The sequence below is a fragment of the Muntiacus reevesi genome, chromosome 7, assembly GCF_963930625.1.
Source record: "Muntiacus reevesi chromosome 7, mMunRee1.1, whole genome shotgun sequence".
NCBI classification, from domain to species: domain Eukaryota; kingdom Metazoa; phylum Chordata; class Mammalia; order Artiodactyla; family Cervidae; genus Muntiacus; species Muntiacus reevesi.
In genome coordinates this window covers 32,920,253-32,981,200 of record NC_089255.1, presented here as the reverse complement: position 1 = coordinate 32,981,200, position 60,948 = coordinate 32,920,253, and the positions used below count along the sequence as shown (strand labels likewise).

The 60,948-nt window shown below is 36.9% G+C and overlaps 1 protein-coding gene and 1 non-coding gene across 2 annotated transcripts; one reads left to right on the top strand and one right to left on the bottom strand.

Moving 5' to 3' along the window:
• Positions 1 to 229: 229 nt before the first annotated feature.
• On the bottom strand, positions 230 to 31,032 carry FAM98B (family with sequence similarity 98 member B). The gene is made up of 8 exons (XM_065940520.1): positions 30,900 to 31,032; positions 23,319 to 23,464; positions 22,059 to 22,193; positions 16,519 to 16,697; positions 13,522 to 13,602; positions 11,791 to 11,907; positions 3,159 to 3,326; positions 230 to 1,112 (listed from the first exon to the last, which is right to left on the bottom strand). The coding sequence occupies exons 1-8, from the start codon at positions 30,968 to 30,970 to the stop codon at positions 726 to 728; spliced, it is 1,284 nt and encodes a 427-aa protein (XP_065796592.1). The 5' UTR covers positions 30,971 to 31,032; the 3' UTR covers positions 230 to 725.
• A 7,670-nt stretch (positions 31,033 to 38,702) lies between these two features.
• LOC136172720 (U6 spliceosomal RNA) lies at positions 38,703 to 38,805 on the top strand. The gene has a single exon (XR_010664071.1). It is a non-coding gene; the product is annotated as a U6 spliceosomal RNA (small nuclear RNA).
• The last annotated feature ends 22,143 nt before the right edge of the window (positions 38,806 to 60,948 follow it).

Genomic DNA, 60,948 nt, shown 5'->3' with positions numbered 1-60,948 from the left:
GAAATCTTTCTCATAACACGATGTAAAACTGGTCCATGTCTTTGTTCCTTTATGGTAATTCTGACCTCAGTCTTCAATTCTGCTCTAACAAAATCATACAGATTTCACATCCAGTTGGAAAATAAATATGCGTAGCAAAAAGTAGACTTCGGCTTCAATTATCGGAATTTTAACAAAAACCCGGCCAGAGGAATTGTTCATATAAAAGAAAAACACAAGTCATGACAACTTCTTACTGAACAGTCTCTTTTCCTATTTTGTAAATTAGAATTAACAAATACAAAACAGCCACAGGACTACAGATGAGACAATAAGTTTATATTCCTTTCCACTACAAGTGGGGTCATTTATGTGTCTCAGACCTGAATAAAATACAGGTAACAATCTAAATTCAATCATGACAATAAAATACTTTCCATTTTCCAAGTTTGATGGCAATAATATATTTACACTTTTAAAAATATTTTTTCCTCATTTTTTTGTTTTTTAAAAAGATGTAACATGCTCAAGAGTACACAGAGTGTGGAAAAAAATCATCACTTTGTCTAAGAGATCAAACAGTATAAAACAATGTTCTTTTACATAGTCAAGCCAATTCAAGAATGATACCATCAGGGAATCTAACATGGTGTTTACTTCAAAGATGACACTCAAGTAGTTATTTAGAGTACTATGCCTAATGTATCTATCAAGAAGTAAGCACTGCTATCTAAATGTTGTGGCTTTTAGTATCTTCTGTATCCACCACCACCTCCTCCATACGGATCTCCGTAGCCTCTTCCGCCATAGCCTCCTCTGCCTCCATAGCCCCCTCTCCCACCGTGATCTCCCCTCCCACCATAGTCTCCCCTGCCCTGGAAACCTCCTCCTCTACCACCCCCTGCCCCAGCACCGCCCCAGCCGCCTCCCCCTGCCCCGCCACCGCCCCAGCCGCCTCCCCCTCCCCAGCCGCCGCCTCTCCCGCTCCCAGCACCTCCCCTGCCACCGCCTCCACCACCCCAGCCTCCCCTGCCGCCGCCTTCCTGTCTCTTCTGCCAGGGGGGCATCTCAGGCGGCGGTGGTTCAATTTCATTCGGCCGTCCTCCCCTGTCAGGCACCCTTCCCATCAGCACCTGCGTAAAGAAATACTTTCTTTCAGTTTCCAATATTGTAAAAGTTAAAATTTACTTAAAGGATGCAAGGAACATTGAAGTTATTGTTCTAATAAAGAAACAGAAGCCAAATATTTTAGGACATGAAAGTACCAGACACGGCAATATGAATTAATATTGAAAATATAAAAGTGATGTATGACAAATTCCTCACAATGTGCTGTTATTTTAAACAGTGTGGGAGAATATTTATGAAACTTAAGAACTTGCTTAAACCTTTTTGGTAAATTTTATAACAAATGTAGTAGCCATCACACTAAGAAAACTTTTTAGCAAAACATTTACAATATACATAAACTTCATACCCTAGACTACTTAACTCCATATTCATTTACACAACCCTGGACTTTCTATTGCCACTGGTTTGTTAATAGACTATCCCATAAAAGACTATTTCTAAGCACATTTTATTTCAACAAAGTATGAAGTACATATGATAACACATGGGTGTAATACAGGCAGATGTGAAGTTATCAACTGCAAAGAGCTACAAGGATTTTCAATGAACTATTCCTTTTTTTTATGAGAAACTTAAGCTAACTTTCAATGATACTAGTTACTATATTATAAAGAAAATAAAGACTTAATACACTTCCTTAACCATGCTTCATAATACTTCAAAGGGTAAACTAAGGAAGAGTTTGCTTCAAGTACCCCAACCTCTGTAGAAAGGAGCTATTTTATATGTCCATGAACAGAGACCAACAGGAAGCAAATAATTTCCTGCTAGTGTCTTTCAGTAAAGAAGATAAACCAAATCTGCCTCAGCCAAAATGACCTACGAATCAGTTGTGTTCTACTTTCCTTGATCCTCTAATCAAAATCATGTTTTACTACTTTATATCATAAATGAAGACAAAAAAAGCACAAATTCCACACTGTTGGACAAGGTTCAAAGTACACATATATTCTTCAAAGTATGCTATAAAGTCTGCAATAATGTCCTAATTAACCAAATCCAGAAAACAGCTTTTCTTGGTTGTTACCCTCATTGGTCTCTCCACCAAACATTCAATGTTGGTAGACATACAGGGACATTGTTCCAAGATCTGATAATAAGATTGCCCTCAAATAATCAGACTATCAATTACAAACTCAGAAAAGAGATGGGCAATATTACTTAAGAAAACTCTTGATCCAGAAAGACTAGCTTATAACCTTGATGCAAGATATAAAGTAACATATTTAAAAATGGAAAACTTTCAGAAGAGAGGAGGCTGATCTAAAATAGAAGCAGGAAGGCCCAAACACTGGTGCCTAAATGGTAATTAGCAAACTGATTTTATATACAACCATCCCCTGATACAGGACATCTTTCTCACTGCACTGAGAACTGATATTGTAAAATTACCCAAGTCCCATACTTCTGACTTTTGGCTCTTTTATAGTAAAGTTTGTCATAAAGTGCTCTAACTGAAGAGTATATGCGAGACAAGCTGATATAAACACTCTAAATTATTTTATTGTTGCTGCCACTGTTGTAAAGTAAAAAATTCAGACTCTCTGAGTTGATTTAAGACCACTGTCAGAGAAGTGGACCTATACTCTAAATCAGGAAATGGAACATCCAAGAGATTTTGCAATTTCTAAATTGCAGAAGTAATTTCTCTAAGTAAATGATAGAGCTCGGATGTGAACCCACATCTGTATGACTCCAAAGCATGTACGCTTTCCTCTATACCACGGATCTAAGGAGTATGTTGTGAGTATACAAAATGACTCCTACAGATTTTTTACTGACAAAAAATGGAAACATTATTGGAAAGAAGGCAAATAAATCTGGCTAATGATACTGATAAAAATAATTCTTAATTCTTCTAATTCAGATTAAAAACTGTGATTTATGAATATAGATTCAAATAAACATGCACACAGAAAATATTAGTAAGCCTAAACTGACTCTCTTTTCTAGGCGTTCACTGGGATGAAAAATGGATTGAAATCTGTAAAAACATCAATCAAAGACATTATAAATTCTTTCTCCACTGTATTAAAAGAAAAACCAACCTTATTAATGGCACACGCTGTATTCTCCCGGCTGGATCCACTACTTGTCCTGATGATCTTGGACAGATCTTCACGGGCAGCAAGTAAATGTGCCAAGGTTATTGTTGTCTTGGGTGACAAAGCATAACGCTTAGGTTGGTAAATTCTTGCTATGTCATCTGTTTTTAACTAAATGACAAAAGTCAGGGGAGAAAGGAACCAAAGAACATTTCAATGAAAGAGCAATGGCAATCATAATCTTCAGAAAGGAAAAAAAAGATAAAACACAAGCAAAGAAATAAACAGCAAAACATTCAAGTATCTGATAATCTGTAAGTAGAATGAAGGGGAAAAAAAGAAACCGACAAATGCTAAAAGACTATGTAACTACCCATAACAACTCATTTTAAAAGTACAAAAAAGATTCCACTCGAATTAACAAACAGCAAAATACCTAAAAATAGCTTTACTGAAAACACATAGAGAAACTTTAAGAAGAAAACGTTAGTAAATCTACAAAAACAAAAGAAGAGCTTGAATAAATGGAGAGAAATACCATGTTTCTGAATGGGGGGGAGGGGACGACATTGAGTATTGTCAGTTTTCCTTGAAATTAACTTATACGTTTATTGCAATCCTCTTGGGATATATTTTTAGTGGAGCAGGGAGGTAAGGGATATCTACAGTTAACTCAGAAATGAAATATGTATGAAATGACCAAAACAATTTTGAAAAGAGTTTTATCATCAATTAACAGGTAATATGAAATTATTCATCACTGCTCTAACAACTTACATTCACTGACTACTTATTAAAAGTGCCATGATATTCTTCACTTAATATCACTTCTTTAATCCTCAAAACAGCCTTTTAGAGTGTTTGTACAGGTACACTATCCTATCTCACTCTAATTAAATGGAACTTGCGGGGAGGGAATGAACTGATGAAACAAAAGAGGCAGTGAAGATCCCGGGCCTCATAAACGTATGAATACAATAAATGATAGAGAAAGCATCAAAGATCAGTGAGACAATAGAAATGGAGGAAATTTAAATGCCTATTATTAAATGAAAGAAGCTAATCCGAAAATAATGATCTGTATGATTCCAACTATATGAAATTCTGAAAAAAGCAAAACTATAGAGATAGTAAAAACTATCAGTGGGTTCCTAAAGGTTGTGGGGAGGGAGGGAAGAATAGGCAAAGAAGACAAGATTTTTAGGGCAGTGAAAATACTCTGTATGATACTATAATGGTGAATATATGTCTTTGTATATTTTTTCAAACCCATAGAATATACAGCATCAAGAGTGAAACCTAATGTAAGCTACAAACTTTGGATAATAATGACGTATCAATATAGGTTCATCAACTGCAACAATTTACTACACTGGTGGCGGATGTTGATAATGGGGCTATGTAAGTGTACAAGCAAGGGCTAAATGGAAATCTCAGAACTTTCTGTTCAATATTGCTATGAACCTAAAACTGCTCTAAAAAATATTAAAACATAAAAAAGGATCAGTGAGAAAGCAGATTTTTTAAAATAGTGCTGGAATGAATTGTTGTCTATTTGTAAAATAATAATAATGCATAACATATAACAAGGGATTCCAAATATAACAAGAGTTCATTGTTTAACTAGAGCAACTATATGCCAATAAAATGAATAATCTAGAGAAAAGGACAAATTCTTAGAAAGATACAACCTTACAAGACTGAACCAGAAAGAAACAGAATATATGAACAGATCATCAGAATTAGTAAATTGAAACAGTAATATAAAAACTTCTAACAAACAAAAGTCCAGGACCAGAGAGCTTCACAGGTGAATTCTATCAAGCATTTAGAGAAGAGTTAACACCCATCCTTCTCAAACTATTTCAAAAACTTAGGAGAGGAAGGAACACCCCCCCCCAAGTTCATTCTATGAGGCCACCTTGATACCAAAACCAGACAAAGATATCATAAAAAAAGAAAATTACAGGATAACATCACTGATGAACATGGATGCAAAAATCCTCAGAAAAATACTAGCAAACCAAATCCAACAACACATTAAAACAATCAGACACCATGATTGAGTGGGATTTATCCCAGAGATGCAAGGACTCTTCAACATAGGTAAAATCAATCAATTTGATATATCATGTTAACAAACTGAAGAATAAAACCATATGATCATCTTAACAGATGCAGAAAAAACTTTTGACAAAATCCAACACCAATTTCAGATAAAAGCTCTCCAAATGTGGAAACAGAGGGAACATACCTCAACTTAATAAAGGCCATACATGACAAACCCACAGCAAAATTATTCTCAATGGTGAAAAATTGTTAAGTATTTCCTCTAAGATCAGAAACAAGACAAGGATGTTCACTCTCATCACTTTTATTCAACATAGTTTTCGAAGTCCTAGCCATGGCAGTCAGAGAAGAAAGAGAAATAAAAAGAATCCAAATTGGAGAAGAAGTAGAACTGTCACTGTTTGAAGATGACATGATACTATACATAGAAAATCCTAAAACTGCAACCAGAAAACTACTAGAGCTCAAAGAATTTGGCAAAACTGCAGAATATAAAATTAATACACAGAAATCTCTTGCATTAAATTAATATAACACTACTACGGCTACCCACTCTAGTAGTATTCTGGTCTAGAGAATTCCATGGACTATATAGGCCATGGGGTAGCAAAAAGTCAGACACGAGTGAGCGACTTTCACTTTCTTTATGGAGAACAGTATCGAGATTCCTTAAAAAAACTAAAAGTAGAGCTACCACATGATGCCACAATCCCACTTCAGGGCATATATCTGGAAAACTAAATTCAAAAGGATACATGCACCCCAATGTTCACTGCAGCACTATTTGCAACAGCCAGGACATGGAAGCAACCTAAATGTCCATCAACGGAGGAATGGATGAAGAAGGTATGGTGTATATATACAATGGAATATTACCCAGCCACATAAAAGAACAAACTAATATCATTTGCAGCAACATGGATGGACCTCAAGCTTATCATATTAAGTGAAGTTAGGTCAAACAGAGAAAGACAAATATCATGATACTGCTTATATGTGAAATGTAAAAAAACATACAAATGAACCTATTTACAAAACAGAAATAGTCACAGATGTAGAAAACAAACTTATGGTTATTAAGGACGAAGGGAGGGAGGAATAAACTGGGAGACTGGCATTGACATATACCTACTACTGTATGTCAGCTAGACAGCAGACAACTAGTAGGAACCTCCTGTATAACGCAGGGAGCGCTCGTCAGTACTCTGTAACGACCCACATGGGAACAGACTCTAAAGAAGACTGGATACAGGCACATGCGTAACTGTCTTGCTTTGCTGTACAACAGAATCTAACACAACACTGTAAATCAACTGAACTCCAATTAAAAAAGTAAGACTTTTAAAAAGTTCATTTTTTTAAAGTTTTAAAACTGAAAAACATAACTATGTTATAAAGACTACAATTTCTGCATATCCCAAGACATAAAAGACAACTGGGGAAAATATTTTCAACAAATAAAGCAACTAGCTAACTTCCTTAATATATAAAAAGCTCAATCAGAAGGAAAACAGGAAGGCCTCAGGGGAAAAAAATATATAAGACACAAATAGAAATTTCAAAAAAATAGGAAATTCAAATGACTAATAAGCTTATGAAAAAAAGTTCAACTTTACTAATAAGACAAATACACAAATGAAAACAATGTAATCATTTTTAACCATCAAGTTAGCCATAAAATTGATAATATTCTAAATATTCAAGAGGCTAAAGTGAGAGCAAAATGTCATTTACCTTATTTGTACGAGTTTAAATTCATAAAAACTTTCTAAAAAACAATCTGGCCATGTGAATCAAGAGCATTAAGAGTCATAACCTTTGACAACAGTGAATTTCCATTCAGGAATCCACAGGTTTCACATCTGCAGACACAAAAGGCTGATTGTGCAGTTATGTGAGGAAACATGAATGAAACCTGACAGCATTATGCTAAGAAGTCAGACATAAAGTCACACATTGTATAATTCCTTATATATATGACATACACAGAACAGGCAGATCCAAAGAGAAACAAACTAGATTATAGTAAAGGAAGGTGAGGGTACTGTGAATGACTGCTGAAAGGAATATTTCTTTTGCGGTTGAGGGAAATGTTCTAGAATTAGATCATGGTTACATAATACAGAGAGTATACTAAACTCCACTAAATTATACACTTTAAGATTGTGAATTATATCTCAATAAGAAATTAAACATTAATATAAAAAAGGATATTAAAGTAGAACTTTTAGAGATATGGGACAATGATCACACTAGATTCACAAAAAAAAATACTATAAAGTTATACTTTTATTTCAATACTAGCAAAATAATAGAGAAACCAGACTAACCATACAAATAAATGTTTATAATCTTCTTGAAGGGCAACTCTATACAGGGTGTATGAAGAGCATTTTTAAAATGCATATTCTTTAAGAAATTCCATTTTTAGGAATATATCATGTACATGAACAAAAATGTAGTTGTCAAGGATTTCATTGCAGGCTCAATGAAGACAAAATTAAAGGAAACCTCAATATCAATAGAGTATATCCACATGATAAAATGTGGAAAGATTTTAAATGCTGTAGAACAACAGTTGATCAATCATTCAACAACATCAGACACATGAAACAGGGAGAATAATATAAAGATACAATAAATTTAATAAGAAAACTCAGGGTATAAATGCATATACTCATATACAATTGAAAAGGATGACATGAAAGGTCAAAATTTGATCATAATCTAAGAAAAAAACATTTAAAAAATCTTCCAGAATAAAGAAAAATGAACAAAAACACAATCTCCTTGTCCTAAAACATGATGAAAAAACACCAAGATAAAAATATCAAGGTATTTCCTAAAAGTATATTTTCTCAGAGTCTCTAAGTTCAAGGCTAGTCAAGAGTCTACATTACCATGAGTCTGTGCCACTCTGAATGTTCAAAGAGCATGCCAAAACTCATTTGTTTTGGTTTCTTCTATAACCTTAAGGACAACACTGAAAATATCCTCCAATTTAGTATGTTAAGATACTTTTAATGCACTACCTTTAACAATATTCTTTATATTCCTAAATTCCTTTTCTCATTAAAATTCTAGCAGATTAAACTGGATACCCAATATGTATAGAACCTCCACTAAGTTTCCAGGTCAGTAAAACTCATACTTTCCACACATCTAAATTCTATTTCCTTTCTTTAAGTTTGCAATTATGTCATCTACTTCTTTGGTAACTCAAACCTCTCAGAGCATCTAGGTTTCTTGCATACAATGGTTACCTCAAACACATGGACACACGTGTCTAAAATTTATCCTGGTATGAAGAGAAACAGGTTTTAACATTCTGAGAAGCCAATTAGATATTACAGTGAAATATTCTAAAAACGTTCTACATCTAATCATATAAGGTACTGGATGCTCATCCAGAACCAGGTACATCGTAGTGCTTGATACATGTGAGGTGCTAAATAAATATTTATTGAAAGAAAATACACATAAGACAGTCCTCAACTCTCCCTTACAGCTATTCTATTACTATGCTAAAAAAATTTTTTTTTTTCCTGTGAAATAACAATAGCTCACCAACAATCCTGTTCTAGTCATTCTTTAATTTTTTTTTTTTTGTATCTGTCTACAAGGTGTCTGGAAGGAAACTATGTATATACCTAAGGGAGTATTTCTACGTAAATGAGTCAGATTACACATATTATTTTTTTTTTTAAAAGTACACAAATACTACAATAAACAGAATGGAAAGAGGGATACAGGTAAGAAGAGAACCAGCGTCTCAGAAAATGAAATCAGGAGCCAAAAATAGGGGTTAGTTAACTCGTCTACTTGTGGAATAATCTATTCTTCCAACCATCGGGGCCATGCTGCCACTCCGCCTCCCCTGGCCAAATGAGAAAAATGTACAGGAAAAATGAGGCTTCCCTTCTTAAAAAAAAATGAGCAGCCACACTTCTACAAGTGAGCATTAGAAATTTCCACTGCACAGTAGCCAGCTCCAAAACCTGACATCAACAATCCTGATCAACAAATCAGTTCCCAAGCAGTTTTTCAGTGTCTTCTCTTAAATATGGACAACAAAAGACCATAATGCATTTGAAGAAAGCCTCCACAAGACAAAGACCAAGAAAAACAAATCAAAAATTGCCCTGGAAGAGATAGGAAATAATTGAAGGGGAAAAAACAAAACAAAAAACCTTTCATAAAAAAATTTTTTTATCCCCATTTAAGAAGATAGCACAGTCAATAAAACAAAAAAAAAAAAAAAAGAAAGAAAAAAACACAGGAAAGGAAAACTCAAATAGGAAAAAAAATTCCCAGAAAGGGAAAAATGATAGCAGAAACAAAAATTTAATGACAAGCACAAAATAAAATTGAGGAAAATTCCAAGAAAGTGAATCAAAAAGGAAAAGAGAAAATAAGAAAAGAAAAAGCAACTTAAGAGGATCTACTCAGGAAGTCTAATAGCTGAATAAGAGTTTCAAAAAGAGAAAATATAAAAGAAATATTAAAGTTGAGTCTATAGGTTCAAAGGCCCACCTAATGTTTAGCACAATGAATTAAAAAAGACCCTGACTGACATATGCTGTGAAATTTCAGAACTCTAAGGATAGAGAAGAGAGTCTAAAAGCTCTCAGAGAAAAATAAAAGCTCATCCAAAAGAATGGGGGATGGCATCGGGTTTCTCAACAGTGGCACTACATGCTAGAGAACATCGAAGCAATGCCTTCAATATTCTTAGAGAAAAATGTTTTCCACCTAGAATTTTATATTTACTCAAACTATCAATCAAATGTGGCAGCAGAATAAACATTTTCATAATGTAAGGATTCAGAAAAATCACCCCTATGTCTCCTTTGTTAGGAAGTTGTTTGTGCATTTACTGTAGCAGGTTGAGAGAAAAAAGCTATGAAAGAGAAGACCATGGGATCCAAGAAATGGTGGAGTAGCCAAGGATAGGTGTGCAAGTGGCCCAAACTGCAATAGGACAGTACAAGCCATGAGGGTGAAAGTATACAGAAAAAAAAGGACTCATCAGAATACCTGATTTTTAAAAAGAAAAAAAAAAGGAAGAAAAAAGCAGCAGCAGCATATGGTAAAGAAACACAATGTAGGGAAAAAATAAAATCCATTAAAAGGAAGATAAAACATCTGGTAAATAGAATGGTTCCCCAGAGATGTCTCCACCCTCCCTGGAACCTGTGACTATGCTGCCTTGCAGATACAAATGCAAGTTAAGTTAGGATCTTGAGATCAATTATCTGGGTGAGCCCAGTGTAATCACAAGGATCTTGATAAGAGCGACACAGGAGAAGGTGTATGACAATAGAAGCAGAAAGAGAAAGACTGGAAGATCCCACACTTAATTCTGAAGATGGAGAATCAGATCAAGAGATGAGGTACACAGGTAGTATCTGGAAAGTAGGAAATGCAAGGAAATAGATTCTCCCCTGCAGTGTCTAGGAGGAGTCGCAACCCTGCCAATACCTTCATTTTAGGACTTCTGATGTCAAGGTCTGTCGAGAGAATATATGTGTATTATTTAAACCACTAAATTTGTGGTAATTTGTTACAGCAGCCACAGGAAACCAATATAGGGCACATTGAGAGAAGGACCACCTAAGAGCACAGATGACAAGTGAGGCAGCCCTTGCTGACATCAGAACCCAGAGACGCAAGACAACCATCTTAGATGTTCCAATCCACCCCAGCCCAGGTACCCACTGAATGAAGCTGCATAAGTGACCTCAACTGATACAAGATGGGGCAGAAGAACCACCCACTTACCCAAGAATGTAATAATAGTATCTGAGAATAACAGGCACAGATTTACCTATCACTTGAAACAACTATAAAACTGGACAATCCACATGAACCTGTGATTTTCAGACACTGGATATCCAGAAGCATAGGACAATGATCCCTCTAACAGGAGAAGCAAATGTTTTCCTATATTTGCCCCAGCTTACTGTCTGCAGTGATTCCAGACTGTGATGCAGGGTAGGGTGGATGATCCCAGAAGCATCCTAGGTACAGATTAAAGGCATAAAATGGGAATAATGGATGACAGCTCTCCAGAAAACTATCTGAGGAGATTCACATTTGGGAATGCTCCCACCCTGCAACCCTTTTCAACTGGAACACAGTTCATAGCCTTAAGACACCTTTAAGATTTGTTCAGACATCAGTGCTGCCTAATTGACCAGTTGCTCACTATATCTATCTCACCACCACATATGATGCCTTCTTTTATGTATCAGTTCAGTTCAATTCAGTGGCTCAGTCATGTCCAACTCTTTGCAACCCCATGGACTACAGCACGCCAGACTTCCTTGTATCCTTGCATAAATCATAACAACTGAGTTTTAAATAAATGTGAAAGATATAGTCAGAAATTAACATATCTATGAACAGAAACCAGGATTATTTCAGACCAGTAGTTTTGGTCTAGGCAGGAGTTTCAGACAAAGCAATAAAGTGCAAATGCGGCATCATTACATAACAGACAAGAGAGCCTGAAGAGCTGTCACAGAGTACCACCTACAGGACGCAAACGGGAAAACAGCCTTACCTTTGCTCTGTCAGACCATCCAAAGGACTGCACTGTTACATCTAATCGTTTCATCAACATCCGCCGGCGGCACTCATATTCACATGAAAGAGCATCATTGATTCTTTCCAGTTTTTCCTAAAGAAATTGAAAACAATCATAACCTTTAGACTCATTATGCACAGAAAAGAATTTTGGAAAAAAAAAAAAAGAATTTTGAAAATTGTGGTCAATGTTTCCTACTATTCAAAAGATGGTACTTGATGGTCATTTTGATCCCGTAAGACCTAACAGTAAACTATTTAAATAAAAAAGATATTTGATAGAACACTTATGATAGTCAACAGATATCAAACATGCAAATTAACTCAACAGTTGTTAGTTTACCTGATCTTCAATCAAACATGTTAATTTAAGTGAAAGGCCTATTTGCAAAGTAGTCTGGACCAGTAAGGAAAGAAAATAACAACTTCCCATCTTATTGACACTGAGTTACTATACTTTTCAAATTACAACTATGTTAACATATTAGGCACTGTAAATACTTTTGGTCATTTTTTTAAATTAATCATCTGAATGAAGAAATGTTAGGACCTACTGCTCTAGAAGATCAATCCATTTTAATTCTCCAATATAAAAAATCTACAAGACGGCACTAAGATCATGGCATCCAGTCCCATCACTTCATGGCAAATAGATGAGCAAACAGTGGCTGACTTTATTTTTTTGGGCTCCAAAATCACTGCAGATGGTGACTGCAGCCATGAAATTAAAAGACACTTACTCCTTAGAAGGAAAGTCATGACCAACCTGGACAGCATATTAAAAAGCAGACATTACTTTGCCAACAAAGGTCCGTCTAGTCAAGGCTATGTTTTTTCCAGTAGTCATGTATGAATGTGAGAGTTGGACTATAAAGAAAGCTGAGAGCCAAATAATTTATGTTTTTGAACTGTGGTGTTGGAGAAGACTCTTGAGAGTCCCTTGGACTGCAAGAAGATCCAACCAGTTCATCTTAAAGGAGATCAGTCCTGGGTATTCATTGGAAGGACTGATGTTGAAGCTGAAATTCCAATACTTTAGCCACCTGATGAGAAGAGCTGACTCATTGGAAAAGACCCTGATGCTGGGAAAGATTGAGGGCAGGAGGAGAAGGGGATGACAGAGGATGAGATGGTTGGATGGCATCACCAACTCAATGGGCATGAGTTTGGGTAAGCTCCAGGAGCTGGTGATGGACAGGGAGGCCTGGCGTGTTGCAGTTCATAGGGTCGCAAAGAGTTGGGACACAACTGAGCGACTGAACTGAACTGACAAGACAGCAAGAGATACAGATGTAAAGAACAGACTTTTGGACTATATGGGAAAAGGCGAGGGCAGGATGATTTGAGAGAAAAGCATTGAAACATGTATATTACCATATGTAAAACAGATGACCAACGCCAGTTCGATGCATGAAGCAGGGCACTCAAAGCCGGTGTTCTCGGACAACCCAGAGGGATGGGGTGGGGAGGGAATTGGGGAGGGGGTTCAGGATGGGGGGACACATGTGCACCTGTGGCTGATTCATGTCGATGTATGGCAAAAGTCACCACAATATTGTTATTAGCATCCAATTAAAATAAATAAATGGATTTCTTTAAAGCAAATATATATATATATAATTTTTTAAAAAGCATGTAAAAATCTAATGTCCATTCATAAAATTAAGCTATATACATAAAACTAATGAAAAAGGAGGGGATGGTTTACCGCCTGTTCCAGATTTAAATCAATTTTCAGCAGTGGTTTTCCCACATGATTTTTCTGGACTTTTGAGAGAGTATCTTTCACCTAAAATTAAACATAGAAGATTGTGAAAATGTATATCCCCAATTTAAAACAATCTTATTCGTGCCTAAAATGTTGTGAATGCCAGAGAATTAATAAAATGTTAACAAGAAATCATTAAAACATACCTTCACATACTAAGAAAGAATATCACTACAATGCAGAGTCATCCTCAAGGAAGCAAGTCACATTAATCCAAGCTATAGCACACCTTTCCAGAGTAAAAAATAATGTACATGGACAACTGAAGTAACTACTAAAAGACTTGTGAGAATCTTAAGTTTTATGTGAAATAAATTCAGATTCTTAGGACAGCACACTCTTACATCCTCACACACACAAAAAAAAAACAAAAAACAAAACTAAAACCTTTGCTGAGTAGGTTGCATGTATGTTAGTCACTCAGTCATGTCTGACTTCTCTCCAACCCCAGGGACTGTAGCCCTCCAGGCTCCTCTGTCCATGGGATTCTCCGGGCAAGAATACTGGAGTGGGCTACCGTTCTCTTCTCCAGGGGATCTTCCCAACCCAGGGATCGAATCCTGGTCTCCTGCATTGCAGGTGGATTCTTTACTGTCTGAGCCACCAGGGAAGTCCTGAGTATGTTGTTTTTACTCAGTTAAGTACTTTGTACACATTTCATTGTTCAGCAAGACAATGAAGGAGAGTAAGCCCTCAATTAGTCACCATTATAGCACATTTCATCACTTTTGCAAAGCCACTGATTTGAACTGAAACATTTTTATTTTTGGTGAAAAAGATTTAGACATTTGTTTTTGCTTTAGCAATATCAAAAAAGTCATTCAAACAGGATGAAATATATACAGTTGCTTAGTTTATAATATAATAAGAGAAAATAGGAACAGGTCACATTTGAGGAGTATGAAGCTTAATGTTGGGGGATCTCTTTTCAAAAAGAATTAAAAATTATGAATACAAAATTAGCTTGGAAATTGGTGGTGGTAACGCAAAGTGGCTGTAAATGGTGGGTACATGGCTTCTTTTGAGAATGGTGGAAATATTCTAATTAGATTTCGCAGGTGATGTACTCTGTACACACACAAAATCCATTGAATTGTACACCTTAAATGGGCATATTTTATGGCACTTCAATTATATCTTTTGGATCAGTATGTGGATGCACTGGAAGATTAGGAAGAGTCTAGAAATCTGTCTCAATCTGAAACAGCCCCAGGTATTCAGCAACCCCAGATAATTCTTAATCCAGAGAAACAAATTCTGAAGAGCAATTTATGAACTACAGAACAATATTCTTGAGCTGGGATTCATAGGCTTATTTTTTGGTTTGCCAGTTCTAAAAGAAAACAAAACTTTTTAATACTGTGTTTTTATCTTAATGATACTAACTTTCTCTTACATTCATTAAGACAAATCTTGTTTTCAGCAAATAAATTATCAGTGCAAAAGAGTACTTTATTCAAGAATATAATCTAAAACAGCAAGTCTAAAAACAGAGTTTTAGTACCTATTCTTGAGGGTGAAAATTTTCTTTTCCTTGAAAAATGAATCCTGTATTATTCTCCTAGAGAACTCCTACAAAACCTAGAAATTAGGCTAGAATTTGGTCAGCAAGAGCAGTATTCAAATTTATTCCTTGACTGGGAATGAGGATAGTTTTATAATTGAAAAAAAAATTCAAAAGCTAGAGATACAGTTTTGTTGTTGTTAATTACTTGTTAATTAATTAGTTGTTCTTAATTACTCCATCAAGGTACTCATTCATTTATTAACTATACAACAAACATTTCCTAAACACTTATCCATCAGAAATTGCAGATTTCTTTGCTCACTGCCAAAGACAATCACATTGAAATTTTGTTAATAGCATCCATTAAAAAGAAATTTAGTTTGCTTTTAAAGGAAAACTCTACTTCTTTCATTACACTGTAATTCAACCTTGTTTAGAAACCAGATCCTTAAATTTGCAGGAAGATTTCTATAAGGGCAAACAGCAAACTTTCACAAAACCTAGCACTTTCTCATTAAGATCTGATTTCTGAATACTGCTGCTGCTGCTGCTAAGTCGCTTCAGTCGTGTCCAACTCTGTGCGACCCCATGGACTGCAGCCCACCAGGCTCCTCCATCCGTGGAATTTTCCAGGCAAGAGTACTGGAGTGGGGTGCCACTGCCTTCTCCCTCCTGAATACTAGTAATAGGGAAATAAGGTCAAAAGTATACTATTTAGTTTTACGTGAAAAATTTAGCTTTACATGAAGATAAGTGTCTCTCTAATTAGAATGTATATCTTGTATTTAAAGGAAACAGTTGATTCTTGAACAACATGAGTTTGAATTGTGCTGGTTCACCTGTACGTGAATTTTTTTCACTAAATACAATTACAGTACCATCTGATCTAAAGGTGGTTGAATTTACAAATACCAACTGAAGATACAGAGGCCAATTGTGAAGTTGTATGTTAATTACTGACTCCACAGAGGATGAGCACCCCTAACTCACACAGTACTCATTTTCATGAGTATTTTCATCCATAATACATTTACAGGAGCTCTCCTGGTGGCTTAGAGGTAAATAATTTGCCTGTCAATGCAGGAGGCACAGGTTTGATCCCTGATCCACAAAGATCCCATGCACCCTAGAGCCCACGCTCCATGAGAAGCCGCCACAATGAGAAGGCTCCGTGCCACAGCTAGGGAAAAACCCACGCTCTCCAAAACCAAAGAAAAGCCTGCACAGCAATGAAGACCCAGCACAGCCAAAAATAAATAAATAAAATTTAAAAACTTGCTGTTGCTGTTCAGTCGCCAAGCCATGTCTGACTCTTTGCGACACCACGGACTGCAGCATGCCAGCCTTCCTGTCCCTCACCATCTCCCAGAGTTTACATGTTCGCATTTAATTGAATTTCGGGGAAATAAAAAATAAAACAAATACAATACCTTTGATTCCACTTGGTTTAGCATAAGCGGAATGTCAGAAGTTGTTGACTTGGGAATCCCAAGGGTATCGCAGATAGCCTGAACTTCCTGATAAATTTCACTATTTTTATCTAATTGAGAATTTTTACACTTCTTGTTCTGTAGTATCTGTAAAGCTTGAAGCTCTGTACTTAAAAATACTATAATTAAAAAAAGGGAAAAACAAATAATGTTAGAATGCACAAGAATGTTTTAAAAATCCCACTTGTGGGTATACATGTACATAAGGAGCTGAAGTGAGGATCTCAAAGAGATCTTCACTACCATATTCACTGCTGTATTGTTTATAATAGCCAAGATATGGAAACAACTTAAGTGTCCTTCAACAGATGAATGGATAAAGAAAATGTGGTATATGTATACAATGGAATATTACCCAGCTTTAAAAAGAAGGAAATCCAGTCATTTGTGACAACATAGATGAACATGGAAAATACAAAATGAGATAAGCCAGATGCAGAAAGACAAATACTAATGATACCATCTTTATGAGGAATCTAAAAATCCTAACACAGAAAGTAGAATGGTGGTCACCAGTCTAGGGAAGAAATAGGATATCTGTTAAATATAAATTTCTGAAGAACTGGCAATCCATTTTATTGAAGTTTCAAAATCAGAGGGATCTTGGCACAGTCCTCATAAGCAAAGTGACATATATAAGATGAATAAGTCCTAGAGATCTACTTTACAGCATAACAATATTGTATTATATTCAGTTAACAGTTTTATTGTGTTTACAGTTAACAACACTGTGTTGTATACTTAAAGATTTGCTAAGAGGGTAAATCTTACATTGAGTATTCTTATCACAAAAAGAAATAATAAAGAGGGCAGAAGGAAATTTAAAAAAATAGTGCCTACTCAGGGTCTAAAGTCTAGTAGGAGGGACCCATCAGTAAAAGAACAACATTAAAATCTTCAAGAATGTATAAAGCTAAAAAATTACTCTGATATGCAGAGCTCAAGCCAAGGGAGAATGTACAGCTTTAACAGATCTATAAGCAGATAGGACAACCTGTAAAACTGCCTTTAGGACAGACCACTCCAGATTGTTCACAAGTCCTTGCAGCGTCACCATGTCATCCTTTGAACAGTCATCTTTCTAAAAATTACTCAAAAATATTAGATGGAAAAAATAAAACAAAATGGTAACAGACTCTCAAATACTGAGAAGTAAAAGGCAGCGGCCAGAGAAGAGGGGTGTGGAGGTGGGGGTCTAACAAGTAAAGGCACAAACCTCCAGTTAGAAGAGAAATAAGCCTCGGGGATGTAATATACAATATAAAGCATACGGTCAATAATATTGTAATAACTTCTTATGGAAACAGATGCTTACCAGACTTACCACAGCGACCATCTCACAATATATGCAAAGGTCAAAACACTATGTGGTACACATGAAACTAACATAATATTTATATGAACTATATTTCAATTTAAAAAATAGTAAAAAAAAAAAAAAAAAAAACCCACATCATTTTGGAAAGCAAAAAATTAACTTAAATCATTAGTCTTTTTTAAATTAACTTTCACAATAGTAAAGACAGATACTGGGGGTTCATTTGTTTTCATTTTGGTTAAGTTTATACACACACAATTTAATACAATAGTTTCAATTTCAGTTGAACAGGAAAAGATGCCTGAAAAACTGTTTAAAACTACAAGTACAAGGGTTCCACCCTTAGAGATTCTGAACCAGAACATCTGAAGTACAATTTGGGAATCTAAGTGGTTTTAGACCCAAGGTGACTCTCATGGACAGGATTAAGAGCCACATTTAAGGTTGTTCCATGTAGTCTACACATGATAGTCTAAGGAGTCCACAAAGTTAACACCAATATGTATCAAACTTTGCTTATGACGACTATGCCAAGGTCCCTCTGATTTTAAAACTTCATTAAAACAGATCACCACTCTTCAAAAATTTGTATTTTACAGAGAACCATGGCTGAAGTCTGTCTTTGTTCTACAGAAACATGTTGTACATAAGAGTACAAACAAGAGTTCAGTCTAGTATTTAAAATGCTAATTCATGCAGATAGATGGATAATAATACTGTGATGTCTTCTTCCCATACAGATTCTCAGATTCCCCACCCCAAAGCAATCACCAATGTTAGTTTCTGGGTATCTTTTAAGGCATATATGTATATATATATTTAGTATACATTTCTACCATCTATACACTTTTATTTCTATTATAGAAACAAGAGTATACTATACATGTTCTGTGTATTTTTTATCTACCAATATATTCTAGAGATCATTCCATATTTACAAATTTTATCTACTCTCATTCTAAAGGCTCTATCATGGTATCACCACCCTTATGGCAGAAAGTGAAGAAGAACTAAAGAGCCTCTTGAAGAAAGTGAAAAAGTTGGTTTAAAGCTCAACATTCAGAAAACTACGATCATGGCATCTGGTCCCATCACTTCATGGCAAATAGATGGGGAAACAGTGAAAACAGTGGCTGACTTTATTTTTTTGGGCTCCAAAACCACTGCAGATAGTGACTGCAGCCATGAAATTAAGACACTTACTCCTTGGAAGGAAAGTTATGACCAACCTAGATAGCATATTAAAAAGCAGAGACATTACTTTGCCAACAAAGGTCCATCTAGTCAAGGCTATGGTTTTTCCAGTGGTCATGTATGGATGTGAGAGTTGGACTATAAAGAAACCTGAGCACTGAAGAATTGATGTTTTTGAACTGTGGTGTTGGAGAAGACTCTTGAGAGTCCCTTGGACTGCAAGGATATTCAACCAGTCCATCCTAAAGGAAATCAGTCCTGAATATTCATTCGAAGGACTTATGTTGAAGCTGAAGCTATAATACTTTGGCCACCTGATGTGAAAAACTGACTCACTGGAAAAGACCCTGATGCTGTGAAAGATCGAAGGTGGGAGGAGAAGGAGATGACCAAGGATGAGATGGTTGGATGGCATCAGCAACTTGATGGACATGAGTTTAAGTAAACTCTGGGAGTTGGTGATGGACAGGGAGGCCCGGCACACTGCAGTCCATGGGGTCACAAAGAGCTGGACACGACTGAACGACTGAACTGAACTGATCACAGTATTACTGCAAAGATCCACCATTTCTATTTAACAACTGTAAACAATGCCATAATGAACATTCTTTTCATGTATCTTTGTACACTCAATATGAACTCCTAGTCATTGAATTGCCAATTCAAAAAACAGGTGAATTTCACCTGTGTTACTGATAATTTGCCTTTCCAAAAGATGGTCCCAATTATTCTCCCACCACATTTCAATACCTGTAAGTAGCATATGACAATGCTTACTTACGACTTCTTTTTTGCTGGTATTTGCTAGCCTGGTAAGTGAAAAATGATTTCTTGTTTTTGCAACTCTTAACTTTGTGCATCTTTAAATGTTTAGAAGCAAATTTTTAAAAACTTTTTTCTATAGGATGCCATTTCATGCCTTATGTACTGTACATATTTTCCCAGTGAGTTTTTAATCTTTATAAAAGCTCTTCACATAGTAAGGAATTTGGCCCTTTTAGTTGTACACACAATGCCAACAATTCTAAGAACATGACACTTATTAAAGCAGCATGTTTTAAAGGTAGTAAAACTAAAGATGAAATAGATGCTGGTAAGATTGCTAGAAGGTTATAACCTTTCTGGAACAAAATATGGCAATATCCGGACAGCGATTTTTTTTTTTAAATAATCTTTTTTCATAATCTTTGTCTAAGTAAAAGCAACCAAAAATACGAACAAAGTAATTAACTTAAAATATAAAAAATCCAAATACCTCTAAATTTGAAATCTATTAAATAAAAATGTCCATAGTATAGAAAGCTATGTAGTCAATTTATTTTTTCAAAAAATACTAAGTGATGGGAAAATACATATATTAAATGAAGAAGAGGAAGAGCAAGAATTACATATGTAACAGATCTCAATCTTATTTAAACATGTGTGAACAAAGGAAAAAGAAGGAAAAGGAAATACACTGAAAAGTTTTTCATGACTCTCTCTGGGGAGTGAAACGATAAATTATTTTCTTTACATATTTATCTACTTTGTAAGATTCCTATGATGAGAATATAATTTTCCAACAAGTAACATTAAATTTACTATTTTGTTTCTAAGTATACAGTGGTATTAAGTACATTCGCATAGTTGTATAAGCATCACCACCATCCATCTCCAGAACTTTCTCATTTTCCTTAACTGAAACTCTGTACTCATTTACACTAATTCTCCCTACACTAACTCTCCATTTCACCCTACCTCTCAAGCAGGTATTTTTATAATCAGAAAAAAAACTATACCAAACTCTCCTATAGTTCCTCTATACTTTTACTTGGATCAGAAACTGACAGACAGTACTGTTATTGCTGAACTTCTTAAAAGCAAAGGCGAAAGCGGAAACGTGATTTACATAGTTCTCACTGACTAATATAAAGAGTATGCAAGTTCCTCATGGCCAGTGCTTCTTAGCTTCCTTTTGTCCCAATACACTTATGGGTTATTGTGCCTTCCCATTTAACAAATGGTTCATTAAATCAGTGACTCACACTAAATGGGAGGAAGACAAGGAAAGAGTGTAAGAAATGGGGGCACATAATGATTATTCTCCCCAACACACAAGATAATTCAACTGTCAACATTTTGATCATCACCACTAAACACATAAACATGATTTCTGCTCTAATGAAACCAATATCTTAACACTAGAACATAAAAGAATAGATCATGTGCATCTTTTTATAAATAGTACAATCTAAAATAATAGAAATCTTCAATAATAGAAGATGTTAGAGAAATTCTTTCAAGAGATCAGTTTGTAGAACATTCAAAATAGCATGAAATTAAACTAACTAAATTAAAAAAAAATTTAAGGGACCCAATATAAACAAATGCATCTGTTATTTTAGGTAATTGTTTAGATATAGGGTAATCTGTACTCCAAATTCATCCCTGATGAAAAACAGGCTACATGCACTAGAATTCAAGTGGCACAAGGGCATAATTTTCTTTTAAAGTGATATATCCCTAATGCTTAGAGCAGTTTCTAATACAATAAAAAGTGATCAATAAATTTTCCGAACTATCTTTAAGTGCCTATCATCTAATAATTTGCTTAGCAGCCTAATTTCGGAGAGTTTTAACATTAAACAGGACTTTGGAGATCACCACTTTAGCCAGTTAGTCATAAATGCCAAGGGATGAATTAGGTGAAGGAAAAACTGCTCAAGTACTAGTCATAATCACAGAGTAATCTATACTGGCCAAATAAATCACAAGTGTTATGGAAATCTTAGAGAGTACATTAGTAGAATTTATCCTACATTTATACAAATATCTGAGTCAGTTTCACATTTTAAGCCAAGTATTAAAACCTTTCTAATACACAAAATGTCTAATGCTTCATTAATTAAAGTTCATAAATGTTGACTTGAAAATAACACAAACCAGATCAAACACAGGCATTTAAACTGTTCAAAGAAATATAACTTACATAGTAGTTTCAAACAGTCATCCTTCTTTTTTAAGCGGTCTTTAATATCCCCAGAGATGAGTACAGAATATGGACATGCCATTTCTTTTAAAAAGCCACTTATTTCAAGTTGGAAGCTTTCTAGATCATCTCTCCCTTTAAAAAAGAAGAGGCACAAAACATTTACTAAGTATTTACCATATAATCTGATACTATCAAATCTACTAGCTGATTTTAATTTCATATCAATTCTAAAATTTTCACTTTGACATTAAATCCTTAAATGTGTGACCAAAAGTAACATATTAGGTAGGCTTAGGTTAAAGTAACCAAAACATTATTTCTACATATAGAAAATAACACTTAAATTCAAGAACATAAGTATCTATTCATGAAATTCCAAATCTTTTTATATTTAAATCTCTGATAAATATCTTCCAAAGGGCTTTCCATAAAAGCAGATAAAATGGAAATATTTTATGTTAGTAACTGAAATATTACAGCATTATTATGGCTATAGTTATTAATTGGCTTCAGAGCAAATGATCCATTTCTATCATATTTCAATGGATTCAGATAATAAATGCAATCATCTAATTAAACCTCAGCACTTAGCCTTCTTTCATAATCAAATTATGTGGGAACTTGTGTTGTAAGTTCTGAATTCAGCTTATTTTACTTTACTTCAGGTGAATTCTATTAGGTTTGGCAAGGAAAAAAACAATTTTAAAAGTAAGAATAGCATCAGAAGGGAATGCTACTTTATCTTCTAGCAAATGCCCAACAAATTTTATCTTCTACCAAAGACCCACAAGAATTCCAGCTACCAACAGTAATGAATTAAACAAAACTTACAAACTAGCAGAGGAATTTTTTGTACATGTACTCCTATGTGAATCCATGTCCTGAGTTATAGGTTTGGTAATATAACTTAAATGAGGGATTACAGATACTTTAGGGGAAAAAAAAACCTAATATTCCAAAAAAGAAGCATTCAAAAACTAAACTTTTTAATGACCAAATTCAATACTAAGTTCAAGACAGCAGATAAACAATAATTATTTATAATTTTGTATAAATTTAAGAAATAATTTTGGGTCAATCAATATAAAATTAAATTGAAAGATATTTAAAATCACATACTGAAGTTCTTTTTTTAAGTTCTTTGTTTTAATGACTTTTCTTTGTACAGTGAGCACATTAATGATAAAACTGTAAATCATAACCTATCATTTCATTTTACTAGTAAACAGAAAAGTAAACAAAACTAAATGGCAATACCAGCTGAAGTGATACTTTCTTCCAAGTTGCACAGTGATTTTATTTGAGAGCTTAACCAAACACAGAGCTCTGAAAATTCAGGAGAAGACAGTCCACTCTCTGCTGCCTTTGTAAGTGCTTGCTCTTCCAACAGTGGTCCCTTATACCTAAAAAGGAAAATATAAAAGATTAAAACAATAAGGAAAACCCTAATATATGTAATACTTTTTAATCAAAGTCTGTTGCCTGTCTTTGTAAATAAAATATTATTGGAACACAGACAATAAATGTATCCATGTATCTGACTGTTTCCCTATATTTGCAACAGAGAAATCACAGCCAGCAAAACCTAAAATTTTTACTATCTGGTCTGTTACAAAAATAGCTTGCTGATTTCTGCTCTACATAATTAACATTTGATTTTTTTGTTTTGAAGTTTTTTAGTAAAATTATCAACCTATTTTAAGATAAATATTACATATAACAAAGTCAAACAGAATAATAACTATACTAAGTTACAGGAATAAGAAAAAAGTAACACAGTTAAAGGAGAATGGATGCAAATTTTAAATTTAAAAATTTAAAGCCGAAAAAGATGTATAAAATTATTTTACTCTTAACCATTTCTTTTATAAGTTTATACTTTTAAACACTGCTACAAAGTGTATCTGAATAGAACCTTAAATTTTCAAACCACTTTGACATATTATCTTAATTGAATTTGATATCAGTTTTCTTTTACTGTTCTTAGTATATCTGAGCTTTTTTCCCCCACATTACAAACTTGTAAGTTTTAGCACATATGCTGGGTTTTAACCCACTGCAGTTATTTTTCATTTGATTCTCAAACTGTCCTATCTCTGATTAGTGGGAGCCCATTCATGTTAGTCAATGAGTTCTCTGACTAGTTCCCAGAATTCTTTGAATATTTTTCTTGCTTTCTATGACAATATGTTCCTGCCTTCTACCTGTAACCAGCCATTTCTCCAAGAAGCCCTGATTCTCTTCAATGGTATTTATTTTGAGTACATAATCTGGCAGTAAAGATTAGTCACAGCAACTGTACCTTTTTAAGAGAAATTACATCAGGAGTTCACACTGCTGTCTTCAATTCAGATTTAGAATTATAGAGTTTTTACCTATTTTGCTTTACATTTTAATCTATTTTTCTCCTACAATGAAAATTCCGGTTTCTTATGACATTTATAGAATCCTAGTATGGCAACCCACTCCAGTATTGTTGCCTGAAAAATGCTATGGACAAAGGAGCCGATGGACTACAGTTCATGAGGGTCTCAAAGAGTCGGACACAACTCAGTGACTAAACAACAAATATAAAAATAAAAATAAATTACATAGCTTCAGAATAGAAAAAACAGTATTACTAATAAAATTACTGAAAATAATTTATATTCTTATTTCTAAATCCATTTCAGTAAGGATGTATAGGAAAACAATTTCTTTCCACGTGATTAAATCCTACACAATATATTAAAATTTTTTTTTATTTCATTCTAGGTTTGCTTTATCATTATGTAAAACATTTTTATGGTTTCAATGTCAAAAACAATACATGGTACATTCAGACAAATCTAGCTTATAATCTTAATGCTGTTCCCTCTGCTCTGATTCCCCCCTTCCTCACGGGAAACCATATGTATTAATTTGGGGGTGTCAAACCATGTTTTTAAATACATATACACACGCACGCATGCACGCGCACACACATACACACACATGAGTGCTTAGTCACTCAGTTGTATCTTACTCTTTGCTACCCCTTGGGCTGTAACCCACCAGGCTCTTCTGTCCATGGGATTTCCAGACAATACTGGAGAAGGTGACCATTTCCTTCTCAGAGGACCTTCCCAACTTAGGGATCAAAGCCACATCTCCTGCAGATCCTGCATTGGCAGGTGGATTCTCTACCACTACGCCACCTGGGAAGTCCATACATGCACACACACACAAATGTGAACTTGTTTAGATAAAAGGCAGCCTACTATCTACGGTTTCAGTTCTTTTTTTAACATATATAGATATATATGTTAAAACATATATATCTATATATGTTAACATATATATATATGTTAAAACACATATATATATGTTATCATATATATATATGTTAAAACATATATATCTATATATGTTAACATATATATCTATATATGTTAACATATATATCTATATATATGTTATCTATATATGTTATATATCTATATATGTTATCTATATATATGTTATCTATAGATATAGCTATATATATATCAATATCTATAGATAACATATATATGTTAACATATATATCTATATAGATATATATATAGATAGATATGTGTGTGCACGTATATATTAGAAATCAGAAATATTATTCAATCATATTTATGGCTGTATAGTACTCCACTGTCTGCATGTACCATATTTTATTTGCTATCCCCCCCACTGAAGGATAGTTTGTTTTTTTTGTACTGCTCTGCTATTGTCAAAAATTAGGCAAAGAAAAAAAATTGGGCAAATTTTTGTCAGTGTATATATACTATATATATATATGTTATCTATATATATGTTATCTATATATATCTATATATATAGCTATATATAGATATAGCTATAGCTATACATATATATAGCTATATATATCTATATATAACATATATATCTATATATAGATATATATATAGATAGATAGATATGTGTGTGCACGTATATATTAGAAATCAGAAATATTATTCAATCATATTTATGGTTGTATAGTACTCCACTGTCTGCATGTACCATATTTTATTTGCTATCCCCCCCACTGAAGGATAGTTTTTTTTTTTTGTACTGCTCTGCTATTATCAAAAATTAGGCAAAGAAAAAAAACTGGGCAAATTTTTGTCAGTGTATATATGGGATAGATTCCTAGAGGTGCAATTGTTAGATCAAAGGGTAAATGGATATGGAACTTTGCTGGATACTATAAAGTTTTCCTATACAAGGATTATACAATTAAAATACAAAAGTATCCATTACCCATAACTCACCAAAGTTGCCAAACATTTGGATTTTTGACCATATGGTTATCTCAATATAGTTTTAATTTACATTTCTCTTATGGCAAGACTGTACCCTTTTCATACATTTAAAGGCCATTTGCATTTCTTTTTCTCTAAATTCTCTGGTCATATCTTAGGGTTTTTTAAAGTCCCCATTTTGCAAATAAGAAAGCAGGACTTAATGAGATTAGCATATCTGCCTTATGCAACAGGCCAGAGGAATATTACAATCATCCACTCTTTACAGTAATGCTTTTAAGTTAATATCATGTTAATTCTGGCTTCCCAGGTGGCGCTAGTGGTAAAGAACCTGCCTGCCAAGGAAGCAGACCTAAGAGACATGGGTTTACTCCCTGGGTCGGAAAGATCCTCTGGAGAAGGAAATGGCAAATGGCAATCCACTCCAGTATTCTTGCCTGCAGGATCCCATGGACAGAGGAGCCTGGCGGGCTACAATCCATGGGACTGCAAAGTCAGACACAACTGAGCAACTAACATTATACTACAGAAGGTAATATCAGAAGATAAACAAGTGATGACATTGTTTCAAAACCAGATTTGACCCAAAATGCTCCAGGTGAACTCAAACTTCTGTCCACACTAATAAGGAAACAAAATAAATAACCTAGCCAGGTAATGCAGTCAGCTAGGACTAGACCATCTCTGTTCCTCTAACCAAGACTGGTTCCCCTGGTATTACCTTTCTACCATAACTTACAGAGCCTCTCATTCAGATTTCATAGTAAACATCTTGTTTCTCCCTACTTGCTTTCATTTCTGCAATAAAGCAACAATCATGAGCTCTCAAAAAAAATTTAACTATACTATTGGTGATGTTATTTTTACTGAAATGCCAGTTGTAAAATTCAACAAAAATTTACTAAATCACCAAAAACACTAAATCTTGAATACACAATCCTTAATGCCTCAGCTCATCAAAACAGACAAAAGTAAAAAAGAAAAATAAATGTAACATGAATAGTTAATAACAATCATAATCATAATAGCAACTAACATTTATAAACTAATCTTAGGCCAGTGCTACGTGCTGTATGTATATTAACATATTTAATTATAATATCCAATAAGAGACGTATTATCATGCCCAGTTTGTTCTATCAATTGTTCAATTAGGAAAGTGCCACTCTAATTCCAAACACTTGAGACAACTCCCCTAGGCCTAGACTCCCCCAGGGCCATACACAGTGGAACCATAGTTTCTGATCTGACAGTGCTTTAAGTTGGGTGAACCAAATTCAGTCCAGTAGGGCCACTGGCAGATCTTCAAAAGGACATAGTGAAGGTCTAAATTACTTTCTTTTTTCTATTTTCATAAGCCAACATATAAAATACGAGACCCTTTCTCCCCCCTGTCATTTACTCACCCTACTGGCTTGTCTCTGATTCAGCTCTCCATTTCTTCCTACTTCCCAAACTCTTCCCCTATGTTCCATCCATAAACAACAACTCTCCTATTCTGTAAGTGTCTTCTCAGAAAAATTTATCCCCACTACTCTGAGCCTTGGGTATTTCTCTCATTAAGTGCCCAAAGGTCAAATAGTGGGGTTTTTGTTCTCCTTGCTTCCCAATACAGCATTCATATCACTCACTGCTCCCTATTATCTTTATTTAAATTGAGAAGTTGTTTTACAATGTTGTGTTAGTTTTAGATGTACCACAAAGTGATTCAGCTATATGTACAAACATATCTTTCTATTCAGATTCTTTTCCCATAGATTTTTATAAAATACTGAGTCTAGTTACCTGTGCTATACAGTAGGTCCCTGTTTATTTTATGTATATAATTCCTAACTTATCCCTCCCCCCAACATCCTCCCCCTCTGGCAACCATACCTTTGTTTTCTACATCCTGTGGGTCTATTTCTGTTTTGTATGAAAGTTCATTTTTGTATCACTTATATGATTGCACATATAAGCAATACTGTATGATATTTATTGTTGACTGGCTTATTTCACTTAATTTCTACGTCCATCCATGTTGTGTAAATGGCATTATTTCAGTTTTTTATGGCTGAGTAATATTCCACTGTATAAATACACCACATGTTTATCCATTTCCTCTGTCAATGGACATTTAGGTTGCTTTCCTATCATGGCTATTATAAATAGAGCTGCAATGAACACTACAATGCATATATCTTTTCAAATTATGGTTTTCTCCAGATGTACGCCCAGGAGTGGGAATGCAGGATCATATGGAAGTTCTATTTTTTGTTTTTTAAGGAACCTCCACACTGTTCTCCATAATGGTTTTAACAATTTACATTCCCACCAACAGTATAGGAGGGTTCCCTTTTCTCCACATCCTCTCCAGCATTTATTACTTGTAGATGTTTTCAAGATGGCCATTCTGACCAGTGTGAGGTGACACTTCATTGTAGCTTTTACATTTCTCCAATAATTAACAACGTTGAGCATTTTTTCATGTACTTTTTGGTCATGTGTATGTCTTCTCTGGAGAAATGTCTACTTAGATCTTCTGCCTGTTTTCTGATTGACTCCATTTTCTCATGAATATCTCCTGCTCTCTCTAGGCTCAGGGCTGTCAGATGTGCCACCCTCTTTCTCTCATGGTTTTCACTGATCAATCTCTTGGATACTCATCAACATTCCCTGTGCTCATTTTCCTCTCCATTCCTATTTTTCAATAATACTGAGTGTCTTCAAAATCCATATCTGTACCCTTTCCAATACCCTGAGTTCTCAGCCTCTTTTCCAACCTTTGCCACTACACATAAGTAAGCCACACCATCACTTGGAACTAAATCACATCTGAAATCACTAATCTGAACAAGTCACTCACTCCCTGACCACGGCCTACTTATTCTACCTTCCAACTTGCCCTTTTGACCACACCTGATACCATCTGTACCTGTTTCTATGCTTCCTCTGTATTCTCTGTATTTACTAGCTCCTGGCTGTCTTCACCTTCTTCCTTGTCCAACTGAGATTCCAAAGTGTATCATTTTATTTTATTGCTCAATAAATACTTATCAACAAATCATCAATATCATCATCTCCTTCAGCTCTAATATCTAATCCAATCAATCACTAAGACCAAAATGTGTGCAGGTGCAGACTCTTTGCAACTCCAAAGATTGTAGCCTGCCTGGCTCCTCTGTCCATGAAACTTTCCAGGCAAGAATACTGGAATAGGTTGCCATTTCCTACTTCAAGGGATCTTCCCGACCCAGGGATCAAACCTGCGTTTCCAGCATTCAGGCAGATCCTTTACCACGGTGCCACCTGGAAAGCCCAAGAGCAGTAATGTACATCTTTCTATATCCACTGCCACTAAGCAACCATCACTTCTTGCCTAGACTACTAAAAAATTCTCCAATCTATTCTCTACCATGCTGATAGAACTAACTTTTTAAACTAGACATCTAAACACTCCCCTTTTTAAATTCATTAATCATGTTGCACTTCTGTTATGACAAAGAACAAAATCCACAACATGGCCTAAAAGGTGCTGCAAGCCCTGTTCCTCACCTAAATCTCATCAATCCAGTCTTCAACACTGCTCCTTGCTCTCTGCCGTCCAGCTGTATCAGCCTACTTCAAGTTCCCTTTTTTGTCTCTCAACTGCCTGGCCCTATGCCTACCTCTGTGCACTCAGTGCTTTGAACCTTTCTTCATTCATCTACCTGTTCATTCAACCACTATTTATTGTACCAGACCTGACTGTAAGATGTTCTGAGGAACAAGACAGGTAAAGAACCTGTTCTCCTGGAGCTGATTTGTGTGTGTGTATTAGCGGGTGGAGAGGGTGGGTGTTCAAGAGAAAATAACAAATGTGCAGGACAAGATAATCTGGAATAGGGATAAGGGCTGTGAAGAAAAACAGGATTATGGCTGAGGAAGAACCTATCTTGCACGTACTTATTCCCATGCCTTTAAGTATTAACATCATTCCAGGAGCTTTCACAGCACTCAGCACTCTGAATTGCAAGCACCAGTAGATTATACGTTCCACGACTAGTTAAGCTACTAGTAACCTGAAAACTCTTTTTCGTTGGCCTAGCACATAAAATACACATTAGTGAATACAGGTTAACATAAAATTAATATGTTGTTAATGAATGGAAGAAACGGTTAGTGAATGGATTCACACTGAATTAAAACTCCTTCTCTGGTCAAGGAAGGAGGAGTGATTTGCCCCGGAGACAACAACTGCACTCTGCACTTGCAAAGCCTCACAAAAATACCCCCCGCGGGGCAGCAACACTTTCTCCCAAAGGAGTGCTGCCAGCCGGGCCCCTCCGCGCCTTCGCCGTGAGTCCCCGTTGCTGAGTTTCGAAACAACGAGTTCGGGAAAGGGGGCCACGCGCCCTAGCTTTTCAGGCCTGCTCCACCCCCCAAACGGATTTCTCTCCCGCCTCCCTCTTAACTCCGTCGGCGCCGGAGGCAGCGAGGCAGGGAAGGAGGCCTGCACCGAGCCGCAGGAGCCCAGCCGGAGGCCCACATGAGGGAGACTGCGGCATCCATGGGGAGAGACAGCTTACGTTTTCCGGGGAAAGGCGATCCCAGGACTACTCACCCCAGCGCCTCCAGGGTGTCCAGCACGTCCCCCTCCATCGTAGGTTCGGGACCCGGATCCGGCCCTCTCATGGTCCTTTGGCCCGAGGCTGTTCCGTTCTCTAAGGAGCCCGCCGGAAACCGGCGTCCGCGGTGCCAAGGTTCCGGCCGGATCTCAACCTGAATTGCCTAGGCGGGGTACATAAACGTTCCTGACCTGCAGGCAATTGGCTGTTCTGCCTAAAACGACTTTATATACACAAACTATAATAGCTTTTAACATGATATCAACCACAAATAGCAGTAATAAAAAGGCTTGAGTTTTGTCTGATCGAACATCGTTATTCTACCCAAGTTGTTTTTGACGGATCAGATTCCTGCCCTCTTTTTATAACAAAAATCCTGAAATAAAATATTACCTTGAGCTAAAATTGTACAGAATATCATGTGCCTATGCAAATAATTTTTAAGTCAAATACACAATAAAGCTCCAACTTTAAAGAAGAAAGAGAAGGCGATGTATAACAAAGTGTTGTTTCATTATGTAACATAGATCAAAGAAATGATCAGATGCTTGCATCTATCTATAGAATCCCCTTCAGCACATGCAGACTATGTGTCGCACTGCTGAAAAAATATAGGTGAGTGTGACACTTCCCTGGTGGTCCAGTGACTAAGACTCCCTGCCCTCAATGCAGGGAGCCCAGGTTCAATCCCTGGTCAGGGAACTAGAGCCCATACATAGGTCGCAACTAAAAAACAAACAACAGTATTTCCTCTGTATACTATTTATGGACAATTCAGTGTCTATCTAAAGGATACAAAAATACTGTAGGGCTCATAAAAGAGAGTCCCCATAGAGCATAAAACCATTAACAGCTGTATCTCCCAAATAAATATCCAAATAAACACATAACAATTTATCCTTTTAAAGGACTGTCCCAAGCCTTACAGAATGGTATGACATCCTTGGCCCTAGTCCACTGAAGTCAGTTATGTTCTCACCTACCTAATTATTGTTACTAATAAAGAACTTGCCAATAAATGTGTAAAACCCAGGGAGAAGTTTACTCATAAATTTGAATAACTTTCAATAATGACTCTTCCTCTGTGACAACCTGGAGGGTCGCGATGGGGTGAAAGGTGGGAGGGAGGCTCAATAGGAAGGAGACATATGTATACCTATGGTTGATCCATGTCGATGTATGGCAGAAGCCAACACAGTATTATAAGTATTCTTCAATTAAAAATAAAAAGACATAATGACTCCTCTACCATATACCCAGGCTTAAGTATAAAATTATTTGCAGGTTAGTGGTTAAGAATCTGCCTTCCAATGCAGGGGAAGCAGTTTGATCCCTGGTCAGGAACTAAGATCCCACACGCCACCCAGTAATAAGTCCACACAACTATTGAGCCTCGGCGCCTGGAGAGAAGCCTTGTGCACAACCAAGACCACCGCGCGTGCTCTGTAGCATCTGACTCTTTGCAACCCTATGGACTGTAGCCCACCAGGCTCCTCTGCCCATGGAATTTTCCAGGCAAGAATACTGCAGTGGGCTGCCATTTCCTTCTGCAAGTGATCTTCCTGACCCAAGAATCGAACTCACATCTCCTGCATCGCAGGAGGATTCTTTACTGCTGAACCACTAGGGAAGTCAATGGAGACCAGATACAGTCATAAATAAATAAATACTTTTTAAAAAAGACTGAAATCATAAAAAAGTATGTTCTCTTATGTTAGAATTAAACAGTGAATCAATAAAAAAAGAAAATTTTTAAAAATCCGCAAACATTTAATGCTCAGAATTTAAGCAATGCACTACTTCTGAATAATCAAATTAAACTAGGAATTAAACTAGAAAAAAAATGGATATGAGAAAATATTTTTGAACTGAATAACCATAAAAATACCATGTGAAGGATGCAGATAGACCCATACTTAAAAGAAAAATATAACATTAAATGCACATATTAGATTTTTCAGTTTCAAAAGATTGAACATTAATTGTCTAAGTATCAATTGCAAGAAGGTGAAAAGCAAAACAATTATATCCAAAGAAAGAGAAATGAGAGAAAATACAATAAAGAAATTCAGATACATTTGAGTCTTTTTGAAGACTAGTAGTATTAATAAACCTTTAGCCAAGCTGATCAGGAAAAAATAAATAAGTACAAAAGAAGCATCAGTAGACAACCATTATTAGGAATAAAAAAGAGGACACAGGTACTTTGTCATCAGATATTAGACAGTTAATAAAAGGATGTTATGAATAATTTCATGCCAATAAATTTGAAAATTTAAAGTTGATAAATTCCTTCAGAAACACTATTTAACAAAAATGATACAAGAAAAATTTTTTAAATGAATAGTTTATATCTATTAAAGAATAACAAATTAAAAACCACCAACAAAAAATGCTCCAAGCCCAAAGTGTTTTCCTGATTTTTCCAAATACTTAGAAAAGAAATAACACCAATCTTATATAAATTTTTCCAGAGACTAGAAAAACATGGAGGATTTTGCAATGCTTTTTATGAGGACAACATTATCTTTTAAAAAATCAATAAGAACATTATTAAAAAGAATTTAAAGACCAGTTCCTCTCATGAGAAGATAGCTGCACTTACAGAGTCACTTGAGTAGGACAAAGTCACCAACGTAGTTCAGGTTTCTTCAATACATGGTGCTGGATCAATGGGATAGCCAAATCATGACCTCTACCTCCTGCTATTGTCAACACAAATAATCAATAAACAATCTATTTTAAGGAATGGAAGAGCATTTATTCAAGCCAAGCTGAGGCCCATAGCCTGGGAAACACAGATTCAAGAAGCACTTGAATTGTGTTCACATCTGACTACCACAAAAAAGGGGGAAGCTTATATAGGTAAAAACCACAAAGTTACAGAAGCTGTTTGTCAAGAAGTAGGATTGGAGTCAGCAAGAAGTAAGAATGTTTGTTAAGCAAGGTTAGTTGGTATCCAAAGTAGCTGCACAGTTTCAGGGAAAGATTTTGAGACCAGAAGGTTGCAGCTGGCAGCTGTTGGCAAGTACTGTTTTGAAAATGACTGCTGGTATCCTTGACTGTGACACAGCTCAGAAAATTCAAGTTCTCAGTGATGCAGGAACACGTCTAAAAACACATCCACAATGGCCACCAAGCTCCATTTTGGATGACAAAACCCCAGTTACCCCATTTAATTTTTAATTGATCTTAAATATGTTATCATTGAATTCTTTCCTTTGGAAAGCACTGATGATCAATTTTATTCTTGTTAGGTCCTTTCACTGCCAAAATAGCTAATAACCCACTCCAGATCCATTGAGTTCCTCAGGGCTGGGATGGGTTTGGCCCAGGAAACTTGCATTGCAAGGAAGAGGGACAAGAAGGGTACATTCCAGGCTGGGGTCACATTTGAGCACCCAGAGACCTCAGGGATATGGTCTCCAGCGGGTTACGTTTTGATCACCATCAGAGTTAGTTGATCCCTGGGGGATGTAATTGAAACCACACACCTCATCTTGGGACTGGAGCACACTCATACTTCAGATGACTTGAACCCACAATCTCGCAGCTGAAATCACACACCTGGTCCTCAGGACTTAATAAAGCTCAGGGTTTTTGTTACACCACAGAAGGAATTCCGTGAGAGCCAAAGTTCTAGACAAGGAGTAGACTTACTAATACAGGACACTTGTGAAGGACACCAACGGGCAGGCAAGACTGCTCTAAGTGGGAAAGCAGGCATATTTAGAGAGAGACACCTTCCAGAGACAGAGCAGCGCCTCTCTCAAAAGGCGAGAGCGGCCCTGGGAGACACCACACGCTGTGTACGGAGTGTGGCCACCTCAGAAAGCAAGAAGCCCCAAGGTGCGGAGGGTGGTTAGTTTTTAATAGGATGAGTAATTTCATAGGCTGATAAGTGGGAGGATTATTGCAACCATTTTGAGGAAGGAGTGGAAATTTCCAGGAATTTGGCCACAACTCACTTCTTGGTCTTTTATGGTCAGCCTCAGAACAGTCATGGTGCCTGTGATGTATCATTTAGCTAATACATTACAGTGAGTGTATGAGGAGGCTCAAGGTCTACAGAAGTCGATTCTTCTGCCATCTTGGACCTAATTGGTTTTAACCAGTTTTTGTCATATTCGCAATAGTTGTGTCATTCTCTTAATAGTTTTGCCCTACCCTGTTCCCATGTCTCATTCCCTCTTCAGAGATTTTACTCCCATACTTGTATGGGAAACAGAGAGGTGACAGACAGTGTCTCCTATAGCTGCTTCAAGGCTAAGCAGGGCATTGACCCTGTCTATCAGGGAGTAAAAACCTCTGGATACCTCTTTACAGGCCCCAGGAGCAGAACAGCTCCTTGTGTTAAGTCCCTATGGGCTGGAATCCTTGCACAACCATCCTTTTTATGCATAACTGTTGTAACTGCTTCTATAGTCTTCCTATGAATTGTTTTGAAGATGAAGCACTTTTGCAACAGCATCAGAATACAATATAACTGTCCATAAATTACCAGATTTAAAAGGCATGGTTAAACATTTGGTTACAATATAATCAATAAAGAAACTTGGTTACAATAACCAGAATTACAATTGATTACATTTAACACAGTCTGGGCTTGGGAAAGTAATTTATAATATTTGTTTATATAGGCTTCTCAGCCTGGATTTTCTATCTCTGGAGATAGTGTCCTTCTACTTCCAGATGTGGGGGTGTACCTTTCACATGGCAGATTTCCTGCTTTTAGGGAGACAGAAAGGAAGATGAGAGTGGCCCACTTGCACTGGCTGTTTCTTAAGTAATTTTAATTCAAAATAATCAATATGCCATTGAGGCATATTTTGGGGTAGCCTACTTATGGTTTTCCGTTGTGGCTCGGCTGGTAAAGAGTCCACCTACAGTGTGGGAGAGACCTAGGTTTGATCCCTGGATTGGAAAGATCCCCTGGAGAAGGGAAAGGCTACCTATTCCAGTGTTCTGCCCTGGAGAACTCCATGGACAATCTATGGGGTCCCAAAGAATTGGACACGACTGAGCGACTTTCACTTTCACTTAGGTCCACAATAGCACCATCTTCTAAAACATCTCTAAACGTTTCACATATTAAAAGCTGAGCTGGTAACTGTGAAGAACCAATGGTTTAGAAGAGTCCTCCATTTGTCTGAACCAGTTCTGAGAACAGGTCAGTTTAGTTTAATAGTTACATCTCATTTTCTAGAGGAGGAAATGTCAACACACTCCGACACTGCAGTATTCTTGCCTGGAAAGCCTCGCTGACAGAGGAGCCTGGTAGTCCAAAGGGTCATAAAAAGTCTGACATGACTGAACCACTAAGGACTCCATCTCACTTTAGGAGGTGATGAATATACTGGGCTCCCAGAACTAGGACCGCGGTGCAAACAATCAGGTATTTAATAAGAGGCACTTTCATGAAAATAAAAGAAAAACAAAAGTTCATGATTGGAACAACTTATAAACCAGTTTCTGGGTCCAAGAAACAGTCGATTAAAATTTCTAGATGTTAGAGTGAAAGCTTCCTTTGCAGTTTGAAATGCCTCTAACGATGTCAGCAGGTGTTCAAGCAAACTTTCTGAAGCAGCTCATGAGCGCTGTTTAAACACGAGCTGCGGCAAGTTCTCTGAAGTTCGTATCAAGTCATTGAGCTTCAGGAAAAGGGCTTACTTTGGGAGTTCTGAATTCTGGAGAAACCAGACAGGGAGAAAAAGAAAAGTGTTTCAATTCTGCTTACAAGGTTTTAATTTACTAAATTGTTTTAAGTTTTAAAATTTTTCCCTTGTATCTGTGAAACAAATTATTAAAAACCAGTAATATTTTAGACAAAATCATAAAAAATTATAATATTTATCAATTCATTCAATCTCATGTAATTAATCCTTGTGCTTGAGTGCAGTTTTTCTATTAGTTCCACTGGCCCTGTCTGATGATTGAAGGCAATAAGAACAGTGGTAATTTCAAGAAGTTTGCAAGAATTTTGTTAAAGCTTTCATGATTTGCCTGGTGAAGTGGAAGCTATGATCACTGGACATAGTGAAAGGTATACCAAGTGGAAAATACATTTTTTTAAAAGTTTCTTTGGCATCAACATATATGCATCTAATATGGGAGAAATCAAATTTATAAAATAAATATTAAATACATAAAGGGAGAAACTGATGAGAATATAGCAGGAGACTAACACACTACTGGATAGATCTTCTAGAGAGAAAACCAATATGGCAATACAGATCCTAAATGATACAATAGAACAGTTTGGTTTAGTTGACATTTTCGGGATATTACACCCCCTCCCCCCCCAAAAAAAAACCCCATAATACACATTCTTTCAAGTGTACATGGAATATTCCCTAGGATTGACCCCATACTAGGGCGCAAAGCTAACCTCAAAAAATATAAGAGGATAGAAATTATTTCAAACATTTGCTCTGGCCACAATGGCATGAAACTAGGAATCAATCACAGAAAAATAAATGAGGAAAAAATCCAATTACATAGAGCCTAAACAAAATGCTACTAAAAGACCAACGGGTCAACAAGGACATCAAAAAGGAAATTTAAAAATTCCTTGAGACAAATGACAATGAAGACACAACCATAGAAAATCTATGGGATGTATCACAAGAAGTTCTTAGAATTAGAACGTAAAAGTTCATAGCAATGTAGTCCTTCCTCAAAAAGTAAAAATAAAAAACTTAACATACAACCTAAAAGAATTAGAAAAAAGAATAACAAACAAAACTAAAGTCAGAAGAAGGAAATAAAAATTAATAAAGATCAGGGAGGAAATAAAGAAATCGAAATTAAAAAACAATAGAAAACAAAAATCAATAAAACTAAGAGCTGGCTCTTTGAAAGGGTAAGCAAGATTGACAAACCTCTGGCCAGGCTCAGCAAGAAGGAAACAGAACTCAAATAAATAAAATAAAATAGGAAAAAGGATAAATCTCAACTGATACCATAGAAATCAAAACATTAAAATGCCATAGGAGAATATGATTAACTTACAATATGCCAAAACGTGCCATCAAATTTGATAAAAATAGAAGAAATAGACAACTTTCTAAAAACATACAACCCACCAAAATTAAATCAATAAAAATAGATAATTTGAATAGACCAATTACTAAAAGTGAAACCTATGACTTAAAAGAAAAACTCCCTACAAACAGAAGTCTGGAACCAGATAGCTTCAAGGTGAATTTTACCAAACATACAAAAAAGAGACCTAGACTCATCCTTCTCAAACTCTTCCAAAAGATTAAAGAGGAGAGAATACTCCCAAAGACATTCTATGAAGCCACCAACAGCCTGATACCAAAACCAGACAAAGATATTGCCAAATAAAAAATTATAGCCCTATATCTTTGATGAATATAGATGCAAAAACTCTCAACAAAATATTAGTAAACCAAATCCAACAACACATTAAGAAAAAATCATACACCGTGACCAAGAAAGAGTCATCCCAAGTTCACAAGGACGACTCAACATAAGCAAATCAGTCAATGTAACACACCACAGCAACAAAAGGCAAAAACACATGATCATCTGAGAAGATGCAGAAAAAGCATTCGACAAAATTCAACATCCTTTCATGATAAAGACTCTTACCAAAGTGGGTATAGAGGGAACATATCTCAACATATTAAAGCCATTTGTGACAAACCCACATCCAATATAATACTCAATGCTAAAAGCCTTCCCACTAAAATCTGGGACAAAGGATGCGCACTATCATCACTTCTATTCAAAACAGTATGGCAATCAGACATAAAAAGGAAATAAAATGGTGCGCGCTTAGGCAGCACATATACTAAAATTGGAATGACACAGAGAAGATTAGCACGGCCCCTGTGCAAGGATGACATGCAAATTTGTGAAGTGTTCCATATTTTTTAAAAAGGAACACATCTGAGTCAGTTCTGATGAGGTGGATGAACCTAGAACCTATTATACAGAGTGAAGTGAGTCAGAAAGAAAGATAAATATCGTATTCTAATGCACATGTACGGAATCTCGAAAAATGGTTCTCAAGAATTTACTTACAGGGCAGCAATGAGGAAACAGACATCGAGAATAGACATATGGACATGGGGAGAGGGGAGGAGAGGGTAAGATATATGGAAAGAGAAACATGGAAACTTATATTACCGCATGTAAAATAGATAGCCAACCGGAATTTGCAGTATGGCTCAGGAAACACAAGTAGGGATTCTGTATCAACCTAGAGGGGTGGGATGGGGAGGGAGATTCAAAAGAGAGGGGATATATGTATATCTATGGCTGATTCATGTTGAGGTCTGACAGAAAACAACAAAATTCTGTAAAGCAATTATCCTTCAATAAAAAAAATTTCTTTAATGTATTCAAATTGAAAGAGAAGAAGTAATACTGTCACTATAGGCAGATGACATGATACTATATATAGAAAATTTAAGGACTCCACATACAAGCTACTAGATCTAATAAATTAATTCAGCAACATTCAGAAATTGGTCTCATTTCTTTACACAAACTAAAGAAATATCAGAAAGGGAATGTCAACAAATAGCCCCTTTTAAAATGGCACCTTTACCTACTGCTGCTGCCAACCTCTCTACCCCAGCAGATGCAGACAAAAATCTCTGGAGATGTCATTGCTGCCAAAATCTTGGCTCTCTATGTACAGAAATACGGTGACAGAGTTATGAAGGAGAAGGAAAGACTGGCTTTATTTCTTTGCCAGGAAAAGGAAGAACAAAGTAGGCTAGCAACTCAAGAACTGTGCAACCCCCTACTTCCAATCCCTGGAATAGAGAGAGGCTATATAGTCAGGCATTTTATACAGTTCATGATGTTCTCATGGCAAGTATACTGGGGTGGTTTGCGATTCCCTCCTTCAGAGGATCACGTTTTGTCAGAATTCTCTGCTATGACCCGTTTGTCTTGGGTGGCCCTGCACCACCCAATGGCTCATAGCTTCATTGAGTTATGCAAGCCCCTTCGCCACAACAAGGCATCAATGCAATGGACGTGAACTTGGGCAAACTCCCAAGAGATGGTGAGGGACAGGGAGGCCTGGTGTGCTGCAGTCCTTGCGGTTACAAAGAGTCCAACTGAGTGACTGAACAACAACAGTAACATATAGTTAGGCAGGGGTATGTGATAAGGATCAAGGAAGTAACAGTCTTGCATTCTTCTTTCTTCTGCAAAATTTCAATGGGGTAGGTGGGTTTGCTAACAAGATTAGGGTGTGTGTAGGGTTTTAGGTGGTGGGGGTCTCTAAGTTTCTCTGATCCCTTTAATCTTGACTCTGGCAGTTTTGTGGCCCCTTGATTAGCAACTGTTTGAATCTGCTCTTTGGATTTCAAAGAAGGTCTTGGAGGCTGGAGTCTTGCCTATAAGAAATGAGGGACAAAAAGTCCTCCATGTCCAGGAGGCCCACAGGGCCTTGCTCCACATCACTATCAGGTCACTGTCATTGCTGCTGTACAAACTACACTTCAGTTTTCTCTTTTAAAATTAAGTGTCATCTTGGACTTCCCTGCTGGTCCAGTGGTTAAGAATCCACCTGCCAATGCAGGGGACATGGTTCGACCTCTGGTCCAGGAAGATCCCACATGTCACAGGGCAACAAAGCCCAACAAAGCCACAACTACTGAGCCCACATTCTAAAGTCCTCGAGTAGCAACTATGGAGCGCACACACCACAACTACTGAAGCCTGGGAACCCTAGAGCCCATTCTGCACAACAAGAGAAGCCACTGCAATGACAAGCCTGCATACCACAACTAGAGTGTAGCCCTCACTTGCTGCAACTATAGAAAGCCCATGCACAGCGATGAGGACCAAACAGCCATAAAGAAAAATAAAATAATAAGCAAGCAAACAAAAAACCCCTAGGATTAAACCTGACCAAGGAAGTGAAAAAATATATGCTGAGAACTATAAAACATTAAAAAAGGAAATTAAAGAGGATTCAAAGAAATGGAAAGCTATCCCATGCCCTTGGATTGGAATAATTCATACTGTTAAAATGGCAATGCTACACAAAGCAACCAACAGATTTAATGCAATCCTTATTGATTACCCATAACATTTTTCACAGAACTAGAACAAATAATCAAAAATTTTGCATGGAACCATAAAAGATCCAGAATTGCCAAAGCACTCCTGAGGGAAAAAAACAAAGCTCTCCCAAACTTCAGACAATAGAGTGTGATATTGGCGTGAAGACAAACAGCCCAGAAATAACCCCACACACCTACAATAAATTAATCTTTGACAAAGGAAGCAAGAATATAAAATGGGAAAAAGGCTCTTCAGCAAGAGATTCTGGGAAATTTGGATAGCTGCATGTAAATCAATGAGGTTAGAACATACCCTCACACCATACATAAAAATAAACTCAAAACCGCTTAAAGACTTAAACATAAGACATGGCACCATAAAAGTTTAGAAGAGAGCATAAGTAAAATATTCTCTAAGATAAATCTTAGGTCAGTCTCCCAAGGCTGGAATAAAAAAATAAATAAATAAACCAATAGGACCTAATTCAAGCTTTTGCACAGCAAAGGAAACCATAAACAAAACAAAAAGACAATCTACATAATGGGAGAAAATATTTGCAAATGATGCAACCAATAAGGGTGTAATATCTAAAGCATACAAATATCTCATACAACAACAAAAACAGCCTAATCAAAAAATAGGCAGAAGACAAATAGACATTTCTCCAAAGAAGACATACAAATGGCCAAGAGGCACATGAAAAGATGCTCAACATCACTAATTATTTAAAAATGCAAATCAAAACTACAATGAGGTACCACTTAATGCCAGTCAGAATGCCCATCATTAAAAACTCTACAAATAACAAATGCTGGAGAGGGTGTGGCGAAAAGGGAACCCTCCTACACTGTTGATAGCAATGTAAATAGGTGCAGCCACTACTGCACCTAAGGTTCCTCAGAAAACTAAAATGGAGCTACCATATGATCCAGCAATCCCATTCCCGTACATTCATCCAGAGAAAACCATAATTAGAAAAATGCATGCATATTTATGCTTATGTTCACAGAAGCACTATTTACAAAAGCCAAGACATGGAAAGAAACTAAATGTTCATCAACAGGTGAATGGATGAAGATGTGGTACATATTGTCCAGTTGCTCAGTCACGTCTGACTCTTTGCAACCCCATGGACTGCAGTATACCAGGCTTTCCTGCACATATATACAATGGAATACTATTCAACCATAAAAAAATGAGATAATGCCATTGATGCCACTTGCAGTGACATAGATACAACTAGAGATTATCATACTAAATGATGAAAATCAGAAAGAGAAAGACAATTACTGAAACAAGGGTAAGGGGGCAGGGCACAATCTTTGAAAGAATGAGACAGCCCGAGGACATAACACAAACTGATTAGAATCAAATGGGTCCAAGACTATCAACTGACTAGACCTGAAAATCTCTCTTTCCCCAAGATAGTTAGAATAATCCTCTCATGCATTAGCCTAGGAAATTACCCAGCCCATAAAAGCTAACCACACCACATTTTGAGGCCACACTTGCTCTCTGTGATGGCCCACTCTCAGTCTGTGAAGTATGTTTTTCTCTGAAAAAATTCACATTTTTACCTATCACTTTGTCTTTTACTGAATTCTTTCTGCAATGAGACATCAAGAACCTGAGCAACATTTGGTCCTGGAACCAGGTCTGTGATCTCAGTTGGAAAAACTGTGCCTTTGGGCTGGGTTCGAGTCCCAGCTATGTGGATTCAAGTTCCAAACTGGGTTTTGGCTGGGGTTTAGTCCCTGCCATATAGGTTTGATGCTGAGCAGGGCCCTGTGGGACTCCTGGGCATGGAGGCCTACGATTCCCTATTCCTTGTAGCAGGACTCTGGCCTCCATGACTTTCTGTGAGTTCCAAGGGCAGAACAGTTGCTAATTAAAGGAGAAGCAGCAACAAAACCACCTGAGGCCGTCAGTCAGTTCAGTCCCTCAGTTCTATCCAACTCTTTGCAACCCCATGGCAGAAGGAGAGGTTTCCCTGTCCATCACCAACTCCCGGAGCTTGCTCAAATTCATGACCACTGGGTTGGTAATGCCATCCTACCATCTCATCCTCTGTCATCCCCTTCTGCTCTTGCCTTCAATCTTCCCAGCATCAGAGTCTTTTCCAGTGAGTCAGTTCTTCATATCAGGTGGCCAAAGTATTGGAGTTTTAGCTTCAGCATCAGTCCTTCCAATGAACATTCCGGGCTGATTTCCTTTAGGATTGACCGGTTGGATTTCCTTGCAGTCCAAGGGACTCTCAAGAGTCTTCTCCAACACCACAGCTCAAAAGCATCAATTCTCCAACACTTAGCTTTCCTTGTGGTTCAACTCACATCCATACATGACTACTGGAAAAGCCATAATTTGACTAGACGGACCTTTGTTGGCAAAGTAATGTCTCTGCTTTTTAATATGCTGTCTAGGCTAGACATAGCTTTTCTTCTGAGGAGCAAACATCATTTCATTTCATGGCTGGAGTCACCATCTGCTATGATTTTGGAGCCCAAGAAAATAAAGTCTGTCACTGTTTCCCCATCTATTTGCCATGAAGTGATGGACCAGATACCATGATCTTAGTCTTTTGAATGTTAAGTTTTAAGCCAGTTTTTTCACTGTCCTCCTTCACTTTCATCAAGAGGCTCTTTAGCTCTTCTTCACTTTCTGCTATAAGAGTGGTGTCATCTGCGTATCAGAGGTTATTGATATTCTTCCCAGCAATCTTGATTTCAACTTATGCTTCATCCAGCTCAGCATTTCACATGATGTACACTGCATTTAAGTTAAATAAGCAGGGTGACAATATACAGCCTTGATGTATTTCTTTCCCAGTTTGGAACCAGTCTGTTATTCCAGGTCTGGTATTAACTGTTGCCTCTTGACCTGCATACAGATTTTTCAGGAGGCAGGTACAGTGGTCTGGTATTCCCATCTCTTGAAGGATTTTCCACAGTTTGTTGTGATCCACACAATCAGAGACTTTAGCATAGTCAATAAAGCAGAAGTAGATGTTCTTCCAGAATTCTCTTGATTTTTCTATGATTCAACAGATGTTGGCACTTGATTTCTTGTTCCTCTGCTTTTTCTAAATCAAGTTAGAACATCTGGAAGTTCTCAGTTCATGTACTGTTGATGCTTCCCTTGGATAATTTTGAGCATTACTTTGCTAGCATGTGAAATGAGTGCAATTGTGCAGTAATTTGAACATGCTTTGGCATGGCCTTTCTTTGGGATTGGAATGAAAACTGACCTTGTCCAGTCCTGTGGCCACTGCTGAATTTTCCAAATTTGCAGGCATATTGAGTGCAGCATTTTCACAGCATCATCTTTAAGGATTTGAAATAGCTCAAGTGCAATTCCATCACCTCCACTAGCTTTGTTCGTAGTGATGCTTCCTAAGGTCCACTTGATCTTGCACTCCGGGATGTCTGGCTCCAGGTGAGTGATCACACTATTGTGGTTATCGGGGTCATGAAGATCTTTTTGTATATTTCTTCTGTGTATTCTTGCCACTTCTTGCTATCTTCCAGGTCTGTTAGGTCCATATCGTTTCTGCCCTTTATTGTGCCCGTCTTTGCATGAAATGTTCCCTTGGTATCACTAATTTTCTTGAAGAGATCTCTAGCCTTTCCCATTCTATTCTTTTCCTCTATTTCTCTGCACTGATCACTTGCTATTCCAAAGAAAAGCAAGGAGTGATAAGAAAGCCTGCCTCGGTGATCAGTGCAAAGAAGTAGAGGAAAACAAGAGAATGGGAAAGGTTAGAGATCTCTTTGAGAAAATTAGAGATACCAAGGGAACATTTCATGCAAAGATGGGCTCAATAAAGTATAGAAACGATATGGACCTAACAGACCTGGAAGATAGCAAGAAGAGGCGGCAAGAATACACAGAAGAACTGTACAAAAAAGATCTTCATGACCCAGATAATCACAATGGTATGATCACTCACCTGGAGCCAGACATCCTGGAATGTGAAGTCAAGTGGACCTTAGGAAGCATCACTACGAACAAAGCTAGTGGAGGTGATGGAATTTCAGGTGAGCTATTATCAAATCCTTAAAGACGATGCTATGAAAGTGCTGCACTCAATATGTCAGCAAATTTGGAAAGCTCAGCAGTGGCCACAGTACTGGAAAAGGTCAGTTTTAGTTCCAATCCCAAAGAAAGGCAATGCCAAAGAATGCTCAAACTACTGCACAATTGCACTCATCTCACACACTAGTTAGGTAATGCTCAAAATTCTCTAAGCCAAGCTTCAACAATACATGAATCTTGAACTTCCAAATGTTCAAGTTGAATTTAGAAAAGGCAGAGGAGCCAGAGATCAAATTGCCAACATCCACTGGATCATCGAAAAGGCAAAAGAGTTCCAGAAAAAAAATCTATTTCTGCTTTATTGACTATGCCAAAGCCTTTGACTGTGTGGATCACAATAAACTGTGGAAAATTCTGAAAGAGATGGGGATACCAGACAGCCTGACCTGCCTCTTGAGAAATCTGTATGCAGGTCAGGAAGCAACAGTTAGAACTGGACATGGAACAACAGACTGGTTCCAAATAGGAAAAGGAGTACGTCAAGGCTGCATGTTGTCACCATGCTTATTTAACTTATGTGCAGAGTACATCATGAAAAATGCTGGGCTGGATGAAGCACAAGCTGGAATCAAGATCACCAAGAGAAATATCAATAACCTGAGATATGCATATGACTCCACCCTTATGGCAGGAAGTGAAGAAGAGAACTAAAGAGCCTCTTGATGAAGGTGAAGGAGGGTGAAAATGCTGACTTAAACTCAATATTCAAAAAACAAAGATATGGAATTCTGTCCTATCACTTCATGGCAAATAGATGAGGAAATGATGGAAACAGTGACAGATTTCACTTTCTTGAGCTTCAAAATTGCTGCAGATGGTGACTGCAGCCATGAAATAAGACACTTATTCCTTGAAAAAAAAGCTATGACAAACCTAGACAGCATATTAAAAGCAGAGACATCACTTTGTCGACAAAGGTCCATAAAATCATAACTATGGTTTTTCCAGTAGTCATGTATGGATGTAAGAGTTGGACCATAAAGAATGCTGAGCACTGAACATCTGATGCTTTCAATCTGTGATGCTGGAGAAGACTCTTGAATGTCCCTTGGACTGCAAGGAGATCCAAACAGTCCATCCTAATGGAAATGAGTCCTGAATGTTCATTGGAAGAGCTGTTGCTGAAGTTAAAGCTCCAATATTTTGACCACCTGATGCAAAGAATCGACTCACTAGAAAAAACCCTGATGCTGGGAAAGATTGAGGGCAGGAGGAGAAGGGGGTGACAGAGGATGAGATGGTTGGATGGCATCACTAACTCGATGGACATGAGTTTAAGCCAAGTCCAGGACATAATGAAGGACAGGGAGGCCTGTTGGGCTACAGTCCACGGGGTCGCAAAAAGTTAGATACAACTGGGTGACTGAACAACAACAAATGCAAGAGCACCTAAACAGATAAACAAATATTAACAGATCAAATGGGAGAAATGAATAGCAATACAATAACATTAGGGGACTTTGATACCCTACCTGGATAGGTCATCCAAACAGGAAAACAGTACATTAACATTGCCTTAAATGTCACATTAGACATGTCAATAGACATTTAGGATATTCCATCTAAAAGCAACAGAAAACTCATTTTCCTTGAGCACACATGGAACATTCCCTAGGACAGATCATCAGTTCAGTTCAGTCGCTCATTCGTGTCCAACTCTTTGTGGACACAGACTGCAGTACGCCAGGCTTCCCTGTCCATCAGTAACTCTCGGACCCTCCTGAAACTCATCTCCATTGAGTTCATGATGCCATCCAACGATCTCATCCTCTGTTATCCCCTTCTCCTCCCACCTTCAATCTTTCCCAGCATCAGGGTCTTTTCCAATGAGTCAGTTCTTCACATCAGGTGGCCAAAGTATTGGAGTTTCAGCTTCAACATCAGTCCTTCCAATGAATTTTCAGGACTGATTTCCTTTAAGATGGACTGGTTGTATCTCCTTGCAGTCCAAGGGACTCTCAAGAGTCTTCTCCAACATCATAGTTCAAAAGCATCAATTCTTCGGCACTCAACTTTCTTTATAGTCCAACTCTCATATCCATACATGACGACTGGAAAAACCATACCTTTGACTAGACGGACCTTTGTTGGCAAAGTAATGTAGACTCTAAAACAAATCTTAATAAATTTAGAAGACTGAAATCATATCAAGCATCTTTTTCAATCACAATGGCATGCAGCTAAATATCACTTACAAGAAGAAAACTAAAAAAAATCACAAATACGCAGAAATAAAACATGCTACCAAACTACAAATGGGTAAAAGAACAAAAAATCAAAAAATACCTTAAATGAGATAAAAACAGAAGTGCAACATACCAAAATTTAACAGATGCAGTAAAAGCAGTTCTAAAAGAAACTCATAGTGATAAGTGCCTAAATTAAAAAACAAAATAGGTCTCAAATAAACAACCTAATTTGACACCTCAAGAACCTAAAAAAGAACAAATGAAGCTCAAAGTCAGTAGAAGGATAGAAATAATGTAGATCAGATCAATGAAATAGAGACTAAAAGACAACAGAAAAAAATCAAGGAAACTAAGAGCTGTATTTTTTAAAGATAAAAAAAAAAATTGGCAAATATTCAAGTAGACTCACCAAGAGAAAAAGAGAAAGGACTCAGAATCAGAAATGAAAGAGAAACTACAATTGATGCTACAGAAATATAAAGGATTGCAAGACTACTATGAACATTTATATGCTAACAAACTGGACAACTTAGAAGAAATGGATAAACTATTAGAAATAAACAGCCTACCAAGACAGAGTTATGAAGAAACAGAAAATCTGAATATACTGATTACTAGTAATGAAACTTCACCAGTAATCAAAAGCCTCCCAACAGGGACTCCTCTGGTGGTCCAGTCATGAAGAATCCACCTTGCAATGCAGGAGATACAGGTTCAATCCCTGGTCAGGGAACTAAGATCCCATGCTGCGGGGCAACTAAGCCTCTGCCCTGCAACTGTTGAGTCCTATGTTCTGGAGCCCGTGTGCCACAGCTAGAGAACCTGTCTGTCGTAAGTACTGAGCCCATGTGCCAGAACTAGAATCTATGTGCTGCAACAAAAGACCCTACAGGATAAAAAGAAGATCCCATGTGCTGCAACTAAGACCCGATGTGGCCAAATATCTTTTTTTTTTTTTTTAATTAAAAATAAAAGAAACTTCTCAACAAACAAAAGTGCAGGATCAGTTGGCTTCGATGGTGAACTTAACCAAATATGTGAAGAAGAATTAATACCAATCCTTCCCAAACTCTTTCAAAATATAGAAGAGGAAAGAATATTTCCATACTCATTTTATGAGGTCAGCATTACACTGATACCAAAAGTAAACAAGGACACTCCTGAAAGAGCAAACGGGCCAACATCCCTGATAAATAGAAATGCAAAAAATCCTCAACAAGATATTAACAAACCTGAATCAGCAATACTTTAAAAGGCTTATCCACCCAAATCTAGTGGGATTTATTGCCAGGAATGCTAGGCCTTGTTTTATATCTACAAATCAGTGTGATATACCACATTAATGAAATGAAGGATACAAATCATAATCATTTCAACAGATGCACAGAAAGCATTTGACATAATAATTCAACATCTATTTATGATTTAAAAAAAAACCCTCTCAATAGCTGGAATATACTGCAACATAATAAAGGCTGTATAAGACAAGCCCACAGCTAACATCATACTCAATAATGAAAAGCTGAAAGCTTTTTCTCTATGATCAGAAACAAGAGGAGATTGCCTGCTCTCACTTTTTTTTTCAACAAAATATTAGAAGTCATAGTCAGATCACTTAGTCAAGAAAAAGACATAAATGGCACTCAAATCAGAAACAAGGAAGTAAAACTATATTTAAAGATGACCTGATAATGTATATAGAAAACCCTAAAGACATTGCAAAAAAATATTAAGAACTGTTAGAACTAATAAATTCAGGAAGCATGTAGGTTACAAAAAAATCTCTATACAAAAGTATGATTTGGTTTTATACACTAATAATAACTGGCAGGAAGAGAAATTAAGACAATCCAATGTACAGTTGCATTAAAAAGAGAATACCTGAGAATAAATTTAACCAAGATGAAAAGCATAGTGAAAAATGTAAGTTACAGATAAAAAAATCAAAGAAAATACTAATAATGGAAAGATATTACATATATTAGAAGAATATGGTGAGAATGCCCCTATTACCTAAATCAATATGCAGATTGAATACAATGTCTCCCAAATTTCAATGGCATTTTCCACAAAAATAGAACACACCTAAAATTTGTATGAACTACCAAAGATTCCAAACAGCCACAGCAATCTTAAGAAAGAATAAAGCTAAATGCATCATGCTTCCTGACTTCAAACTTTATTACAAAGCTGTATTAACAATCAAAATAGTATAGTATTCACATAAAAACAAACATATCAGTGGAACAAAATAGAGACCCCACACAGAAGCCAATGAACCAAGAATATACAATGGGAAAAGGAATAGTCTCTTCAATAACTGCTGATGGGAAAACTGGACAGCCACATGCAGAAGCAATAAACTGGAGTCCTATCTGACACCATATACAAATATCAACTCAAAATGGAATGAGAACTTTAACACAAAACCTGAAACCATAAAACTTCTGGAAGAAAAATAGACAGTAAGCTCCTTAACATCCCTGTGTGCATGCTAAGTTGCTCAGTCATGTCCTATTCTGTGTGACCCTACGGACCACAGCCTGCCAGGCTCCTCTGTCCACAGGATTCTCCAGCCAAGAGTACTAGAGTGGGTTGCCATGCCTCCCCCAGAGGATCTTCCCGACCCAGGGATCAAACCCAACTCTCTTAAGTCTCTGCATTGGCAGCCAGGTTTACCACTAGTGCCACCTGAGATGACCTAAGATCCCTGACATCCATTACTAGTTTACTTGAGATAAATTAATATTCACTCACATTTCTCTTTTCTTCAGTTATTTTTCTCTTTTCTTCAATAACTCCAGTTATTTTGCCTTTCTTTACTGTCTGTTTTAAAGTTTGGAGACTATTTTAGTGAATGGTTGAAGCATAGACTGTACTTCTGAACTCACTGTTATCTAATATTTAAACAACCCTACTCCAAAAGCAACTCTGGAGTTCCATACAAGTACAAGGTTATAGGAGTCTAACAAATACAGTTCTATCCTTTGATAGGTCTCCCAAATTATACCAAAGATCTCACATTTTACTAATTATTATTTTAGGTAACCAACTCTGTCTTATTAGCCATGGCTGTGGGATGGGGAGGGAGGTGGGAGGGGGTTTCACGATGGGGAACACATGTAAATCCATGGCTGATTCATGTCAATGTATGGCAAAAACCACTACAATATTGTAAAGTAATTAGCCTCCAACTAATTAAAATAAATGAAAAAGAAAAAAAAAAACGTTGTATCATTACAGTTTTTGGAAAAAATAACCCTCTACTAACAAGCAGAAACAAACAATATATTCCAATAGGCCTTGTCTTGAAAAAAAGAAAGTGTTAGTCACTCATTTGTGTCTGTCTCAGCAAATCCATGGACTGTAATCCACCAGGCTCCTCTGTCCATGGAATTTTCTGGGAGAGAATACTGGGAAGGGTAGCCATTCCCTTCTCCAGGGGATCTTCCCAACCCAGGGATCCAACTTGGGTCTCCTGTATTGCAGGCAGATTCTTTACCAGCTGAACCACCAAGGAAGCCCAGCCAAGATGATATATGTAACATCCCTGACATCTTGGCAATACGATATTAGATTTGACACAAAAACAGGAGCAAAAAAAGAACCTGATTGAAGGTCACTTCTGAATGTGGGTCTAAACACTGTCAGTTCAGTTCAGTTGCTCAGTCATTTCTGACTCTTTGTGACCCCCATGGGCTGCAGCATACCAGGCCTCCCTGTCCATCACCAGCTCCTGGAGTTTACCCAAACTCATGTCCATTGAGTTGGTGATGCCATCCAACCATCTCATCCCTTGTCATCCCCTTCTCCTCACACCTTCAATCCCAGCATCAGGGTCTTTTCCAATGAGTCAGCTCTTCACATCAGGTGGCCAAAGTATTGTAGCTTCAGCTTCAACATCAGTCCTTCCAATGAACACTCAGGACTGATCTCCTTTAGGATGGACTGGTTGGATCACCTTGCAGTCCAAGAGACTCTCAAGACTTTTCTCCAACACCACATTTCAAAAGCATCAATTCTTCAGCACTCAGCTTTCTTTATAATCCAACTCTCACATCCATACATGACAACTGGAAAAACCATACCTTTGACTAGACGGACCTTTGTTGGCAAGGTAATGTCTTTGCTTTATTAATATGCTGTCTAGGTTGGTCATAACTTTCCTTCCAAGGAGCAAGTGTCTTAATTTCAGGGCTGCAGTCACCATCTGCAGTGATTTTGGAGCCCCAAAAAATAAAGTCTGCCACTGTTTCCTTTGTTTCCCCATCTATTTGCCATGAAGTGATGGGACTGGATGCCATGATCTTAGTTTTCTGAATGTTGAGCTTTAAGTCAACTTTTCACTCTCCTCTTTCACTTTCATCAATAGGCTCTTTAGTTATTCTTCATTTTCTGCCAGAAGGGTGGTGTGTCATCTGCATATCTGAGGTTATTGGTATCTCTCCCAGCATCTTAATTCCAGCTTGTGCTTCTTCCAGCCCAGCATTTCTCATGATGTACTCTGCATATAAGTTAAATAAGCAGGGTGACAATACACAGCCTTGACGTACTCCTTTCCCAATTTGGAACCAGTCTGTTGTTCCATGTCCAGTTCTAACTGTTGCTTCCTGACCTGCATACAGGTTTCTCAAGGGGAGGTCAGGTGGTCTGGTATTCCCATCTCTTTGAGAATTTTCCATAGTTCATGGAAGGGCTTTGGCATAGTCAATAAAGCAGAAATAGATTTTTTTCTGGAACTCTCTTGCCTTTTCGACGATCCAGTGGATGTTGGCAATTTGATCTCTGTCTCCTCTGCCTTTTCTAACACCAGCTTGAACATCTGGAAGTTCACGGTTCACGTATTGCTGAAGACTGGTTTAGAGAATTTTGAGCATTACTTTACTAGTGTGTGAGATGAGTGCAATTGTGCAGTAGTTTGAGCATTCTTTGGCATTGCCTTTCTTTGGGATTGGAATGAAAATGGACCTTTTCCAGTCCTGTGGCCACTGCTGAGTTTTCCAAATTTGCTGGCATACTGAGTGCAGCACTTTCATGGCATCATCTTTTAGGATTTGAAATAGCTCACCTGAAATTCCATCACCTCCACTAGCTTTGTTTGTAGTGATGCTTCCTAAGGTCCCCTTGACTTCACTCCAGGATGTCTTGTTCTGGGTGAGTAATCACACCATCATGATTATCTGGGTCATGAAGATCTTTTCTGTACAGTTCTCTGTGTATTCTTACCAACTCTTCTTAATATCTTCTGCTTCTGTTGGGTCCATGCCATCTCTATCCTTTATTGAGCCCATCTTTCCAAGAAATGTTCCCTTGGTATTTCTAATTTTCTTGAAGAGATCGTTAACTTTTCCCATTCTATTGTTTTCCTCTATTTCTTTGCATTGATCACTGAGGAAGGCTTTCTTATCTCTCCTTGCTATATTCTGGAACTTTGGATTCAAATGGGCATATCTTTCCTTTTCTCCTTTGCTTTTCACTTCTCTTCTTTTCACAGCTATTTGTGAGACCTCCTCAGACAGTCCTTTTGCTTTTTTGCATTTCTTTTCCCTGGGAAGGTCTTTTTTTTTTTCTTTTTCAATTATTTTTATTAGTTGGAGGCTAATTACTTCACAACATTGCAGTGGGTTTTGTCATACATTGACATGAATCAGCCATGGAGTTACATGTATTCCCCATCCCGATCCCCCCTCCCACCTCCCTCTCCACCCGATTCCTCTGGGTCTTCCCGGTGTACCAGGCCCGAGCACTTGTCTCATGCATCCCACCTGGGCTGGTGATCTGTTTCACTATAGATAATATACATGCTGTTCTCTCAAAACATCCCACCCTCGCCTTCTCCCACAGAGTCCAAAAGTCTGTTCTGTTTATCTGTGTCTCTTTTTCTGCTTTGCATATAGGGTTATCATTACCATCTTTCTAAATTCCATATATATGTGTTAGTATGCCATAATGATCTTTATCTTTCTGGCTTAGTTCACTCTGTATAATGGGCTCCAGTTTCATCCATCTCATTAGAACTGATTCAAATGAATTCTTTTTAACGACTGAGTAATATTCCATTGTGTATATGTACCACAGCTTTCTTATCCATTCGTCTGCTGATGGGCATCTAGGTTGCTTCCATGTCCTGGCTATTATAAACAGTGCTGCGATGAACATTGGGGTGCACATGTCTCTCTCAGCTCTGGTTTCGTCAGTGTGTATGCCCAGGAGTGGGATTGCTGGGTCATTTTTCCTTGGGAAGGTCTTGATCCCTGTCTCCTGTACAATGTCACGAACCTCTGTCCATAGTTCATCAGTCACTCTATCAGATCTAGTCCCTTAAATCTATTTCTCATCTCCACTGTATAATTGTAGTGGATTTCATTCATATTTCATATTTGAATGCTCTAGTGGTTTTCCATACTTTCTTCAATTTAAGTCTGAATTTTGCAATAAGGAGTTCATGATCTGAGCCACAGTCAGCTCCCGGTCTTGTTTTTGCTGACTGTATAGAGCTTCTCCATCTTTGGCTGTAAAGAATATATCTGATTTTGGCATTGACCATCTGGTGATGTCCATGTGTAGAGTCTCCTCTTGTGTTGTTGGAAGAGTGTTTGCTATGACCAGTGAGTTCTCTTGGCAAAACTATTAGCCTTTGCCCTGCTTCATTCTGTACTCCAAGGCCAAGCTTGCCTGTTATTCCAGGTGTTTCTTGACTTCCTACTTTTGCATTCCAGTCCCCTATCATGAAAGGGACATCTTTCTGGGTGTTAGTTCTAAAAGGTCTTGTAGGTCTTCATAGAACCTTTCAACTTCAACTTCTTCAGCATTACTGGTTGGGTCATAGACTTGGATTACCGTGATATTGAATGGTTTGCTTTGGAAACGAACAGTGATCATTCTGTTGTTTTTGAGATTGCATCCAAGTACTGCATTTTGGACTCTTGTTGACTATGAGGGCTACTCCATTTCTTCTAAGGGATTCTTGCCCACAGTAGTAGATATAATAGTCATCTGAGTTAAATTCACCCATTCCAGTCCATTTTAGTTCACTGATTCCTATAATGTCAACGTTCACTCTTGCCATCTCCTGTTTGACAATTTCCAATTTGCCTTGATTCATGGACCTAATATTCCAGGTTCCTATGCAATATTGCTCTTTACAGCATCAGACCTTGCTTCTATCCCCAGTCACACCCACAATTGGGTGCTGTTTTTACTTTGGCTCCATCTCTTCATTCTTTTTGTCATCCATAGAGAAATACTGGCTAGCTGAAAAATGTCACCTGAACTTAATATTTTGCAGGATGTATTTAAAATTGTCAACCACATTAACGTATAAACCCTTAACTCACATCCGTTCATGCAGCTCTATGAGGAGACGGACACAGAGCACACACAGAAGGGAGATGGCTTTCTAAAGGTGGATCTCTTGCCAGAGTCTGAATTATGAAAGTGACTCCAGAGATTTCTTTTACAAAAACAGTTACCACTGGCAGCACAGTTCAGTGACACAGAATAGGTCACAAAACTTGCTTAGTTGTGTGACATATTCAACCTGCTCAATGAACTCAATCTGTCATTTTAGGGGAGAATGACAACTGTGTATAAGTTGGCAGATAAAGTGACCGCATTCAAAGCCAAACTGGGATTACAGGGGTGACAAGTGAACATTTGAATTTTTGATATGTTTCAAATATTAACAGATTTTGAAGGAGAGTGAGCCAGAGCCTTTTCTCCCAGCTGGTACATGATCACCTATGTCAGCTTCCAAAAGTGATTGAACATTACTTCCCAACCACACGAGACCTCCAAACTAGGAAGGAATATATCCAAGATCCATTTGTGAATAAGCCAGGTGAACTGAATTTGTGAGAGAAGAACAACTGTTTGAGACTAAAAGTGATGGCAGCCTTGAAACTAAAGTTTGAAAGTGAAAGTCACTCAGTCGTGTCTGACTCTCTGTGACCCCATGGACTGTGGTCCATGGAATTCTCCAGGCCAGAATACTAGAGTGGGTAACCTTTCCCTTCTCCAGGGCATCTCCCCAACCCAGGGATCAAACCCAGGTCTCCCGCATTGCAGGTGGATTCTTTACCAGCTAAGCCACAAGAGAAGATCAAGTATACTGGAGTAGGTAGCCTATCCCTTCTCCAGGGGCTCTTCCCGACCCAGGATTCGAATCGGGGTCTCCTGCATTGCAGGCAGATTCTTTACCAACTGAGCTATCAACTTCAAATCTCCATACATTCCAGATTAAAGTCAAGGCAGAATATCCCGAGATTGACACAAATCACTGAAAATCTTGCTTCCATTTCCAGCAAAATATCTTTGTGAAGCAGGGTTTTCTGCAGTGATGGCAATCAAAACGAGATAACGGAGTAGACTGGATACAAGCAACATACTTTGGGTGTCACTGTCTCCCATCACCCCCAGATAGGACCATCTAGTTTCAGGAAAACAAGTTCAGGGCTCCCACTGGTTCTGCACTGTGGTGAGTTGTAAAATTATTTAATTATATATCACAATGCAATTATGATAGAAATAAAGGGTATGTAACAAGTGGAATGTTTCAATGAATGTATGTAATAAATGTAAATGTAATACACTTGAATCATCCTGAAAACATCCTCACCTTGATCTGTGGAAAAATAGTTTTCCAGGAAACCAGTCCCTGGTGCCAAAAAGGCTGGGGACTGCCACTTTACAAAACTGAAAACGGAGCTACTATATGATCCAGCAATCCAACTCCTGGGCACATATCTGGTGAAACTGTCATTTGCAAAAACATATGTACCCCAATGTTCACTGTAGCAGTATTTACCTTAGCCAAGACAAGGAAGCAACCTGAATGTTCATCAACAGAGGAATGGATAAATAAGATGTGGTACGTATATACAATGAACTACTACTCAGCCATAAAAAAGAATGAAGTAATGCCATTTGCAGCAATGTGGATGGACCTAGGGAGTGTTAAACTGAGTAAAGTAATACAAAGACAAATATCATGATACAACTTATATGTGGAGTCTTAAAAAATGGTACAAATGAACCTATTCACAAAACAGAAATAGAGCCACAGATGCAAATAGAAAACAAACTTATGATTACCAAGCCAGACAAAGAATAATTGGGAGATTGGAACTGACATGTACATACTACTATATATAAAATACATAACTAATAAGAACTATGTAGACAGGGAACTCTACTGAATACTCTATAATGACCTACATGGGAAAAGAAGCTAAAAGAAAGAGTGCATATAATTTGTATATATATCCACATATAACTTATTCACTTTGCTTTATAGCAGAAATACAATATTGTAAATCAACTATAACTCCAATAAAAATCAAAAATAAAAAGGTCACATTCATATGATTTGGAACTAAATATCTACAGCAATGTTGAAGGTTAAGACAACAAACCAATACCTTTAAAAGTCTATGGGAACAAGGTTCTATTGTACAGCACAGTAAACTATATTCAACATATTATAATAATCAAGGAAAAGAATCTGAAAAGAATATATATATTATACATATTATTATATATATACACACATGTATGTATGTTATGTATAGCTGAATCCCTGAAACTAACAGATTATAAATCAACTATACTTCAATTTTAAAAAAAGCCTTTGAGGGGACAGAGTCTTGAGACAAATGAAAATGGAAAAACATACCAAAACTCATGGGATGCAACAGAACAGGGGAGTTCACAGCAATAACTTCTACATTAGGATACAAGAAATATGCCAAATAACTTAATTCTGTGTCTCAAAGAACTAGAAAAAGAACAACAATCAAGCCAAAAGTTAGCATAAGAAAGGAAACAAAGATAAGAGCAGAAATAAATAACATGGAGAACAAGAAAATAATAGATAAGATTAACAAAACTAAAGAGTTCTTTGAAAAGACAAATCTTCAGCTAGACTAGTCAAGGAAAAAAGAGGACCTAAATCAATAAAATTATAATGAAAGAGGAGACAAGCCATACAGATAAACAAAGTTATTACAAACGACTGTACACCAACAAACTGAACAACATAGAAAAATTCAGCAAGACTTAATCAAAAATAAAACAAAAACTGGAGCTATAAAAAAACAAATACCTGTAAGGAAATTGAATCAGTAGTCAAAAATCTCCCAACGAAGCCTCAGGACCAGGCTCTGGTGAATTTTACTAAATAGTTAAGGAAAAATTAATGACAGTCCTTCTCAAACTCTTACAAAAAATAAAAGAGGAGGGAACACTTCCAAACTCAACAAAGTCCAAAGAAGAAAAAAACACTGCAAGGGAAAAAAAAACTAATAGGCCAATATTCCTAATGAATGTAGATATAAAAATTTGAAAGTAGCAAGCCAAATTCAGCAGCCCATTAAAAGGATCATACACCATGATCAAGTGGAATTCATCCCTAGGAAGCAAGCATGGTTCTATGTATGCAAATTGATAAATGTGATACATCACATTATTAGAATAAAAGAAAAAAATCATATAACTATCTCAGTGGATGCAGATAAAGCATTTGACAAAATTCAACATCTATTCATGATTAAAATCCCTTAACAAATTAGGTATGGAAGGAAATGTAAGAATATACATACATATCTCGACATACATCAACATAAGAAAAGGCTATATAAGGCAAGCCCATAGCTAATACCTTAGTTGATAGTAAAAGATTAAAAGCTTTTCCTCTAAGATCAGGACCAAGACAAAGGAGCCCACTCTTACCACTCCTATTCAACATAGGATTGTAAGTCTTAGCCAGAGCAATCAGGAAAGAAAAAGAGATGAAAAACCATCAGGATTGGGAAGGAAGAATTAAAATTGTCACTATTTGCAGATGATATAACTAATTTTCAGGACTCAACCTAAAAACTATTAAATGAATTAACAAATTCAGTAAAGTTGCAGGATGAAAAAGCAACATATAAAAGTCAGTTGTGTAACTATAAATAACAAATTACCTTAGAAAACCAAGACCATCTATAAATTCAATGTAATATCTATCAATATTCTAGTGAAATTTTCTTGTAGAAGTAGAAAAAACACTCCTAATATTTATATGGAACCATAAAAGACTTTGAGCAGCCAAAAGAAATCCTGAAAAAGAAGAACAAACAGGAGACATCACACTTCCTAGTTTCAAACTATATTATAAAGCCATAATAATCAAAACAGACACATAGACCAAGAAACACAATTAAGAGCCCAGTATTAAATCCATTCATATACAGTTAACTAATAACTTGACAAGAGAGCCAAGAATACTCAATGGAGAAAGGACAGTCCCATCAATAAATGGTACCAGGAAAAATTGGATATGCACATGTGAAAAAACAAAACTACTCTAATCTTATACCACTCACAAAAAGTAACTCAAAATGAATTCAAGACTTAAATATAAGACCAGAAACCATGAAATTGCTGGAAAAAAATATAGGGAAAAAGCTCCTTGACATGGGTCTTGTCAATGACTTTTTGGATGTGATACCTAAAGGACAAGCAAAAATACTGAACTAGTGTGATTAAAAAGCTTCCTTCCATACAGCAAAGAAACAAAATTTTTTTTATTATAACTTTGTAGCAAAGTTTAAAATCAAGAAGCATGATGCCTCCATCTTTGCTTTTATTTCTCCTTATTACTTTGGCTACTTGGAATCTTTTGTTCCACACAAATTTTAGGATTGTTCTAATTCTGTAAAAAATGGATTTTGATACATATTGCATTGAATCTGTATTTTAATACATATTGCATTGAATCTGTACATTGCTTCAGGTTGTTATGGACATTCTTCTAATTCATGAGTACAGACTATCTTTCCATGCATTTCAATATCTTCTTCAGTTTCTTTCATCAATGTCTTATAGTTTCCAGTGAAAATATAGACAATTGTTAATAACATTATCTTGAATTTCGTGAAGTATAAAAAATGGTATTACAGGGCTTCCCTGGTGGTCCAGTGGTTGAGAATCCTTGGTGTGGGAAGATCTCACATGTGGCGGGGCAACTAAGCCCGTGCGCCCTCACTATTCAGCCTGCACTCTGATGCCCGTGAGCCACAACTACGGAGCCCATGCACCCTACAGCCCTGCTCTGCGACGAGAGAAGCCACCGCAACAAAAAGCCCGCACACTGCAATTAAGAGCGCAGCCCCTGCTCTTCTTGACTAGACAAAGCTCGTGCGCAGCAGCAAAGACCCAGGGCAGCCAAAAATAAAAGAAATATTTTTTAAAATTAAGAAATATTTTTTAAATTTAAAAAAAAAATCACCATAAAGTTAGCAGCAGACTTTCCCCTGTTTTATTCCACACAATAGGAAGTTATTAACTGGCAGTCATTTTTATCCAGTTCAACCTACACTCTTTTCCTGATCCATACTTAATGCTAGGAATGCAGTCTTATTTTAAATGGTAGAAATGATGTTCTACAGCTATAAAATGCCAACTGCACTTTGACTTCATTTTTTCAGTTTCAAGCATTTATGATAATAAAGATTTTGATCATGATGATGAAATATAAAGCATTTTCAGCATTTTTTTTAACCTCGTTGCACATAAACTTTTTGAGTTCTGAATCTCAATGCTGCATTTATGAAGAATAGTATTCTATTCTGTCTTGGTTCAACTGCAGAAAATCTTCAAAGACGATGTTATAAGATTGCCATACCTCTAATGACTTTGTGAATCATGATGTTTATCTTGTGAGAAACGCTAACAAATAATTAGAAAGGAAGACAAATTCAGAAATATTATATCTGATAAAGTCTGTTTTCCCAGAAGGAAATGATTTGGTTGTCTTTGTGAAAACAAAAGTCTGTCATTTTTTCCTCCACCAAACTGCTTAGCCTTATGTTAAGTACTCAAAAGCCTTGCTCACTGTCAAAGGTTTTGGATGAAGACCAATAAAAATTCCTATGACATTAAAGTAGATTCTCCCCAAAGAAAACTTACTGGTAGGCCCGCTGTATACTTCTTTTTTAAAAGAAATTCTACTTATATTATAAATATACTTAACTATTAGAATTAATGCGCTTTATCAGTGCCAGAATCTAGTTACTATTGTTTTATTTCTTGTGTGATCAGAGCCCAAAACCCATCTCTGAATAATAATTTCCTGTGGTCTAGAGATTCAAATATACAGAGTTACTGACAGATAAGAGTTTTTTCTCTTTAATTAGTACTTTCTCAATAGCAAAGATAGACTTTCCTTTTCCCTCTAACAGAAGACAATGCCATTACTCAAATTGCTCTATAGGACACAACTTTGTCAATCCCCAGTTAAACTAGTATTAACATAAATTAAACACAACTCTTTGACAGAATATTTTCCTTGGTATAGTAAGTTTTGTGTGCATGCTCAATCATGTCCAACTCTTTGCGACCCTATGGACTGTAGCCCACCAGGTTCCTCTGTCCATGAGATTTCCCAGGCAAGAATACTGGCTCCCAAACCACAGTCCATTAAATTTATCAGGGGGGTGGGGAATGCAATTCCAGGACATGACCCATACTGGGACTATGAAAGATCATGCAAGCCAGGCTAGGATAAGACATTACTTGTCTATCACAAGAAATGAAAAAGTGTATGCCCAAATCTGTAAATTATGATAAGGTCTGAGAGGTTACACAGGAAAAGGATGAAGGCTGGAGAAACTACCAAGAAGCCACCCAGGCCCAAATCAGTGTAAGGAGGGCGCTGGCAGGGGGA

Coding starts and splice junctions, on each gene's coding strand:
- FAM98B (XM_065940520.1), bottom strand. CDS start 30,970: ATGAGAGGGCCGGATCCGGGTCCCGAACCTACGATGGAGGGGGACGTG. Junction 23,465..30,899: donor GACACCCTGGAGGCGCTGGG/GTGAGTAGTCCT, acceptor TTTCCTTTTTAG/GTATAAGGGACCACTGTTGG. Junction 22,194..23,318: donor AGAAAGTATCACTTCAGCTG/GTATTGCCATTT, acceptor TCTTTTTTAAAG/GGAGAGATGATCTAGAAAGC.